Source organism: Lichenostomus cassidix, chromosome 20, assembly GCF_008360975.1.
Source record: "Lichenostomus cassidix isolate B80296 chromosome 20, HeHo_3.0, whole genome shotgun sequence".
Classification (NCBI taxonomy): domain Eukaryota; kingdom Metazoa; phylum Chordata; class Aves; order Passeriformes; family Meliphagidae; genus Lichenostomus; species Lichenostomus cassidix.
Window position 1 is genome coordinate 9,604,134 of NC_139500.1, and position 71,573 is coordinate 9,675,706.

General features: G+C 46.0%; 1 protein-coding gene across 1 annotated transcript; it reads left to right on the forward strand.

The window, feature by feature from the left end:
- Nucleotides 1–30,148: 30,148 nt before the first annotated feature.
- On the forward strand, nt 30,149–33,904 carry MAFB (MAF bZIP transcription factor B). Its single transcript, XM_085079037.1, has 2 exons — nt 30,149–31,809; nt 31,989–33,904. Exons 1-2 carry the CDS (start codon nt 30,878–30,880, stop codon nt 32,047–32,049), a joined length of 993 nt encoding a protein of 330 aa, XP_084935163.1. The 5' UTR covers nt 30,149–30,877; the 3' UTR covers nt 32,050–33,904.
- The last annotated feature ends 37,669 nt before the right edge of the window (nt 33,905–71,573 follow it).

The window sequence follows — 71,573 nt, forward strand, 5'->3', positions numbered from 1 at the left end:
CCAATCTGATGGGCAAGGAAAAATGGGAATGAATATTCTGGGTGACCTCAGTGGGGCAGAGGATTCTCCTTATGAAGAGTAAGCAAACCCCTGCCTGGCTGAGTTTGCCATGCATAAAAAAGATAGATGGGAAAAGGCAGAGAGAGAGTGATGTGGTCATGGATGAAGGGGGAGCTTGGAGAGAGCCATGATCATCTGTCTCATAAGGGAACAAAATGGTTTTTCAAAGAGACTTTGGTGTCTATGGGTTGCAAAGTGTGTCTTAACAACTGATTTTGTTTGGCTCCTTATTTATCATAATTTTGTCATTAACTGCTATGGGAAAAGCAGATATACAACAGCAAGAATGTAAACAGGAATGATTTTCAGTTCTTAGGGACAGTGCAGGTTCCTGTCTCATGTCCTAGGATTGGAATGCCAAACTGCAAACTCTCTTATCCAGTGCCTTGAGCAAGAAGAATATGGTAGAAAAGCAATAGCCTATGAAAAATTAGCTGTTTTCAAACTAACTTTCACCCCATTTTTCTAAGGAAGTGAGGCTTGTCTTGTCTGTCTGACATGCAATTTCCATAGTTTTTTCCTATTTTGGTTTTTCAATCAGCAGAAGACAGATACCAAACACAGTGCTCCTGCTGAGAGAAAGGCAATTACAGCTCAGTGCTATCTGTTTTGAGAGGCTGCAGCCAGGTCACCTGTTGGGCCACTTTGCCATCCCAAGAGCCAAAGGATGCAGGAGGAACGGCTGCAAGGCAGGTCAAGCCAAAACCTAATGTATTGCATCTCATTTTGCCACTGTTTTGCTCAAAGCAATGCCTGCACAGAGCAGGGAGATATCTCCTGGTCACTGTCACTGCAGGGACAGAGAGGTCCCCAGCCTGTGGATGTCCCTGGCAGGCACGGGGTGAGTCTTGTTCTCCAAACAAACCCATTCCCAAGCACTCCACAGGACACTCCACTGGACACTGTTGCTTCATTGCATGGTAAGTTTGACAGATATTTAATTATGTGTGATCATGTTGGCAAACATGCTTGTTTGGAAATACAAAAGAAAATAAATCTGGACAGCAGAGAAGGGAAACATGGCTGTGAGCAGCAGTGTGGACTGGTGACAATGCCCTTAATGTGGTTTTCCCCTTCCTGTATGTGAGTGTGTGTTTACTCTAAATTATTGCCCAGATGAGGTGAAGGTTCAAGTTTAAACACCCTGGCAAATCAAGAGCAAATAATTTTTGTCCTCCAGTCCTCTTGGTGAGTAAAAAATGTTAAACTGAAAAAGAAAGGAAAAGGAAGCTGTTTTAACATCGCTTTTCCAGCACTCCACATGCTGCTCCGTGATGGGTTTGATCTTTATGGCACTGTAGTGCAAACAATGACTGCATCATTTTGTTTGCTATGTTGGATGCAGGGAGGGCATCAGGATGCCATCAGCCAGAGCATTTACACCTTGTTAGGGCTGGGAACCCTGTGCCTTCACAAGCCTCATCTTATTGAACTTTGTGGATCCAAACCCACAAAATTCAGAGGTGGAATTGTAGCTTTGTTGTATTTTTATGGAATCACTTGAAAATGTTCTTTGTTTCCTGTTGTTCTGGTCAGAAAATTCCAGAACTGTCTCTCTAAATACGAATTTTTGCCAGAAGAAATTCCTATCTATAAACAACTTTATGCATCACAAGAACATCCATTTCAACAGCTATTTTCAGATTATAAACAGACCTTGGTTGAAGGCAATGGTCTCTTCACTTTGAAGGAGGATGAATATAATGTCTGGGTTGGCTATCTGTAGGACAAGAAATGGTTGGTTTAATATCCAGCAAGCAAAAATTAGATGAAACCCTAAGAGCAAGAACTGAGTGCTTCATACAGTGCACTTGGGTTCAGATCTTTGCTGGTTCTTCATGCACAAAGTACATGTGGTTCTGTTTCCTGCACTCTTGATGTCTGTCAACAAAGTGATTTTCCTGTACCATTAAGTAATCCACTTAGTCCCCAGTTATTTAACGCTGTGCAACTATCTTGTTGCTGTTTGTCCTCTTGGCAGCCCAGGCAGCAGCACTTCAGCATATCTGAGCCCTTGAGCATGTCTGTGTGGAGACTCACTCTCAAATGCCGTGAAGGTCAGGGCCTCCCAAGGTGTCAGTGACAAACAGGGGCTGTGGAGAAACCTTCTGGGGTGAGGAGAGGGATGGATGAGTCAGCTGCTCAGAGGGATGAACACATTGGCACAGAGAGCACCTCAGCTCTTGAGATTTTGCCAAAAGGGAAAGGAAGGTGGAGGGAGATGTTTCTGATAGGAGATGTCCAGCTTATCTCATTGACACTTTGCTTTGGCGTTTTTTAAAATAGCTGTTCCTCTGTCACAGGCATTTGGGGTGCACAGGAATAGCAAAATCAAGTCATGTTCAAATGCCCCAGGATCACATCAGCAATAGCTTTGGTAGCTCTGATGGCCTCAAACCCTTCTCTCATGTCATGCACTTGAGATGGGAGTGCAATGTGCTATTTGCCAAGTGTCAGCTTTCAGGAGTGTTTGGTATCAGCCTACAACTATCAGAAGGCAAATTAAAGGTGAACTAGAGCAATCTGTGCAGTGGAGAGTGTAAATGTGGGAGATAAGAGGGTTTTGATGCCAATCCAAGTTGCTTCCACTCTCTCTCCATACTCCCTGGTTTTTATGTATGTATAAAAGCTTTTCAAAAGCCATTTCTATTGCTATCTTGTAATCAGCTCTACATTTCCCCCCACTTGCCCACTGACTCTCTGGCACAATTTATTTGATTCTTTCCATAGGAGAAGTCTTTGTTTCAAAATAAATGAGTGCACTTTGCACTTCCACAGCTGGTTTTGATCCAATGATTTCCAACAGCTTCATGGAGGGGCTTTCAGCACCTTAGAGAGATGAGAAATGCACTCTTTTACAGCCCAGAGCCCAATGTCCCAGGGGAGTCATCACAACCTTCCACGCTAGGTAGGCACTAACACCTGTGAACAGAGAATTTTACTCTGGCTTTAAAGTGTTTTGCTCTCTCCTTGCAGAGCAGGGCTGGGGAGCAGGGAACCAGGTCTTCAGCAGCTCAGGGACATGAAAGGATATGCCTTGAGGTGCAGCAGCTCACAGGCAGCCTGGAGGAGTCCCCAGCTTCTCCTCCACTCTCTCTGTCTCTGTCAGGGAATCTCTCCTTTTCATTTCCCATCCATTAATGTCAGATGTAGGAAGAACAAAGCAATGCCCATGCCATCCATGCTAGGCTGGGTTTTTAAGTGTATGAAGAGGTCTGGTGACTGATTCCCATGGAAAATATGTTGCAAATGGACATTTAATGCTCCCTGGCTCTGCTGACAGCCTCATCCCTGGGTGGGTTAATGGCCTTAGATCCTTTCCCTTCTCAGACCTCATGCATTTGTTTTATAAAAGCCTCATAGCCCACCCCATGACAATCTTTCACCAGCTTTAACATCCTTTTTGGTTCAGGTCTTGCAACATTCACTAGACTTCAGTAACTTGACAGAGTGAGGATTGTTGGCCTTTGCTCGGGCAGTAGGTAAATAAAAGCCTGGCTCCCTTTTGCTGTGCTGAGAGTAAAATGATGCATTGACAGAGGGCACGATACATATTCACCTCCATTCATCCCTCCTGTTACTCATTTCCTTCCAAATGGGAAGATGCCTGCATTCATTCCCTGCTGAGGACACGACCTGTCTAGAGGTGTGCAGGGAAATGGGGTGAGGAGGGGCAGGGGGACCACGGGCCACTGGCAGCACTCACACCAGTGCTTTAGAAAGGCACACAGTGTAGAAAGGACTGGCTTTTCCCAGGCCTGCTGCTGCCCTTCAGATCACCTTGGAACAAATATGTACCTATCCCTCTTCCTCCTATTCCTATTCCTATTCCTATTCCTATTCCTATTCCTATTCCCATTCCCATTCCCATTCCCATTCCTGTTTCCCTTCCCATTCCTGTTCCCATTCCTGTTCCCATTCCCGTTCCCATTCCTGTTCCTATTTCTATTCCTATTCCTATTCTTGCTCCTATTCCCATACAAATACCTGCATGCCCTGCTTCCCTTCCCATCCCCCCATTGCATAATTGATAATTTACAGGGTGAATTTCCACAATTTAAAAAACAACCTGAAGGGACAGGCAAAGCCACAGGGTGATATTTGCAGATGGATGTAGAAAAGCCCTGCAGACTTTGTTCCCATCTGAAACCAAACACTTGCAGGCTGGATCTCGGGGGGCTCCATGTGATGGCTCTGAGTAGTCTGAGCTACCCCACACTGATCCTGGTGAACTCCTCAGCTGACACAGATAGGCTGCTTGCAAAATGGTTTATTTATTTTTGCCAGTTTCGTTTCTGATACCTCTCTGGAGGTCAACATTTGTAAGGAGCTGAAATCTCTGATGTACTTAACTCTGCAGGCAGACCACTGCTGCCTACTGACAAAGCATTTCTAGAAAAGATTAAGGTTTTGGTACTCTTTAATTAGGGAACCAGGAAGAATTAGAGGCGTGACTGCATCTAGGAGCTCCAAGAGAGCCTTCCCTTGTCTCTAATGTGAGAACAATTTCAGAGGATTTTGTCCTGAGTGTGGATTCAGAAGTTAGTCCCAAAACAACAATTATAGATCTGTTCGTGACAGCAGATAAACTGGGAGATAAAGCGATTTGTAAGAGCTGTTTTACCTGCAGTGGCACTATCCAGGGAGAAGTTTCTCTGTCCATAAACATTTATCTTGAATTCCAGACCCACCAGCCAACTCCCCAGCCAGATTTGTTGCCCTGACTCCAGCACAGCTCCTCTGGCTGCCCCCAGTGCCAGGCACAGTGAGCACAGCACACTCAGCAGCTGCTTAGTTCTCAGGTGTCCAAATGCTCTGAGCAGCTATCAAACCCTCTGGTTTATCACTGGTTTGTGACTGAATTGCAACCCCATTTTTATTCTGTTTAACGTCACTCTTGTGTCTTTTAAATGGTAAGTCACCTCTTCAAAACCCAATTCTGGCTCCATGTGAGGGGATCAAGAGAGAAGGAAGGAAGATGCTGCCACTTCAGGGGAAAAAATAATCCTAAAATAAATCCCCAACTGATCCAATTGGCTGTGGTGCAGATTCCTGCTGTCCACCTACACAGGCCTCCTGCCCTTGACGGATTGATTTTGCCTATCTACTGATTCTGTGGATGTTTTTGCAAAAAACCAAAAGGAAGCAATCTACAAAAAAGAGATGCTGTCACTGGGAAGTTAGTCATTAACAGCCAAATGGCTCCCAGACAAGACAGAGATGCTGCAACCTCTCCGAAGTTTGCATGTCATTAGAGAAGGATGTTGTGATGTGACAGACAGAGGGATTTAAGACAGATCTTTTCCTTGCCCAGGGTCCCCTGTGCTTCTGAGGTGTTTATATGGGATCACTGAGCTATATCAAGCATTCAGTATGAAATGCATGAAGTACTATCCACATGCATCACCCGTCAAGAAAGATTAACTTTTCACTGCACAGCAGCACAGCAATACTCCCAGGGCAAAGAAGGACTGCCCAGACAGAAATCTTTCTTTTTCTCCCTCATTCCTCATTAAAACTGTGGCTGGCTGATGGAAAAGGCTTACCTAGCACAGAGATGAATGGCCAAGAGCTAATTTGCTTCAGGAATCGACTCTGTTGCAGTTCTGGATGCAAACAGTGGTTTGACAGCACCTTAAAAGTGCTTAAAACACTTTGCTGAATCAAGTCTGCATCCAGAATCAGATTAAAAACATAACTGACCTGGAATTTAATGTCAATCGTTCTATACTGTAGCAGTCCCTGAATGTATAAGCAAAATATCCCATCACTTTGCCCCCCTAAATGGGTGTTAGAGCCAGTCACAGCCTCATGATTTAACCATCAAGGAGGTCAGGATTTCAGCTGCAAACAGGTTTGCCACTGAACCAGGTCCACAGCTGGCATTGGTAACTATCCTTTTGCTCACAGTGAGAGAGGTCCAGCTCCCAGCCTGGCTGTGAGTGTGAGGATGGACAGCAAACCCTGCTGTGGAGCTCCAGCTCTCCCCTGTGTCACCTCTTGATCTCACTGTATCCCACAGCATCGCTGCCACCCCCTACTGACCCACTGGGTGTGTTTAATGGGGTGGTTCAGGCAGGGTTAGCCTGAGGAAGTTCTCACATTCCTTCTCCTGGGCCGTCACCCTGAGCAAGCAGTTTTTTCCTTTTTGTGTTTGAACAGATGAGGATGGTCTGCTGAGTGTCACTGCTCTGCTCAGCACTGCACATCACCTTGTTTGAAACGAGCCAGGCAGTACCCATGAAATGAAAGTGCTTCAAACAGCCTGGGAAGGATGGGTTCACATGGCTGATTGCTGGGAGTGCTCCAGGAAAAACCTGCAGCATCCTCTATAGAAAGACAGGCAAGGCAGCAACCAACTGCTGGTTCCCACTCTGGCTGAGAACTGACCTGACTTTAGTGATTCTGGGGTGCAAAGAAGTGGCTACTGAGTCTGCACGGCTGCAGTGGACACAGACAAGGAGAAACCACTCACAGCAAAAAGTTGTTTTGCTGTCTCTGGGCCTGGAGTTCTCAGAGGAGCCCAGGAAGAGACTCAGAGATGTTTTTCTCAGTGCCAGAGCTGTGATTATGCCTCATGTGCATTGCAGCTAATCTAACCACAGCATGTTCATGAAACCAGACCTAAGAGTGTACCAAACAATCAATACCAAAATGCACCAATATTATGCACCACAGACCTCACTCTCCTATTTTATATGCTTGTTTCCATTTTGCAGTACCATTTCTTTTATACAGAACACCCAAGTGGAATGATTAACTTCACTTTAAAACTCTAGCAACACATAAAAATCCTCTTTTGGGAGATATTTTACTGATGATTTGCTGCAAGTAGCCATTAAAACAATGTAACATGTGGCATTTCAGAGCAGAGCTAAAAGACAAGAGCCCTGAGTTCAAAGACTGAGCTGGTGCTGAGCTGCTGCTCCCACAATTAATGTGCTTCTTTCCTCAAGCAATGCAGGATGGAAGCAACTTTCCAAAAAGAAGGAAAAGCACTTTGCACTGACAGCAGTTGCATAGGGAGGGGAGGAGGCAGGGGAAGTTTGCTGTTTGGTGCCATTAATCCTGTTATCTGTGGAAGCATCACAAAGTGACAGTGCAACAGCTCCTGAAACAGGCGTGGAAGAAAAGGTTGTGTTCTCCTCATGCCCTTCCTCAAAAGTTAAACCAATCTTTTTTTCTGTGTTGTTGTGCAAGACCTGCTTACTCAGAGAACACAGATTGCCTGACGTTGATGACAGGCTTAGATCCCTCACTCACTGCAATAGAAATGGACACACAAAACTTTGCTCCCAGGCTCAGGAGAGAGCAGTGATCCTCAGAAACCAGGACAGCTATGCAGAGCAGGGGTCTAGATCGTGCTTTTATCTGAGCTTTGCATCTGGAATTTATTTATTCAGAGTAATTTTATACCCAACACGAGGTCCAGTGTTCAGCCTGAGAAACACGGGGCATCTTGGCTCTAAATATTATTCTTGTACTTTATCAGAGGGGAGGGGAGAGATCTTTTGTTCACTGTTTTGTTGTTCACCTTAAACAGAGTAAGTTCTTCAGATATTGCTGCAAATTATTTGTACAAATATAATGCTAAAAATTAAAATGCATTTGGAAGGACAGAGACAGCTTATTTTTTACACTTTTAATTTCAGCCCAACACTTCAGGTCAATCCTCCAGTATGAGGGCTCAGTGTAAGACACCAACCACCAATATCAGTGTACTTAGCTTAATCAGCCTGGTTCTGGATGCAAACACAGAAATAATGCAATAAACTTCTTTGCTTCAGCCACATAAAAACATCCCCCACCAAAAAAAAAAGAAAAAAAAAGAAAAAAAAGAAAAAAAAGGCTACCACCAAACTTGACTATTTTTTTTAAAGAAAAAGGCAATTTTTCACATTTTAATAGCTTTCATTCCATGTCTTAATAAATGCATGTTTGTTGATTTGTGTAAGCATGATGTAGGATTCTGCAAATGAATGTAATCTGCAACAAGGGGATAGCTAACCACTAGCTAACACTTTTGAATAATGAATCCCTACTGTATCAGATGGACGCTATTCATAATAATTCCTTGCTTTTCTCATTTTGTCGTGTACAGTAGCGATTAATCAATTTGCAGTGTTATGTCACCCGCAACAAATTGCTAGCACCAAGACAAATTTATTGCTTTATGATAAAAGAACTTGTTTAGGTAGAAATAAATTAAATTTGGGGGTTGTTATTTGAGTTTGATGTTTACATATATGACCCATGCTGCACAGGCCAGCAGAGGTAAGGGTATCCAATTATAACAGTGTTGTTTTGAGGATAGTTCAAAGAGATGCAAAAGCAAGTGGTGTGTTTGTACAGCCAACTGGTCCTTGAAGAGAGAGAGTCCTCCTGGGAACTGTGTGCTGTGACTGAGGCTCTCCAGAAGGATTTGGGAGGATTATCAGGGAGCAGAGTTGGGCACTCAGTGTTCCTTCCATGTGAAGATGGTTTGATGCACTTTGGGGGTTTGGAGGAGAAGCATCTCCCAGGGTCCCAACCAGAAACATCTTCACAGCTCTTCTTCTGGAGATGGTGTGGCTTTGAGGAAAGGGCCAGAGCAGGAATGGCTTTGCTGGGGAGAGCCAGGGAGCTCTGGTTACCTTTCTCTGCAGCCCAGAACTGCCCAGCCATGAGGAGTAGAGAAAGGTTTGGTGCAGGAAGCCAAGTGCTCCTTGTCTGCTTGCACTCCTGCAGCTCAGTGCATCCTTGAGACTCCTTCCTGAGGCCCTGGGAGGACATGGACAGCCTTGAGGCTGCAAAGGCTGATTAACTTCTAGCACTCAAAATGCTCAATTTGCTGCCTTTATTTCTTATTTTTTATTTCTTTTTGTTTCCTTCAGCCTGGTACAGGCTCCAATCTTATATTAGCTGCTCCTCTGTAAATCTTTTGCTCTTACTTTCTCCTTCCCACTGCTGCAGAAATCACTTTGACTCTTTCTGCCTGCGTTAAGTGCTGCTGTGACTTCTCTTTCTTTGCTTATTTCTTCCACTCTTCACTTTTTCTCATTTCTTGTATTCCTGACCAGGCATTTTCTGTAGCTCTGGATAATACCTCTCCCTTCCCTGCTACTCCCTACTAATGTCCTTGTCAGGCTTCTCCTGAATCATTGCTGCACCATCCCAAAAGGTGTTTAACTGACATTACTCCTGGCTGGAGCTGCAGGAGAAAAACCCAATGTGTGAAATGGTTCCTCCAGCCTGAAAAAAACCCATACAATCCTAAAATTCAGGCCAAATCCAAGTTTCACCAGTCTCAGAGAACCCTCTCGATTTTTGCCAGCGTAACTGGTCTCAGAGGGTTCTAATGTTAGTCAACAACAGCACAGTAATGATCTATTAATTAGCCAGTTTCTATCAACACCCACAGTGCAGTTTTATTACCCATGACAGCAGCCAGCAATCTGCCCCCAGAATCAGGTGAGGGAGTGTTTCTGCTTGCTGAATAGTCTTTATCTCTGACAGTCAAACCTATTCCATAAAGCTTCCTCACAACCAAATATTCCTGAATCAGGGATTAAAAAAAAAACCAACCAACCAACCAACCAACCAAACAAAAAAAAAATCAAAAAAGAAACATCCCAAATAATTTTTTTTAATACATGATCTCCAGGTGGTTCAAAACCTACCACAGCCATGTAAGAAAACCTACAGCAAGAGGGAGCTGAGGGGTTTTCTAAATTAGTAAAATTTTTGGTGTAAAAGAAGCTTCAAGCATTACTATTAGTTTTTTTAATTGCATTATGGCAGTTTTGCTGTCACAACCCAACCACAGCATCATCACCCCAGTTACTGTGTGATGCATGTAGTACACATAGGAAATAAATAGGAATTTATGTTCCAGTGAAAGGTGTAACTGGGGCAGGCAGACAGCCATACCCAAACTGATTTTAAATATCCAGCAGTTCAGCACAGTGCTATAAACAACTCATTGCTCCTCTCAGTTGCCCCATCTCAGAGCTGCCCACCTTCAAGGGTTGAGCTGGACCTGCCACAGTGTGAGATGAGAGCTCCACACATCTCCCTCCGACCTATAGCACCTTTTCTGCTGCCTGATATTCCTCTTACCAATGCAAAGTGAAACATAAGGCTCTGGATCTCTCTCTCCATTTAAAAAGTTACATATTTCAAGTATTAACACCTACATATTGAATGGCTTTTTTGTTTTTAAAGAAGAGGATAACAATCATTTTTAGATTGAAAAAGCAGGGAAAAAACAGTGAAGTAAAAAGTTAGAAAATCTCATTCAGTCAGTTAATTGACAATATTAAGTCCTATAAAATAAACAAAAAATATGTAAAGCAGGTTTATCCTTATGAACATAAGTGCTGTTTTATTCTTCAAGTGAATTAATATTTTGACAAAGCTGATATTTACACTCACACATTTCAAACCCTTTGATGCCCATGTGGGACTTGGCCTCACAAACATGGGTTGCTAAATGCATATTCATTAACCTCACAATTGGCTAATCCAATAAAAGAGAGGAAGAGAAAGGAAGAGGAAGGAAGGAAGGAAGGAAGGAAGGAAGGAAGGAAGGAAGGAAGGAAGGAAGGAAGGAAGGAAGGAAGGAAGGAAGGAAGGAAGGAAGGAAGGAAGGAAGGAAGGAAGGAAGGAAGGAAGGAAGGAAGGAAGGAAGGAAGGAAGGAAGGAAGGAAGGAAGGAAGGGAAAGGAAGGGAAAGGAAGAAAAAGAAAGAAAGAAAGAAAGAAAGAAAGAAAGAAAGAAAGAAAGAAAGAAAGAAAGAAAGAAAGAAAGAAAGAAAGAAAGAAAGAAAGAGAGAAAGAAAGAAAGAGAGAAAGAAAGAAAGAAAGAAAGAAAGAAAGAGAGAGAGAAAAAAGAGAGAGAGAGAGAGAGAGAGAGAGAGAGAGAAAGAAAGAAAGAAAGAAAGAAAGAAAGAAAGAAAGAAAGAAAGAAAGAAAGAAAGAAAGAAAGAAAGAAAAGCAATGCCCTGGTAGCATGTTTGTGGAGTCATTTATTGTAAACATGATCCAAGTGGCTCATTCCAAACATGCTACTAAAAGCTTAAAAACCACTGGCATTGCTTACCCCCAAGTCAAATCCTGCACAAAGAAAAGGCCTTCAGGCCAAGCCAAATGGAAAAAGGGAATTAGAAGGATGTTACTCATTCATTACTGCCACTTTAATCACTTAGAGGTCCAATTAAGTATAAATCATTAGTATTAAGTTACTTTATCCAGGACTCTTTATAACACGCATGACTGGATTTGGAGGGCTCTCGGTGGCTAGATGGAGCGTGAGCTGAAAAAGGCAGTCAGATGTTGGGTTCCCCCCTCCCTTTCCCTTTCCCCCTTGCTATGAAATTGATAAATGAAGGCTGCATTCTAGGTGCAGCAGTAATTTCTGTAGTGCAGTCAAGTGCTAGGTCCCTTGTCTCCTCCGAGCAATGAGGCCACCGTCCCCTTTAATGCCTCAGCCTTCCCCTGGGCTGCCCAAGGGCCGGACCAGAACCAGGCACGGTTTCATTTCCATGCACAAATCCCCAGGGTGGGACCCCTTTATTCATTAACACATCCGTCCTTTCCTCAGCAAGGAGGCTGAGGGGATGGAAAAGTCAGGAGAGAAAGTGGCTTTCATCCCTTTCCTGCTCTCTGCCTGCTGTTACTGCCTGAATCTCTCCTGAGCAGCAAAGTGACTTTGGGGCATGTTAAAAAATGATGCAATAGCATCTTCTAAGGTCCTTTCCTCTTCTCTTACTTTTTCCCCCCATCTTCCCTGGGATAAAATTTCCCCAGCGGCCCGGATTGCTGTCTGGGAAGCATATTTCCTTCTAATCGGTTTTACAGCTCTTTTAAAGTAATATGTCAGATCATTTTCTCCATATACATAGTTAATGAAAGTAACCCTACAAATTCATTTTAAATAGATGGAAGTTGTTATAACCCTGATCTGGAATTTATTACATTCATTACAATCTTGCTGAAGTAGGTAATGTAATGGACTATTACTTTTATTATCTTTTTAATCCCTCAAAATTATTAGGAACTGACTAATATTTGGCATCACCCTGTTAATGTTTAAACAGAAATTGATATCTTCATTCATCTAATAAATGATGGGATCTTTTTTCTGCAGAAGAACTAAAGCTGGTGACTCTTTTTTAAACTGAATTAGGCCAAAAGATTTCTAAGTAAAATCATAAACTGACAATATGGTTATTTTATTAAATGAGCTCTTTTATCAGGTTATGAGAACATTTTCTAGAACATTTTCATGGCTTCTGGCTGCCCAGAGAGCAATCAGGGCCCCATCAGTTTCTGCAAGGGATGGATTCAGATTTTATTTCAGCAGTCAGCCCTTTAATCCAGCTTTTTGCCTGCTGACCAACAGAAGCAAAGTACCTCACAACCTCCCTCCCACTCAAGATAAACTTTCTTACACTCAAGAGCAATGTTTTTCAAGGTTACCTGCTTTACACCGGCCTCCCCAATCCATCACATCTTGTACATGTTCTTTAACCCAGTGTTCAGTCACACCTCCCTGATATCCAACAGGATGCAATGTGCAATTCACAACAGACGCTGCAAAAATCCATGTGCTTCCTCCTCCTCTGCCTCACTCCCTGCTAGCAATGCTTGCAAGTTCACTGAGTGCATTTCCTTTGGCACTGCAGTGAGAGGCTGTGCATTGCATCATCATCCCTGGTTAAGGAGCTCTGGGGGTTGTTTCAGAGGGACAGATGTGAGCACAAACACGTGGGAGGAACTGTCCAGTGTCCACGTGTGCTCACATGTGTGCAATGCCACCTTAGGGCACCACAGCCAGGTGGCACAGCTCTGTGTGGAAGGACTGAGGTGGTGCCTGGTGCCACGAGGTTCCTTGGGGACCTGAACTTTCCACCAGGAGTGGTAGGGACTGCATGAAAGCCCTCATCTGCCAGAGCAGCTGATATCTTGTCAGACCTGTGTACACACTGATCTCCTGGGAGAAGCTTCCTGCGCTCAGGGTGGTTCTTGGTGCTCAGCTGCAGATGCAAAGATAAAGGACAAGAGCAAGGGTTTGCCATTTTTCATGCAGACTGGGACCAGTGTCACTGATCACCAGTGGCAGTTGTGCTGCTGACTGCCAGGAGTGGAGTTCAGCTCTGTTTGAACAGGCTTCAAAATCTATCAGCTGGACTTCACCTCTGGCTAAAGCCCTGTGGTGTCTCAGTGGGCACGTTGGACACACTTCCCAAAGACATTCAGATGACAAAGTCCCATTTTTGGGAATTGTTTAGCTAGAGACAGGAACAGGGCAAACAAGTTTCTGATGGGATTAGCAAAAGCACCTCAATTTTATTTTACACTGATGACGATGAGGATGCTTTTGAACCTCACATAAAACACCTGTTTGTACTTTTGGAAAGCTTCAGACACCTTGAAAATAAGGAGTCAAAGTCACTTCTAACATTGCAGTAACAAATCTGACCCTGTGGCTCTGCCAGAAATGCTACCCAGCATGCAACTTTTCAAAACATCCAAGTTATATTTTAATACTTTTAATCTGTATCTCACCTTACAAGTGCTATTAATATTCAATGTAGATTAGGGCCAAAATGAAAATAACAAAGAGTTCTTTACAGTTTCTTTGGAGTAAAACCTGTGTGTTGCAGCACAGTGCAAATGAAAGAGAAGAAAACTGTCTTTGGACAGTAGCCCTAAAAACCAGTTACTGAGATATATGTGTTCATATACATTAGAAAGACCTTTTTATTAGTGTATAGGTGACAAAATGTACAGAGTTGGTGGCATGATAAAAGAACTAAAATGGGAACTCACAGCATGGTTTATTTTTAATAGAGATGAAAAATAAAAAAATATAAAAATTTAGAGGTAACCCTGAAAGAGAAATATTTCCTGCAAAGTGGACCAGGTGAAATGAATATTAGATAATAGATAGATTCACAGAAGTAAAGATCCCTGAGACAAAACACTAAAGGCAAGTAGACAAGTGCCAGCTTTCAGTGCAAATGATGAAAATGTTAGCAAGAAAATCCTGCTTGGACTGTGATTATGGGAGCTTTGGGGATCATGTAAGAACAACCAACCTGCAAACTTTTACCTGAAAATATTCCTGTATTCAAATACCACTGGGTGCCCAGTACTGGAGAGTACAGGGGGTTACAGATGCAGCTGGACTCTCTCTGCTGGTTATGATGGCTCTATGCCAGTTTGTACCAGCTAAGGATCTGTCACCAGCATCATCATCTTATGTCCCCAAATGTCCTCTCCAAGTTCAATCACCATTTTTGTCTTGTAGAACTGAACCTGCTGTAGGTACTGACCAGAAAAATTTCTGAACCATATTGGTGGCCTTAGCTCATAGACCTGACAGCCACAAAAATATGTGGCAGAAAGATGCTATTTACTGGGACTTCTCTGCTCCTAACTACAATTTTAAAATATGTTCCCTTTATGTTCCCCTACCAATCACAAAAAAATAAAGAAATTACTAGATTTTGGTGGCTGTCAGCTCGCAGAAAATGAAGTCTTCTAGACGCACATTAGAACCAATATTTTTTAATCTCACATTAATACTGTCCCTGCTTTATGATCTGCTGCTGAAAGGGAGTAAAAGGAGCAGAGGAAAAGGGAAAAGAATCCTTTTATTTTGTATTCCAAATACTGCTTTAATAAGACTGAAAGTCTCTCTTTTTCTCTCCTTATAGCCCTACAGCAAATAAATGGAGGTGTCAGCCCAACACCCTTGTAGGTTTAAACTGAATGGAAGTGTCCTTTTGAAAAGCTTGTTCTGTCTGACAGTCCTGAATGTGCTCCTATTGCAGTTCCTTTGAACACCCATCTTTTCTGTGTTGGTGCTCTGCTGACATGGCTTTTCGTTGAGTTAAAGATTAACAGAGTGCTGCAGAATGACAGGACTTTGTGATAACTTAATTGCATGAAACATAGTTGTTCCTATGCAAATCAGAGTGTAACTGGTCACTAAGATATTTCTCTTCCTATATAAAGATGACAAAATGGATTTTGGACACACGTGGGGAATAATCTGTTATCTTTTGTCATACTTGAAAAAAATAGTTAATAGTTTTTATGAGTGTTAGACATACATTTAATGCCATGAAAGTATTTGATTATGTACATTAAATATCAAGTCTGAGAGCTGTAAAGTCTCCTAGTTTTAAGTGTATTTTAACTGCTGACATTGGAATTAACATAACAATGTGGGAGCTCTGCAGTAGATTCATAAATAGTGAATCCTAATCGGCATACCTTGCAAAGGTCCCAGGGTATTTATCAGCCAGAGAGAACATGGCAGGAACTCTTTTAAATGAAAAAACACTGAAGAAGCTCCCTGAAGTTGTTAGTTGTTTCTTTATTACAATTAGGTTTGGGTAAGGGTAAGTGTGGAATTATAGCATCATCTAAAAGAATATCATAAACCAGGCAGGAAAATGATATTGCAATCACAGAAAGAGAACCACTCCAGGGCAATTGCTGCAGCTCTGCCTGAAGGTCTGTGCTAAAGAGCAAATGAAAAAACAAGGTTAAGAACTAAAGAGATGTGTGAGGACCACCAAATCTTTACCAAACTATTTAGCACTTTACCTTAAACAACAGCAGGGTATCACAAACCGAATTATGTGAGCTAAGCCCTGTCTGGTGTGAAAAGAGTGCAATTACAGCACATCCCATCCTTCTCCCTGGTGCTTCGCTGCAGAGGTTCAACACTTTAGGAATGCTAAAGCACAACGGAATGGAAATGGTATTGGAACAGAAAGAGCCTCCCGAAATGAACTGTACGCAGCCCGTTGTGTTGGCATGATTGATACTGGAGCATGTAGGTGTAATGAAACTGATGCTGTCTCTTCTGCACCTGTGATTTATTGAGTACAAATTTAAGATGAGAAAAGGCCCCATACCAGGAGCTGCATCTTCCCCCTCAAAGAGGGTATGGTCATCCATCACCAGCCATTGCAAAAGGCCCAATAGTGAGCGGCTCATCAGATGAGCCAATAGTCTCTTTGTTGGGATTCCTAACAAGTGTTGGATCAGCAAAAGTCTATTTAGGCTGGTGGACCTTTCAGGACCAATTTGTAGTGGGTCACTGATTCTGCTAGTGTATTATCTTCTTTACTACTAGTACCAGTTGGGCAAGCAGCAAAGATTAATGATTTTAGCTGCCGACTGTTTGTGGCAATCTACTGCTTCTGGAGCAAAGATTAAGATTTTTTTGTGCTTTACTAGAAAGGACACACCTTTTATCTGGGACCCATTTTTATTTGCTGAGTTGTGTACAAATACTAAAAGAAAAATAAAATAATGGGCACCTCAGTTGCCTTTTTAATGGCAATAAAAAGGATTTTTGCTGGTGCATAGCACAACAGAAGAGGGTTTTGAAAAGGAATGATAGAACTCAAAGCAGAAAATAAGTTTTGTTCTCATTGGGATGCCGAATATGGCAGAGCACAACCCTCTGCCTCATCCCTCAATACACAGTGCTGGAGAAACTCCAAGATCTCCCTACTTCTTAAAAGAAGGGGAATGAGGGAAATGAGATTCTGTACAGCAAGAGCTCATTTTCCAGGTTCATATTTCATTATTTTTTACGGCAGAAATTCCCATTGTAATGGACTTAGCCATGATGCAAAATAACTCAAATCCATCCCAGGATCCCTTGGCTTCTGGGGAGCTCCTGGGATGCTGAGTGTCTTTGGCCACTTTTGGAGCCATTTCCTCTGTAAGAGAACTCAGAAACAAGGATGTTGTGACTGTATCATCGTGGCAGAGCTACATGAGACACTGATTGACGAATTCCAAGAAAGCAAACAAGGTGTGGCAGAGACTTTGATTAAACATGGCTTTTCAGATACGTTATCTAACGATATGTTATCTCACAAGCCCAGTAGTAAACTCGTGTTCTGTGCCCAAGAGGTTGGACAGCAGGACACTGGGTAATTTAGAGAAATACCACTGGCTGCTTAGAAAAAGATGAGATCTGGTACTGTTCAGCTCCCTGGGCAAACCACTGCTGAAGAAATTAGAAGTGGAAATATAATGACAATAACTCTGAAAGAAAGGATAAGGGTAAAAGAACTCTATAAAGGGTAAAAGAACTCTATAAAGGGTAAAAGAAGTCCAAACTGCAGCACTTCTAAAAATTCTGGTCTAAGTTTCCTTTATCAGTATTAGTTGCCTGTTCCAGTGTGCAGTGCCAGAAGCTTCTCACCAGCTGTAGAGGAGACAAAGGACAGGTCAGCAGAAGGATGTGAGCAACCAGGAATGAGAGAATAGTACAGAAACCAGTGCAATTCCTGCAGGAATTAATTCACAGAGGACTTTGGCTGCAGACGGACCAGGACTTGTGGATGAGCTCAGGGAAGTCCTGTGCACCCCTGGGAAGTTAAAGAGAAGGCACAGGAGTGTTTCCAAAGGAAAGCCTGGGATTTTCCCTCAACTGAAAAACAGGACAAAGCAGCCGAGTGCGTGAAAAATGCACTCATCAAGGATCTAATTTTTAAAAGGAAGAGCTGTATAAATGACCTAATAAAAAAGTGATCTAATTGTTTCCACAACTGCTTCTGAAATCGCCAGGGCCTTTTCTCCTTGCTTGTCATTGTTCATGCCGTCATAAATCACAAGCCGGGAGATCACTCAGCTCCTGACAATTTGCAGCCATACTACCAGGTCTTGTGTTTGGCCAGGCCATGAGCACTGACAAGCTGTTGCTTAAGCAGTTGACAGGTTCAAAACAGCACAAACTACAAGGAGTTTGCAAAGAGATTTTAATTTATTTTTTACATGCTTATCTTCTGCCCCTGTCGTAAGCACTGTCAGAAATCATGGTACTACCCTGTAGGTGCTGCAAATCCCATTATGACATCTAACATGAATATGAATTTGCCTCTGTGCTATTTCTTGAACTATTGATGCAATTTCATAAGGTAGGTAAAGTTATCTGTTTCTGAAGGGTGTTTATTAAAAAAAAATATTCCATGTTTTAGATGGAGAATGTTTTCCTACTTCAACTGCTGAAATAGGCTTTCATCAAAACCGAAAACCACAGGAAGCTGAAATTTGCATCTCCCACCTTTAGATTTTTTGGTGGCTGTCCTTCTGGATTTGTCCTTGGTGGCACTGGGATGCTGGCAGCCTGCATGGCTCCCTGGGAGCGAGGTGCTGGAGCCAGGTTGGGATCAGCAGGGAAAGCTGCCCATCTCGTTCCACTGCCGGGGCAAAGCAAACAGCATTACTGGCAACAAAACCAGGGTGATGACAGACATGGTTTAAATCCCAGCTACCCAAACAACAGTAGGTGTTTCACAAATGGGATCCTCTGGCTGACAAACGCCCTTCTCTCTTTTGTTCCTCCAACAAAATTGAGCTTGCCCGTTTTGCAGCTGTATCCCATTCCCTGGTCAGCCTTGCAAACGTGTTTTGACATTGCTCAGTGAACCTGGGCCATATTTTAAACACACAGTTATGGAAACTGGAGTGCATCTGGCGCTGCAAAACACCACACTGGAATTTCTGCTCTTGCATCAACAACAGAACATGCCCTTCCTAAACCACTTCACATATAATCACACAATTCATAAAGTTCAAACTCATTCCTATAGGAACTCTCTCAGATTTAATGCCATTAAACAACAAATTTGATAGTCGATACTAAGTTGAGCTCCTAACCAAATCCCCTTGGCAGTCATTCTTTTAGGGATGGTCATCCCATAAGCTTCAACTTCTTTCTTTGAAGAAACTCTCCCATGCCCAGGGAAAGTAATAAAACCAGTTTTTTCAATGAATCATCAGAAGATGACCTAACCTTTGCTCAGAAGGAACAAGCACCTGACAGAAAGCTGGGGCCAAGGAATCAACATTCCTGACCCATGCAAGTGATACCAAGAATTGAATTAATAACTGAGCATTGGCAAGGGGAGAGTCAGTGTTGTGGTGAACTTCTAACTCAGCTGATTTGGAAATTAAATGGGGACCTACCTGTGGGGGAGTAAAAGTTGGACAAATTTTCTCATAGTGAGAAAAGGGAAGAAAAAGAAAAGGAAAAAGAGCTTGTAGTAGTAGTAATATAGGGCAATGTTTTGGGGGTCCTTTGGGTTTTTTTTCCTCCAAGCACAATTTTGGCCTGTTTTCATGGAGCCTTGGTGCACAGGCAGAGGGCACTGGTGGGCAGTGTGCTAGGTAAGGGCCAAGCACTGAGATTAGATTTTTCCGAAACCTTGGTTGGAGAGCAAAGCTGAGCAACTCCTCCTGGCCAGGAATGGGGAAGATGTACTTATGGGAGAGCTACATGTTGCAGGACCCTTTTCTGTGCCCTCTCAACTGAGGTACAGAAGAGACAAATGTTGCTTGCAGAGAAATCCATTGAAAGTCAAGTCCTCCTGCTTAGGGTAAGTTTTGCAAAACAAACAAGCGACAACTTCGAGGATTTTTTGCAAACACTGCAAAATAGTAAAAACTGGAGTCTTTGCTTCCTTTCCACTTCAAGCACAGCATTTTTGCATCCAGGTTCAGACTTGGACATAGCTTTTTCCCCCACAGAATTCAAAGGCGAAGTGCACAGCTGGCCTAGACTCCAATCTGTTCTATACAGAATCGACCTGCCTTGGAGGAAAACAGATCTCTGCTCCTGATGCTCAGTAGCCAGAGGAAAACACCAGGGCACCTGGTCAGGAGCTGCTCTGTGAGACCATGAGGCACTGAGCAGAGCTGGGCAGCAGCACTGTGCCCTGGGCTCTGTGTGAGGCAATTTGGGGAGCACTATGGGCAGCCTGACCCCCAGCAAGGTGTCATCCTCAGTCCTAAATAGACTGTGAGCTCCTGTGCAAGGAGAAAGGCTGGATGCACACAAAGCTTCAGCTCCGGAGAGCTGCTGTCAGCATCACCTTCCTGCAAAGCAGAGAAGTAATGCAGAACAAAGTAGCAGCCCTGAATATTCACCTTTATTTAGATATTTGGTGATTGAGCAGTAATATCCTAGCTCTTCCACAGGAGATTTTTAGCCATTTTCATAGGACACTTAAAGCTGGGTAAAGAGGTCAAATGACACGACCAAGGCCAGAGAGGAAATTAGTGGCAGAGCAAAAATAACCTGATTCTTCTCCCCCACATCCCCCAGTTCCATTAATTGCTCAAACTTGTGGAGAGCGGTGCTTAAAGAAACCAACAGGAGTTTCAGTGGTTTGAAGGTCAGGCCCAAGCACAGCAAAACCCTGGGGCAGAAGTGTATTTCTCCTCTCCCCTCCCTGCAGCAAGTGTGTATTCCAACACCCTCAGCAGAGGAGGTTACTCCTTCACTGGAGTCCCTTGAATAAAGAGACGCTTCTGGGAGCACACTGAGCAAATGGGTTATTTTGAAAGGACAAGTTAGCTCTATAATTTGCCTTCACAATGTGTTCTGCACTCTAATTACAAATGCAAACACAGTAATTGAGAACAGCATCATAAAACTCTTAAGGAAGCCATAAGTGATATAATACATGGACATGTTTACCATTTGGTGCAGCAGGATGCCTCTGTGATGTTTTCCCCATGTTTAAACAGGGTGGAGATTTGCTTTTCTTTCATAAACTTAATTCCATGACAGCAATTCTTCCCTCAGCCTCCCTGCTCCTGAGCCTGGCTCAATTAAAATACAGCTTTCAGAAAACATTTCTTCTTTTTTCTCATGTGAGAAAATCACTTTTTCTGTTGAAAGATATGAAATTACTAAATCAAGCTATTCCAAAGGGAAGAAAAAAGGGAAGATATTAGTGTATTCTCCGCCTATGATGTCCCACTCTTGCCTGCAACAGCAAATAATTCAGCAGGGTGAGGTGTAGAAAGAACTGGGGGGCTGTACTGCTACTTCCCCCCCTAAACTGTCCTTGGGGAGCCTTCAGCCCTTCCCGTGGTTCAGGAGTGGGGTCCCCACAGTTTTCCTTCAGTTGCTCACTGCCTGGATAGTGCAGGCAAACAGTGCCTCTTGGTGCTCTCCACCCACTGAACACCCTGTGCTGGGGCATGGAGAGGAGTTCAGAGCTCCAGTTTTTCCCAGATAAAGAAGGGTGAGTAGCTTAGGCCAGTGAATGGCAGAAGAAGTCAGGCAAGCTGGCTGGGAGCTTTCTGCATGGATTGACAGCAGCAGGGCTTACAGCATCCTGCACAAGGTGCAGTCCCACATTCCTGCCTTCACCCATCTTGCCCTTCTACCCCTCCTTTTCTGTCATCTCTTGGATCAGCCCGGGCTCCTGCTCCAAACAGGGCTCCAAATCAATGCAAACTCCATGGACCCCAAAAGCCTTCCCAGACACAGCACAGAGAACAGAAGTGGAAAACCAAACATGATATAAGCCCTGCCATCTGGAAAGCACCTTTGGGACGCTGGGTGGTGGGGAGGAGTGACCAGGAGGATGCACAGCACCTCAGGGAGTCCTGCAAGATGAGCTGTGGGACAGAGCCTTTCACAGAGGAGCTAGGCAGCAGCACTGACAAACAAACTGAGAGAGGATTAGGGCTGAGTGTGCACCGACAGGATCCTACAAGCTCACCTAAGCTTAACAGCTGCTGAATAACATGACAAATCATGTGATTCAAACCAGAACAGTTCAACCTGCCCTTCGAGATCAATGAAGACGTGTGTCCTCTCTGCAGCTCTCTGCTGCTCACACGTGCACACCCCGTCTCTTTAGATTTGCTGAAAGCTGCTATGGCCTGATTTTCAGAGGTGCTGAGTGCCTGCAACTCATCATGACAGGCTATACATCAAATCCATCACCTCTTGGGAAACTTGATTACCCTAGTGGAAACCCTCATTTCAAGCATTTAACTGGTTCCTACTGGATTCAGCCGGTCAGCTTGGTTTTGGAATGGATCACTCAGTTTGGTCTGTGCTAATCCTTCAGGAGAAATAAATCCAAATCCATTTAGACCAGTGAAGGAATCCACTAGAAAGGTATCAATTAAAAGAAAAAAAAATTCTATTTTTAAAACATTGAACCAATAAAAATAACTCACACTTGGCTGGTTAGAGCTGTTCGTCAGGTGACTTGCTGAACAGATGTCTCCAGCTGGGAATTCTTGGATGAAATTCTCCATCTTCTCCTTTTTTTTTAAGAAGTCAGTTATTAAAGAAGTACATTAGAGGCTGGAAACTTGTGTTAATTCAAGCCAGGGAAACAACACAAAACAGAAACCACACATGCATTGCCAAGAGAGAGGTTGCTGAGGTGTAATCACAGCTTTAAGGGGTGAAGCTCTTTATCTGGATGTGTGAAGGATGAAAACACACTTATTAAAGCCCCTGCAGATTCAGAGTTAATGCTGAAGATAAACAGGGCACTCACACTGAAAGCCTGGAGAATCTTAGAGATGCTGTCCAGGAGACTCTAATATTTTTTTTTCCACAATGCTCAGAAAATGTATAAAGTGGTGGTTAATTGTGTATATGGAGATTATTTCACAGAATTAGAGAACATTTTTTAGAGAATAATTTTTCCTAAATTTTCAGCCATGTTGGGTATTACTATATGTATTTTAAAAGCCTAAGGAATGCCCATGTTACTGTTCAGCAAAGAGGGATAACTGAACCTGCTGTAACATGGGCATTTACTGATTGCTGCAGGAGCTCCTTCTTTTCTACCTTACAGGGCATAGACTAGAAATATTGGTGTGGTTTTGTCTCCACTAACATACAAGGAACTGATCCTGCCACAGGAAAGCAAGTAGAAATGATCTCCCTTGGTATAGCATACCTGAAATGCCCCATAGGATTACTGATAAAAAAGACACAAAAATGAAAGAACCTTTCCTGAACAACTTCTTTCTAGCAGCAGCTTTTTCTCACTTCCCCCTCTCCTTGCTGCACTCCCCCAGCCAAGGGGACACAGCTACTATTGATGGGATCCCAGGATGATCCATGGCTAACTTGGCTGCAGAGCATCCAGCCTGGGAAGCAGTGGGTGAGAATTTGCAGCACTGCTGTGCTGTCAGCTCTCCTGCACAAACTCATTCAACCATTTCACAGAGGAGCTCTGCAAGCAAAGAAAGAGTTACAGAGCAACTGCAGCTTGTCCCAGGGGCAGCAGTCAGCTCCACCAGTCCTCCACATATCCTGGTCCAGTTGTGTCAGATCCACTCCCCTTGGACCCTCCTTAGGATCCTGGTAGTGGCCAGAGATGGGAAATATCTCCAGCTTTTCTAGAGGCTGGAGGGCTAGCAAGATTTAAGCTGGGAGGTGCTCATGACACACAGCAACCACAGACATGCATGCTAAAACACAGTTTTATTTCCTAAAGATAAAAGAACAAGTTGCACTATGAGCCAATATCTTGTCTGGGCAAACGGAGGAGAATTTACACTCTGAGTCTGATTTTAAATCATCTGGTCTGGGGCTATTCAAGGCTGTGGATCTGTTTATATGTAAAAGAAACAAAGATTGGGAGCCTTTTATTTTCTCCTGTCTGTGTAGCAGCTGAATAATTGTCCCTCAGACTAACAGGGAAAGCAAACAGAAGCATTTCCCCAGAATTGTTCGCTTTCTTTGTCTCTCTTCTTTTCCCTTCACATGTTTAGGACTTAAAAATATCTGGGGAGGAAGGTGGAGGCTTGCAGAAGCCACCTCATTTCCAGTTTGGCTCATCTTTACTTCTAAGACATACACAAAAGGACTTTAATTGAATTGCTTAACAGGCTTCTTCTAAATACTTCCCCACTTTGCTTCTGCACCTGGATCTATCTGGAGGGGCTAGTGAAGGAAGACAGCTGAATTCCTTAGGTGAATAGAGAGCTCCATTCCCAAAGGGCACAACAAACCTGATCCTTCCTCTTCTGATCAACAAGAGCACAGAAGCTGCAAGCCTGACCAGTACATCAAAAAGGAGCTTGAAAAATACTTTGAGCAAAAAATGCTAACGGTGCATCCTTCTCCTGTAACCGCACTGATATTAAATCAGGAAACAGTACGGAACAACCACAAATACATATATACAGGGGCTGTCAAAACAGAAACAAAACCAAATCCCTAATGGGCACTAAAGGTGGAAAGAGCAAAAAGAATATACAGTATAGGCTTTATGATTATATTTAAATCCTTATGCAGCAAATGCTGGAAAGGGAATTCCAAAAATTTTCACTATATAAGCAGTTTTTTTGATGCAGGACTTTGTGCAATGAAAAGGAATTACAAATCAGTCTGAATGAAAGGGTACAGGTCCCAGTGGGTGTTGGAGCATGCCTGTGGACGGTAAAGTCAGGCCCCTGATCCTGCAAGGGCCCAGGGATGCACCCAGCCCTGCCAGGAGCAGCCTTTCTGCTGCCACAGACATTCAACCTGCAGCAACACCATCTTTCTGAAAAGATTTTTCCATGATCCTGGGTTTCCTCAACACAACTGAGGCCAGACCTTCCTTCCCTCCTTCCTGGCCACTAAAGATCTGATTATGGAGAAAGTCTCCCACTGAGCTCCTTGGAAAAACAGTCAATGGACTATGGCCAGAAAGGGATGCTGACCTGTTCTGGAAGATCTCCTGGCTTCTCGTGACTTTGTGGCTTTGGGCTCCAGGACACCTTCCCTGTCTCCCTGACATCTCCCTTTTCTATCTCTCTTCCAAAGGAACTAAAAACCCTTGAAGATATCACCTTTTCCACCCAGACATCTGTGCAGTACCTCTGAAATCACAGGGGAAGCAGATAAGCAGGAGAGAATTTTTTCTTTAGTAAGATGTGGTCCAAGTTCTGAAGTTTTTGAAAAGCCTTTGAATGACACGAAATGGTATTGTAAGATACAGCTGCAGCAATTACAGTTCTTCAGCTTCTACTGGCTACTTCAGTCCCCAAAGGCAACTTCTGATCACTCAGAAAGGTTTTGGTGCTGTTTATTAGCTATAAGCTCCTAAAAGGGCTCAGATAATGAGTTCAAGATGCCATAGTTCAAGTGGGAAGCAGGACTCAGCCAAGCACACGAGGAAAGCTGATCTTAGGAAGGCTCAAACAGGGGATTTTGTGCTTCTGGATCAGGTGTATCTGCTAGAAACAATTTTTACCATGATGGCAAGGGGAATAATGACAAGAGTGTGTATTGGAGAGGGGAGCTATGATGGGACTGCAGAGTCTGGAAATGGTGAGAAAGGACAAATTCTCTTGGAAACAAGCTTGGACCGATGGATTCATGATATAATGGGGCTAAGGCTGAAAGAAATAACAAGAAACAGAATGTTTCTGCTCTCTGTTTGCCTCCCTGCCGAAGGCACCGTTATAGGAGAGGGTGAAATGAAGCCATTTAGTCTGGAAATCACCCTCTTTTCCACCCCCGTCCCAACCCCGGAGTGCAGCGAGACCCTGAACCAACTGCAGAGGGTGCCACGGAGGGCTTGCGCTCCTTTCCCTGCACAAGCAGGCAGGACTCGGGCACAGCAGCAGCAGCAGCAGCCTCCCTTCAGTCCCCGGGGCCGCGCAGCTGGCCCGGGCTAACCCCGAACAGCGGGGGCACCGAGGGGCCTTTCTCCCCTCCAAAAAAGAACATAATCCCCGCTGCCCATGTCCCGCATCCTCCAAACCTCGCCGGGACGCGGAGCCTTGCCTGAGCATCTCCCCAAAATGCTCTGGTGCCGTGCCTACAGGGATTCCCCCCATCAGAAGCCGTCGCTCCCCCTTCCCGTCCGCATCAGTCCCCCCAAGCCGCGCTGCAGCGTTCGGGGTGTCTGTGTTTTATGGCGGGGCTGGGCACCGCTAGGGAGTCCCTCCGGGCAGGGACACATCCCCGCTGCCGGCACAGCCGGGCTCCCGGGCCGCCTTAACCGTGGGGAGCTCAAATCGCCCCTAAATCCCCCTGTCCCGTACAGCAACACCCCCCGGGAGCGCTCATCACCCCGCAACAGAATGAACCCCAAAGCCGCCTCCCGCACACCCTGACCCCCTCTGCTCGGCGGGGATTTAACGCTGGACACTGCAAACACTCGGAAAAGAAAAATACCCCCCTAAAAACCTACCCGTCTGAAGTGTGGCTCCGCTCCCTTCTCCCAGATCCACCTGTGCAAACGTGTCTAGAGTTAGTACTGGGATTTGCCCCGCTCTTAACTGGTTCGGGCTAAAATCTGAAGAGGTCCCAGTTAACCCAGAAGGGTTCAATCGCTTATTTTATATTTCAAAGCTGCTCTCCGGACTTTGTCCAAATAATGTTGCCCGCTTTACTTTGACAATCCCCGCAGAAAAAGGAGAGCGAGGGGAAACAAAGCCTTATGATTACCAGTAGTAATTTAATCCTAAATTCGTGGGCCATTCCCATCAGCCCCAACAAGCAAACATCAACACTTTCCTTTCTCATGCACATGTATCTCCGATAGATGATTAACCAGGTCCCTCGCTGCTTACACAGGGGAAAAAAATCCTGACAACCAGCACCGTGCCTGCCTGCGGTTTGGGAAATTAAAAATCGAGCGAGGGGAGGTAGGAACTGGGGAAGTGATGCTCTTTTGCTCCATCAGTGCCGGCTGCCAGCTCCAGCTAATTTTGGTTTGGGTGTGTGTTTGTTAACAAAACTCCCATTTCAGTCAACATATCCCGCTGATGTTATGGGACAAAAAAATCCCAACTAATTCTGTGAGGAAAGTAGCAGTCGGTTAGCAAAACCGAGGAGCGCTTCTCAGAGAACCGAGAATGGAAACTACATAAGAATCGTCTTGATTTTCATCCGAGTGCTTATACCTGCTGTTTCTAAGAATTGGGGATTGGGGTGTCAACGTAATACAATTCCCTTTCTAAATGTCGCTTACCCGATTTAGGCAGAGCCCTACCTGAACCAACACGGGTAGGTATCTATGTGCCGCGGTTTTAAGGGAGAGATTTCAAATCGCAGTGGCTTCAGGACCCCTACTGCCCTGCCCTGGACGGACGGGCTGGCTGGAGCTGATCTGAAATGACATTATAATTTTCTCTGAACTCGTCCCGATTTTGGCCGGGAGTTTGCGGAAGGCAGGGGGAAGTGGAGGGAGAGCGGGAAGAAGTAATTTTTTCCTCGAAACGAACCTTGAGAAACCGGATCTTAAAATATAGAAAGAAAAAAAATTAAAGCAGCTCGGTTAGCGGTTTTCGGATGCGGGGAGAAGGTGGCAATTAAGCAAAAATTGCTCGGAGCGCTCGGCGGGGAGGCGAGCTCCGGCGCCGGGCAGGTGAGCGCCTCTTCTTCCACCTCCGCGGGTGCGGAGGGGACGGGGAATCCTTCCCGCAGGACGCGGCGGCCGCCGCTTTGCCCCGAGGTGGCTGTTAGGGTGCGGGGGCTGGGGTGCGCTGAGCTCCCTCCATCCCCCTGCGCGCTGCACCGCGGCCCCGCCGATGGGAAACACTTCTGAGCTGCTCGCTGGGCTGTTCAGCCCGGGAATCCTTCTCCAGCAACACTACTTCTTCCCCAATCCTTGTTAAAAAAAAAAAAGAAAAAAATATATACATATAATTTAAAATGCACAAGAAGCAACGTCCCTAACATATAAATCGCATCGAGAATAACCTTTGGTGGCTGAATTAAAAACTACAATGAACAACTGGGGATTCGGGGCACGAAGCGGTTCTGACTTTAGTGAGCCGCTTAACGCCGCAAGTTTTGTGGGATGTGTTTTTGAAAGGGGAGCGAGGAATGGAAGAACAAAGAAACGGACCCAAAAAGTGCCCCGAAATTTTATGACTGTGAGGATGGGCGCTGAAAACCCATCTGTAATTCACAGCTTAAAAGATTAAGGAAAGGGACAGTATTTGTATGGACAGGGAGATAATCAGATCAATGCTTCCCTCCGCCTTTCAGTAGCTCCACCTTGTGAATATACCTCAGTAATTATGAGAGGAAAAAGTATTATCCATCTAATGGCACATTTTGCAGGGCTGCATCCAGGCTTCCCAAGCTCTCTCCAGTGTCCCCTTTCTCTCACTGGCAACGAGAACGTTTAAAGTACAGGTAAAAATAAAGCTCTCCCCAAGCAGCTTCCAGGACCTCAGAAATAACAAGTCCAGCGGACCCGCACTGGGGACTCTCGGCAGTCCTCATCCCCCGGGCAGGCGGCAGCGGCCGGACGAGGATCGCCGAGCTCCCGGCCCGGTCCGCTCTGCCCCGCTGGCCGAGCCCCCGCCCGGCCGAACCGCTCCGTACAGGGGCACCGCGGGGCTCCCCGCCTCGCCGCGCCTCGGGGCCGCTCGTTAACAGCGAAAAGACGGCGCTTTCCCAAATGTGGGACTGATGGGAAAGCAGCAGCGCCGTGACCGTGCGGAGCCCGGGGATCCCCGCACCGCCGGGGCTGCGCTGCCCGTGGGGGATGCGGGGACAGCCCCGGGTCTGTGCGTGCGTTCCACGCGTGTCCTTCCGCACCCGCGCTCGGAGAGAGGTCTGCGTGCTCCCGGGAGCGCGGCCCCGCTCCGGCCGGGATCGGGATGCGGAGGCACGGCTCACTCCTGGCACCGCAGCGCGGGGAGTGTCGGAGCCGGCCGCTCTCGGGGACTATCGACAGAGAGTTTGTCCGCTCCACATGTCGTGGGGAAACACTCACACAAGGCACTGCCACGAGAAATTAAACCCCGGCGCGCCTGTACTGCGAAGGAGGATTTGGATAAAATCTCCCTGCCTGGTTTCCTCCTCTTCCCTCCAACCCACTGCCAGAGGGACCCCCTGGAATTTCTTTTCGGGGAAAGGGAGGACTTTGCGCGAGTTTCGCCTCCCTGGCTCCCTGCGCGGCTGCGGCCGGCTCCGCGGGGATGCGGAAGGTCGGGACGAGCGGGTCCGGCTGCGGGTATCGCCGCACGGCTGGCGGGAGGTCCCGCGGGGACAGACCCACACCGGGAGGTCTCCGCCTGGGGACTCCGCGGTGTCGTCCCGGCTCCAGAAAGGCAGTTCCCTCCTCAGAAATCTCGGCAAAGCAGACAGATTTTAAACTTTTTTTTCTTTCGGCTAAATAAATGGGGGGTGGGAGGGTGTTACGGGGGATTCGGAGGTGCAGAGGAGGAGGTGCAGCTCCGGAGCGGCGCGGCCAGGCTGGCACCGGGGCAGCTCCGCTCCCGCACCGCTCCCGCACCGCTCCGGCCCCGCACGCCCTTCCCCTTTTCCCGGGAGCTTTCTCCCGACGGAAAGGAGCTGTTATTCTGAAAATGGACACTTGGGGTCGCACTTTCTGTCTGTTTGAGCGTAAAAGCGGTGTGAAAAGAAGCCCTAATCTCCCTTAATCGTTACAAAATGTTAAAAAAAAAAAAAAATCCTGTTACAGGACCAAAAAAAAAAAAAAGAGAGAAACTAAAAAACCCTACAAGCCGAATACTCCTTTGCATGCAGTCACTCTCTCAGGGAACAGCAGAGGAAAGCAAATATGGTCCCCTCAGAAGAGAAATGTAATTATATTTTCTCCCGTCTCTCCCTACTATTTGCAATTGTCTGTGCCAATGCCTTTGCTTTACTTTAGGGAGAGATTTGCTTCCTGTAACGGGGAGGATTTCCCCGGTCGTACACGAAGCGCTGACAGCCCTGTCGAGCCGGTGCTTCCCTCGCTCCCGGCTCGCCGCGCATCCCCCTCGGCGCCTCCCGCAGCCCAGCACTCGCTCCCGGGCCGGACCCGCTGCGCGTTCGCGGCCGGTTCTCCCTCCGTACGTTCGCACCGGGGACGCTTACATAAAGTTAGGAGGGTGGATGGGTGTGCGTGGCATGGGGGGAAGCTCCCTGCCTTGAGATCCGCTACGGGACGGCAGCGGGCAAAAAGGGGCACTTTGTAATATTTAGAACAAAGGGACGGGCAGGATGTCCCCGAGTCCCCCTCCTTTGTGGGCTGCAGAGGCCGAAAAGGATGGGAGGAAGGGAGCGGGGAAATAAATAAATAAATAAACAACGAAATAAATAAATAACCAGGAAGGCGCGGACGCGGGAGGGGGAGCCGGGGAGCGCCCGGAGGTGCGGGGCTGGGAGCGGCGGGCGCTCAGCTGGCGCTGCGGAGCTGTCACGGCTCGGCCCGGCCCCGTCCCCGCCCCCGGCCCGCTCCCGCCCGGCCCCGCCGCCGCGCTGCCATTGGCGCGGCCGCCGCCGGCCCCGGCCCCCGCCGCGCTCTGGGCGCGCACGGCCGTATAAGAAGCCAAGGGGGGCTGCTCTGTGATCACAGCTGCACAACGAGCGCTGGCGGCGGCAGCTACAGCAAAGACCTGGGCTGTGCTCGTCCCCCCTCTCCTCCTTTTTTTTTTTTTTTTTTTCTCCTTCCCTCCCTCCTCCTTCCCCTCCTTCCTCCTCCTCTTCCCTCCCCTTCGCCTGCGCTGCCAGAGCCACCGAAACTCCCGTGCAGAGCCCCGCCGCCGCCGGTAGCCCGTGCGCTGCTCCGGCGCTCGCTCGGGCTGCAAAGTTGCGGCAGGCTCCGGGCTCGGCTGCCGCGGGGAGGGGGCTCCGGACTTACAAAACCCGGCCGGGGGCACGGGCTGGGCGTTTGCACCGACCTTCTTCTTCCTGCACAGACCCGAAGGCAGCATCTTTGTTTTGTTTTGCTTTTGCCCTTCCTGCTACCGCTCCTTTCTCCTTGCGACCGGGCGCCTCGGAGCCGGGAGCTGCGGCAGCCCGCGGTGCGGGGAGAGCGCTGATTCCGAGAGCCAGGAGCCAGCCAGGCGGCCCCGGGAGCCGGCTCGTCCTTGGCTTTGTTGCTCCGGACTGAAGAAGCCCCAGAAGCCGGGGGAAGGAGGCGGCGGAGGAGGGGGAGCGGAGGAAAGGAAGCGAGAGCCGAAAGCCAAAGTTGGTTTGGAATAGGGGAGCGCGGCCAGCCCTCTGCCAGACTGCGCGCTGGGGTGAAGTCTCCAGCCCCCTCCGCCGGGAGAGGTGCCCGCAAGACAGCGATGGCCGGAGAGCTCAGCATCGGAGCCGAGCTGCCCACTAGCCCGCTGGCCATGGAGTACGTGAACGACTTCGACTTGATGAAGTTCGACGTGAAGAAGGAGCCCCTGGGCAGGAACGACCGCTCGGGCAGGCACTGCACCCGCCTGCAGCCGGCCGGCTCCGTGTCCTCCACCCCCATCAGCACCCCCTGCAGCTCCGTGCCCTCCTCGCCCAGCTTCAGCCCCACCGAGCAGAAGACCCACTTGGAGGACCTGTACTGGATGGCCAACAGCTACCAGCAGATGAACCCCGAGGCGCTGAACCTCACCCCAGAGGACGCTGTCGAAGCCCTCATTGGGTCCCACCAGGTGTCCCAGCAGCTGCAAGGCTTCGAGGGCTTCCGGGCCCACCATCACCACCATCATCACCATCACCAACACCACCACCAGTACCCCGCGGTCACTCACGAAGACCTGGCCGGCAGCGGGCACCCTCACCATCACCACCACCATCACCATCAGGCCTCTCCCACTCCCTCCACCTCCTCCAGCTCCTCCCAGCAGCTCCAGAACTCGCACCAGCAGCATCCCCCCTCCAGCAGCGTGGAGGACCGGTTCTCAGATGACCAGCTGGTCTCCATGTCTGTGAGGGAGCTCAACAGGCACCTCCGAGGCTTCACCAAAGATGAGGTGATCCGCCTCAAGCAGAAGAGGAGGACCTTGAAGAACAGGGGCTATGCCCAGTCCTGCAGGTATAAACGTGTCCAGCAGAAACACCACCTGGAGAACGAAAAGACCCAGCTCATTCAGCAGGTGGAACAGCTCAAGCAAGAAGTGACCCGGCTCGCCAGAGAGAGAGACGCCTACAAGCTCAAGTGTGAGAAACTTGCCAGCAACGGCTTCAGAGAGGCCGGCTCCACCAGTGACAACCCGTCTTCCCCTGAGTTCTTCATGTGAGTGCTTAACAAAAATAATTAAAAAACAAACAAAAACCCCCCACCCCCCAAACCTGACCCCTGTCACCTTCCCCCCTGCTCCCATCCTCCTCTGACATCTCCATCCATCCGTCTGCTTGACTAGAGAGAAAGAAGGAGAGAAAAATAGAGACTTGATTTTTTTTTTTTTTTTTCAGCATCCAGTCTTCTAGAGTAGCTGTGGGAAAAGTAGGCTGGGGGTGGGGATGGGAGAGGTAAAGTGCAACTTTTTTTGACTTTCGTGTGCAAGTTAGAGAGAGAGACAGAGGCAAAGGAGAAAAGGACAAGTGAAGCGTTTTATAGATCGCTTGCTTGCAGAGCGAGATGGACTTTAAAAGAATAATAATAAAAAAGGACAATGAACAAGCCATCTATAACATACTGCCTGCTTGGAAAGAGAGAGGACATATACAGCACCATCTCATGCACAATTTACCTGCTTGGAAAAAGAGAATAAATAAAAAGGACAATATATGCAAACTCTTCATATATTGCCTGCTTTGAGAAATAAGTTACAGGACTCAGATGGGACATTCAATCTAAGAAAAGAAAGAATGAAAGAAAGAAAAAAAAACTCATCAGTTTTATTGCCTGCTTGATTATATAGAAAAATACGAAAATCTGCATTAAAAATATTAATCCTGCATGCTGGACATGTATGGTAATAATTTCTATTTTGTACCATTTTCTTGTTTAACTATAGCATGTTGATCATCGATCATAGATTTCTGTTGTTGTTTTGTTTCATCAATAAGAAAAGCATCACAAGTTATCGAACTTTTTACTGCTTGTGCAGTTTTGTTCGTTGGTTTTGCTCTTGTTTTCTTTTATGGTTGTTAGCTTGTAAATATCTGCTACTTCAAACCGTACAGGAGAAAAATACACAAAAAACAAAATAACATTTCAGCAGGCTGGTTATACGGTTTGTTTGGTGTTAAAGAGATACTTAAAGAAAAAAAGTTATGGGCATTTTGCATTAGAAAAAAACCAACTTTGTATATCTGGTGCACTTTTAAGTTGTATTTTTTTTTTTGTTAGTTTTCATTTTGGTTTTTGTTTGTTGGGGCAGAAGCAAAAACGCCTGAATGGCATTGACAAACCTAAACTTAACAGGGAAAAACCCTCATCGGTCACTAGAACCTACTCCATGCCTTAAAGTGGCAGCGAAGCTCTTCCCTTCAGGACAATTCCCAGCCTGAGTGGTTAGGCTTGGCCAGATAGTTTCCCTTCTGATTGTACACTCAGGAAGCGAAGGACGGACGAGATACCAGTCCCATTTATAAACCAACTGCCCCTAGATTTTCGGTAAATAAAGAGAAAAAACAACCCCAAACCCTCCCCGTTACGAGTCAAGTTGCGATAGCAGCGAGGGCTCCGTGTCGCCACTGAAGTTGGGTTTCTCAATGGCAGCAGCTGATGAGTGAGCTGGGAAAGCATATAAATCTAAAACTTTTTTTTTTTTTTTTAAGAAGACATACTGCAACTTTTAAGTGTATTCTTTTGCAATGATTTGTAATCTGCTTCTCTGCTTCCCCTATGCAGCGAGTGAAAGTTTTAGCCAAAATTTATTTGCAGTTGTATAGTAGTAGTAGTTTGGAGTCTTATGGGTGTTTTTATTACTTTTTTTTTTTCCTCCTGCAGGTCAGTAAAAGGATTTACGTTGCACTGACAAAAATACCAAAATGAAAACTTATTTTTTAGTTTCCTTTTAGGATAGCTGGCACTGCTGGCCGGATGCATTTTAAGTTTGTATTAGTTTATAAATTAACAGTAATAACAAGATTGTAATGAACAGCATGGTGCTTGCAGTTTTAAATATTGTGGATATTAGTCATGCATCAGAAAACGATCTTTGGTTTTTACTGATTCAACTGTGTTGAAATCAAAACATTGCAGCAGCGGAAAAAAATTGTTTTTATTTCATGTAAAGTTCTGAAGGGATCAATTTCAAATCCTGCTTATGATATGAAAAATATTAAAAAACCTGGTCTATTGTAGTTTTATTCAGACTGGTTTCTGTTTTTGGTTATTAAAATTGTTTCCTATTTTGCTTATTAAAATCATTGAAATGGCATTTCTTGGAGGGACCTGCTTCTCTGACGTCTCGTGTTGCGGAAAAAAAAAAAAAAAAGGGAAAGAAAGGAAAAGTTGTGGCTCCGTCCCTGTCCTCACCCTGCTGCCGGCGCTGGGCTTGCGGGGGGCTGCTGCCCGGGGGGGGCGCGGGGCTGCTTTGCCCCTCGGGAACTCTGCTGCTCGCAGGGTAGGATCCTCAGCCTTGCTCCCTGCTCTGCTGGGCTCCGAGCTCGCCCGTGGCCGGGGGAGCATCGCCCCGAGCCCTGCGGGGCAGCGGAGCGGCGGGGGCTCAGTGCCGGGCTGGCTGTGCCGGGGTGTCCCCGTGTTCCCCCGCGCTCCGCTGCCCCGCCGGGAGCGGCACTGTCCGGCCTCAGCCACCCCGGGCGGGGAGAGCGGGGAAGCGCTAAGGGCAGGCGCTTCTCTCTCTCTATTTTTTTTTCCTTAGAAAAGCAGAGGATTTGGACAAGTCTATCCTTTCCCCAGCTCCTGTGAGATCCGGGCTGCCCATTCACTTTCCTTCTCTCCATCTGCACACTGCATTTATTCCCTTTTGGGGTTGTTCTTATATTTTTTTCCCCTTTCCTTTTTTTTTTTTTTTTTCCCCGAGGACTCGTTAGATACATGTGGAGAAGGGGACAGATCTCTCCCCGCCACCCCCCAGTGCTCAGCACCTCGCAACCCCACCACCATCCATCAGCTGCTCTCAAGGCAGAGTAACCACACAGCTCCCGAAATTGAGGGAGGAGGAGGTTAAAAATCGCCCCCGGTCCTTGCCTGGGTGCGGGAAAGGAACTCCCCGGTCGGGTCGCAGTGTGTCTGAACGCTGCTGCTCTCAAAGTGTGAAAGCGCTGTTGAACTTTAAATGTCTCTTAAAAACAAAATCCAAGGTACCACACAACCAGAAAAAAATAGCTTCTCTCTGCCCTGCTCCTCGTCCCAGCAGCAGCGAGCTGTTCTTTGCAGGGATGGCATAAGTAGCGCGTTTGAAGAACAAACCGGTTAAGGGCAGAGTGTGGAAAAAAATAATTTAAAAGCAAACACCGCAACTTAAAACAAAACCCCCTCTTCAATCCCATCCCCATCCCTGCCTTGTCAGAGCCAGCTGAGCCAGCTACTGAGATGGGGGAGCTTGGAAGGGGCCGGGACCCGTCCCAGCCCCCCGGCTACATGAGTCAGGCCCGGAGAACAAGCTCGTACCCTGCTGCCCTGCCAAGGGGGGACAGGAGTTTGCAGAGGAAAAGGCTGGGAGAGCCTGGCGTTCCCTGTATAGCCTCCCCCCTTGCCAGTAAATGCTATGGCTGCAGAAAGCCTGAGAGGAATATTGTTTGTGGGAACTGCCACCGCATATTAATGTCCCCTCATGCATGCATTGAATAAATCACTAGGGCTAATTGAACAACAACAACAAAAAAAAAAAGTAGGAAAAACAGGCCTTAGAAAAGCCCTCCAGATTCCCACCACAGAACGGTGTCAGCGGCGGGGCAGCCCCGCGGCACGGCCCGGGCGGCCGGGGCTCTGCTGGCCCGGCACCGCTCCTGGGCTTTAATTTATTCCGTTTAAAAGAAAAGAAAAACGCAGCCTAGTCCCACCGGGCACAGCTCGAGTCGGTGGGACCGGGACCGGCCGGGCTGGGCCCGCGGGCGCTGCGAGGAGCAGGTCAGCTCCTCCCGTTCGGGGGTCGCGCCGGCTCCTCCGGCCGCACAGGCGGCTCCGAGGGGCTTGGGCAGGACGAGGGGCCAAAACCCACCCGCGCTGGTGCTCGGCCTGCGGCTGGCCAGGCTCTGTCCCGGCAGTGGCCCCGGGGCCAGGCAGCCCCGCGGGTACCGGGGCGAGCAGCTCCTGCCTCTGCCCCGCTGCCGGTAGCTCCGGGGAGCCCCAGCAGCCAGGGGGGAACTCTCCCCTCCGCTCGGCTCCTGCCATCCTCGGGCATCGGCTTTGATCTCTCGCCGCTCGTCACCGCCCGTCGAAGGGCTGATACACGACACGGGGGCACCACGGAGAGCAGCTCCTTGAAGCAAAGGAAAAACTCTTTTCCCTTTTTTTCCTCCCGGGACCGGCCTGCCCTCAGGGTGCTCCTCCGGGAGCGGGGCTGCGCGGGTCAGCTCGGGGCTCCCCGTTGTCCCGGAGAAGCTGCTGTCAGCTGCGGGGGACAGAGTGTGTCCCCGGCCCAAAGCCCCTCTTCCCCCCTGCTCCGGACCTGCTGCATCGCCACTGGGCGCCCTGCCCGTCCTTTGCGCCACTTGTCCCCCACACCCCCTGGCCGGGCCGGGGTCCAGCTCGGCGCCCGGGAGGAGCTGCAGCTCCAGCCGGCCTGGGCTTCCCTGGGCTCGGAGGAGGCCGGAGGCGGCAGCTGCTGCCCCGGCTCGGAGGGGCCGAGCGCTGACCGCCTCCCGCTCCGGGAACCGGCCAGGCCACCCGGCACTCGCCCTCGGGGCTCCCGGGAGCGAAGCTGCTGTGAATTTTCTCCCCAAAAGCAGGGTGTAGAGACCCCTCACCCCGAGTCTCGCTTAGAAACCTCGGCCAGGATGAGATGTGGGTGCCAGCGAGACAGCACTGCAGCCAGGCTGGGATGGGGACCGGGACTCGGAGCGGCCCCTGCACCGGAGCAGGGTCAGGGGCTCTGGGATGCGCTGGGAGCAGAAGAGGCGAAGCCTTTGCCGGCAATGGGAGACCCCCGAGAACAGCCCGGCGGGGCTGCCCTGCACCCCGGGGATGGATGGGGTTAGGGTGACGGGGAAGAGCCCAAGGTTTGCACAGCTGAATTTGGCTGCCGGATGACCGTTCACTACGTGTAGTGGCAGGAGGACGATTCCCCTGAGCGAAAATCATATTATTTTGTTTGATTTCGCAGTTTTGTAAGAGCTATTGCTAAGAGCCTCAGCGAGCTCCGCACTCCCCGCCGGGACAGAGGTGACGACCGGCTACGGCTGCTCCCAGAATTGAACGAGACACTCAGACAGGAAACACAATTGGCAGCAGCCCCCCCTCTCCCCCCATCTACTGACACAGAGCTTACAGACTATCGCTGCCAACTGTTTAATAGACTCCTCTCGATATTCCCTTCCCTCCTCCCCTCCAGGAGAGTGTATAAAGCTGATTGTCTTTAATTCCAAAACAGAGACATCTAAGACTAAAAAGACGTTTTGAACTAAAGATAGAAACATCACTCCAAGACTTTCCAGAGATGCTGAGCGCTGCTGCCGGTCGGCAGATGAGTTGCTCCGTATTGAGGTGGGCAGGCGAGATGTGTTATAAGGATGGGCCAGGGCTTGCGAGATAACTGTTCCCAGCTGGTTTAGGGTTTAATTTTTTTTCTTTTTTTTCTCCCCCCCGCTCCCCCTTCCCCATTCTCCCTCGGGCTGGCGCAGTGCCCGCCTGGCTCTAGCAGGCTGCTCGGGGCTGGTGATTGACAGACCAAGGTCAGGGAAGCTCTTCGGGGCTGGGGGTGTCGGGTTTCGGGGAGAGCAGATAAAACATCGCCAGCTCTGGCAGAGCTCTCTCTGGCTCCGCGGCCGCTCAGCGCCGTGCGCAGGTTCCGCGGGGTGCCTGCTGCCTTCCGCCGGCCACGGAGCTGCGAGTGCCGGGCTCTGCATCCTCCCCTGCCTCGCCTCCCGGGGTCCCTTCTCTACTTTAATTTTTTATCTTTATTTGGACGAGTTTCAATTACTTTTAAAAATTTTCTTTCTCTCTCTTTCCCGCTCTTTCTCCCTCTCTCTCTCTTTCTTGTCTGTCTTTCTCTCTCTTGTCTCTCTGTCTTTCTCTCTCTCCTTTTTTCCCCTTTTAAATCATGATGTTTCACTCCATTAGGGTTGCATCCCATCTGAAGTTATGTGGACACACATACACTGCAAATAGTTTATTGCATAATCCTGCATGGTGTGTTCTGTAATGTTGCATGCAGTGGTCTGATAGGATCCCACACTGGACTTCTGTTTCATGCAAGAAGGAGAACAAGAAGAGGGACAGTTTAAAAAAAGCTTACAAGCTCTGCCTTTCTTGATTTTTAAATGCTGGCTTTCAGTAGTAAATTCTGAATGCAGCATGAAGTGCTGCAAAACGTTTTCTTGCTAATGCATCCAGGATAGGGAAGAACCAATTTATATTCGTGAGCTGGTCCTGTGCATCACGGTGAGTGGAAGTGCTAGGAAATGGACTGTGGTATACTCGAGACCTAAGGTACTGCAAATCCTTTGCCTTAAACAGAATTGTTCCAATGGGGGCTTATTGTATTTACAGTTCTGCCACGATATGATTAGAATAAACACTGCAGGAAAGAGGGGGAAAAATTATTCCACATAGAGATATGTTTTTCTGTCCCAAGGAGCCTGCTGGTAGGTTTTAGAGATAGTTGTCCTCTGCCATTTCTTTATTTCCCCTTTTAAAGTTTCACTGTTTGTCTTAAGGCACAGATTGAAAACACTGCATTTCCACTTTATACATGTGTTCTCTTAAAAGATTTGTTTAGACAAGGAAACCAATGCTAAGTGTTCTCACTTGAAAGAAATTAAATATATAGAATGATAAGCTGCTGCTAAAATATATAAAAAACACTTAAATTAATAATAAGAACTTGTTCTGAGGCAAAATTCAATTTTGCTTCCTATTATGCAATCTTTGCATGTAAAGTTGCTTTAATGCAAAATAGCAGCTCATCAAAAATTCTGTTTTATTGGTATCAAAAATTTATGATATCCTGAGGCATGAGGGGCAGAGAGCAAGGTAGCAAAGCTGTGTCCTTTTACCAAGTTTAGTGCTTTCTTTAAAGAAACATCTCAAACTTATTTCTCATGCCTTTTCCCTCGTTGTAGGAGGCAGTGGGTGAAGGTTTATACCAGAGAAAACTCCACTGCCAATGTCATTGTGCTGCTCTAATACACCATTTTAACTGTGCCCTCTCTGCAGACTGGGTTTTACTGCAGTGCTAGGAGATACTAGGATGTGTCCACACAGCTGCAGAGATGGGATTATCTCTGCACTGTGATGTTTTCATCCAGTATTGCAATAACACCCATGTATTGCAAATACACGGCCATTGCTCCTGCAACCTCCCTCCAATAAAATGGAAATACCTGATTCTGCTTTAGCCTCGACTTCCCACTAATGAGACTTCATTTGTTTCCAGAAAGGTGCTCCTGGCTTTATAAAGGATATTAAACACACGGTGACAAGGGCACTGTGGTCAACATGTTTTTTTTTTCCTGAGCTAAGTGTGGCAAGAAATTGGTGCCAAGCACGTGAAACCCACATTAATAAAAATAAACAGTACTTACTCCTTCTCCAGTAGAAATTCAGGTAATTTATTAAAGGAAGGCACTGACCTTCCACAGGGTTGTGGCGACCTGGCCAAGGTGAGCTGCAGACTGACAGCAGGGCTCAGCCTGACAAGCTCTGGGACATGCTGCCTGTCCTCCCATCACACAGCTGGAGGCCACAGGGCAGGATCCTGGTTTTTTTACTATGGAACCGAGCTGAAACTTTCCTGCTCGTTCAGGGAGCCCATTCACAAAAGAAATTACAGAGGGCAATAAACCTGCCTCTTGCTCGTCAGTTAACTGCTTCTTCCTTGCTCCTATGCTGTGGTGCACTTATTACCTAAAGCTTCTGCAAATATGAGAAAGGGAACATATAATTATAAACAGGTCTCTGAGCTAACACAGGCCCTCACAGCTTCCAAATCTGCATTTTCCCTCTATTTAAGGCAGCCAACAATTACAGGAATAAAGGGTTTTGAGTCTGAAATCTCTGCTCATGCAATCCTGAAGGAAATCTTTTACGTTTCTCCTCAGTCTGGTCCCCATCTGGCTCACTGTCCAACGACATCCAGCTCCACATGTCGTGTTGGTGCAATTGCAGTGGAAATACCAGCTCTAGCCTGCCCAGTGGCTGAGGCTGATAAACTGAGTGCATTCAGGACATCAGAAAGAGAGGACTGCTAACCTCTTTCTGACACAGGCCATCCTTATTTTTATGTCAGCCTTGACCCCTGGATCAAGTGTTTTATTCTGGGTATTGCAGTGGCAGCACTGCACTGGTCTGTGAGAGCATGTGTGGATCTCGAGGGCTGAAGAGAACAAATTCATCAGGGCCAGCACTGGTTTTGTGCAGCCTCAGGTTAACTCACTCCACAGATGGATGAAAGGGGCAGCAAACAGAAAAAATGTTTGTTAGCAGAAAATGGTTTTGAAAGGGTATTTCCAGATCCTCACTTCTCTCAAGTCAGGCACCCGAAAGGGTATTAAGCAAATACCTATGAGCCTCTGGGGCTACGTAATACATGACTCATGCTCCAGTCAGATAGACAGACAGGAGTCATGATGATAACAATAATAATAAAGTCTCTGCCTTTCTGATTTGTAGTATTACCAGAACTCTCTTATGGAGTGATTTCTGTCCTGCTGCATGGAGACTGAAACCATGAGGTGACACAGAAGAAAAAGAATCCTTAAATAGCAGAGAAGTTTAAATTTGAAATAAACAGACCTTATAGTCATGTTACTCAGCTCAATAATTAATGAAATTGCTTGGGCAAAATTTAAAACAAAGCAGAGGCATCAGCTGATGTCTGATTCAGAATCTAAACCCAATGTTCCAACTAAAAAGTCAAGTATCTTTTAAAAGAAACCCTTCCCCATAATCTGTTTTCAATCGAAGTCTACAGTAAATATATCAAGATTACTGAATCACATTGTTTACAGATGAAACAGTTTAAAGGTGAAGTTATTTTTGGTTTAAATCTTCTGTGTTTTAAAATGAAAGGCATTTTTGGAGTAGCTGCTGAAAAACAAAAATACCGGGAAAAAAAGAAAAAAGGAAGAAGATGAAACGTGGCACTGTGAGGGTTAAGCAAGGTCCTAGGATCCAAGTAAATATTTATATGAGTGCTCAAAGAGGGGGGAAAAATCTCAATATAACCAAAATATAAATCATGGTGCTTTATGTTAGCTGTCAAATTATTCTAGCCCCTGCATTCCAGTACTTGCTCTACTGGTAATGTCACATACAATATGTGGGCTTATGCCCTGGTGCAGGTTTGGCAGGTAATTAAAGTCTGTTGCATGGAGGTTTACACAGACTCCCTCCTATCCACTGAAAGACAAACAACCTGTTAACTGGGAGAGCTGCAAGTGTGCAGAGCTGGATGGCAACAGGGATTCTCACAAGCAGGGGGGAAAAGCCTGGCTCTAGGGTGCTGTTTTGCTTCACTCTGAATTAACTCTTTGGGGCCTACGTAACTCCTTGCTCTTTGCAGAGGCAGTGAAAGCAGGGTAGCAGTGGAATCAGCAGCCAGGCGTTTGTCAAGGGGGAAAAAAATAATAAAAGCAAGCCCTGAGGGCAGCTAGCCCTCGGGTCAGGTTTGCCTGCATTCCTGACCTGGGGGAGACTATTCTTGCTAGAAGTCGTCTGGGTGATTTAGTCTTTCTGCTTTGTCCGGTCTCTCTAAATTGGAGACTCCAAAAACAACAGAGAATGATTCCCAGCAGTTCCATGGTGCAGCCTGTTCCCCAGCCTGACATGGTCCCGAGGGACAGGCTGCAAATGATGCTCAGAGGGAGCATCTCACGGCCTTTGATGAAACTCCTTCACAGAAGACAGCCAGAATCAAACTCTGGGGCTCTGGCCCCTGTCCACTCTCATCTTCTCATTTGACTCCCTCTTGTGAACAGGGGAGAGGGAGGCTTTCAAACCGTCACACCCTTCATTTCGCTCTTCCTGCCAGAGTTGTCCCTGTCCCCTTGGGGTGGATCTTTGCCCTGGGAGGCACCAGCACGTCTCCTGCTCCGTGCAGGAATAGGGCACAGGGCTGCAGGCTCTGCTGGGAACTGCAGTGCCGTGAAGCCACACCTGTGTGGGTGCAACCCCGGTGTCAGGGAGCCGTGCCAGCCGTGCCACCAGCGCCGTGCGACACCCTGATTGCACCGCGGCATTAGCATGGCACCGAGATGCCGGGTTCCTGCCCTCGGGCTGCCTCCCCACGCCTGTGTCATCCCCACCTCCGACCTGCGGAGACAGGAGCTGGGGGCAAAGAGTAAATCCTGCCCCGGATGGGTTGTGTTTCACTGCCTCTCCACGGAGGCTTGAGGAAGAGAAGCCAGGCTGTCCCGGGGACACCCATCTGCAAGGATAACCCCAACACCATTTCACAGGGCCAGGGAACAACCACCATCTGTTTAGCTGCCAGAGCACCCATTCATATTCATTTAACAAGTCTCTTATGCTAATCTCTGTCTACATCCTTTCTTATCTTCTAGTCATATACAAAATCAGAGAGCAAGGCCCTTCCTGAATTAGCCCAGATTCCTGTTACTGAGCTTGGGAAATGCTGGGTTGAATCCTGACAGTAAGGGGAAAAAACCCTCCAAAACCCCAAAGCAAGAAGAGATCAGCTTTTGGAATTGCTTAGGACCATTCATCTGCCTTAATCAAATGGTGATTTGTCTGTCTGATAGGAGTTTAGATAAAGTTTTCAGCAATTTGCAGTAATTAAATGTGAAAGGGGAAGAAGCAGAGGGTTTCCAGGCAACATGCTGCAGAAGGGGAGTTTTGGAGGAAGGCAGAGAACCCCTTGTTAAACATCTGTCAGTTTGCATGGAAGGTAGGGGTGATTTCCCTGCTCTTATGGAGTTCCCCACCTCCTCTTCACTCCCTGCAAAAATGTTCTGCTCCTGCTCTTAAATTCAATCAGAGGAAAAAGAGAATCCCTGGAGAGAAGGAAAATATTTTCCAAACCAAGATACTGCCTTGATTACAACAAGTGACAGATATAAAAAGAAAAAAAAGTCCCAGGGAATGACACTGTCACCTCCTCCACAAGGACTTTGTTCCCGTGTCAGAATTATCCAAGGTACAGTGCAATGCTCGCTATATTCAAGACAGTTGTCAAGAGCAAAGTATAAACATTTCCAGCAAATGCACTTAATAGAAGTTTGTTTGCCAAGCACTGCAGCCTCCTTTCTTGGTTATGGCAAGGAAAAGACCTTTTTCATTAAGTGGGAGGAAAGAAATCCTCCCACAGTTAAAGCCAAAACAAAACAACTTTAAACGTAAAGCTTTTTCTGGTGTTTTGCTTTGTTACCCATCAGCTCCAGCAGCAGTGGACCCAAAATCTGCTCAAGTCCTCCTGTCATGTATTCCCTTTCACAAACGTTGTCTGTGGGAGAGCAGCCCCTCTCAGAGATGGCTCAGAGGTGACCAGCCAATGGATGTGGTGAGTGAAACTGCTGCTGTGATCCAAAGGGGATGCAGAAGAAATGCAGCAAAGGGCCTGTCGTGCATAAAACACAACCACATTCCTGGGAGAGCAGAGTCTGTGGGAATTTAGACTTTTCTGGGGCTAGAGGCTGACCCCAGCCTCCACAGGGGGTTAGGTGGCTCTGCCAGAAGATAGCTGAACGCAGGGAAGAGATACACTGCGGCAGCAATTAAGCTGTAACCAGTATCTGCCTTTGCTTGAATCACTTTGCTCCACCCTGAACACGAAGTACAGCAGGGCTGGAATCTCCTCCAGCCAAGAACTTGGGACTCCAGGGAAGGGGTGTGTTCCTCCTCTGAACTAACAACTTCATTCCAAAAGCAACCACAGTTGTCTTGAGCTACTGTCGCCAGTTCAATATGCCTTTAGCAAGAAACAGAAGCTTTCTGTGAATGAAAGAAGCCTGGAGATGATGCTTCTGTTTTAATTAACTATTATACCCTATAGATTCATGCTTTTTCCTTGAAATCTCACTTGGCTTCTTTAATTGCTGCTCTCAGTGACACAGTTTAATTCCCCCTTCCTGGCCTGCACTTGCCTTTTCCCAGGGCACTCTCACTGAGAACACCCACCAGAGTCCTCTCTCATAGCCAGGCTGCATGAGGAGCTGCTTTTCATTAGAGAACCTACTGATAACTCCAAGATGACTTTGGAAAACCCTTCCTGAGTGTGTCCCTCCATGCTCCCACATGGCAGGAGTGCTGGTGGGAGGTCTCTCACCCAGCCTTCCACTCCAAGCAGGACTGTTGCCAACACCAGATTGGGTCAGCCGTGGCTTTCCTTCAGTAAAACCTGAAAACCTCCAGGAGCAGAGATCCTGCCACCTCTCTAGGTGTTGTTGACCCACATTCTCCTAATTCTATTTCTAGGAACTTACCTGTCTACAAAGGAGCTCTATTCTACCAGCAGGACCATAACTCCAAGACATTTTGCAATACTCCCCATCCCCTGTCCTTCAAAGGTCTGATGACCCAGAAACACTCAAGAAATTGAACACGTATTATGGAAAGTAGGAAAATTAAGCCTTCTGTTTAGATTGATGAAATGCCCAGCAGGCTGCCCCTCCAGCTCACAGGCTGGAGACACCAGCAGCACTAGCACGAAAAGCTCTGCAGGCCCCTGGAGTTCTGCCCCTGGGTTGGCCAGGAGCAGGTTGCTGCCTCTCTCAGGCTCATGTCTACTTCACATACATGAAAATCAGGTATTATTCTGCCTCTCCTGGCTTAAGGCTCAGTTTGCTAAGGTGTTCTCAGAGCATTCCCATCAGATATACCCAGTGTGGCAGCAGGATTTATGTACTGAGTGCACAGGTAACGTCCTACCCATTCACCTATAGATGCATGTTTGCAGCCTCTTTCCTTCCCTCTGGCTCAGCTTCCTCTGTGCAAAGCAGAACAGCCTTGCAGAGCACAGCAGGGAAATAACGGTGCCAGGCACCTCTGGGAATGGCTGATGGCACCTCTGGGATGGCTGATGGCACCTCTGGGATGGCTGTTTGCTCCTCTGGCAGCCAAAGCTGGGGCCTCTGATTGAAAGGAGAGCCCTGGGAGAAAGTTCTGTGTGTGGCAAGGAGGCAGATGCCAGTATAGGACTGAATGGGGTGGATAATCCCCAGGAGGGCATGATTTAAATCATTGCTTTATCTCCTACTGGCTAGCATGGGTGGCATGGTTGTTTAGCTGGCAATAGGGCTGTGAGAAAACGCATGAGGATTACAGGGAAAATGTCAGTGTCCTGATATTTTCACCACCAATTAGAAGCTTTAGTGGTGATTTGATTGTCATCCTGTCCACATGGAAAAAAAATATCATGGAGGAATGACCCATGATATATAAATATCTATACATTAGATGTATACATGCTTCAAAACAGTGAACTTTTTGCCATGATAAAGCTAAAATAATGGGTGATTTGAACAACTCATGAAGAGTTACAGAGGTCTAATCCTTTACTTGGAAACTGAAGGGAAAGGATTGGATATTTTTCTGAAAGTTGTTTTAATCAAATTAGGAATTAATCCTGACATGTCCTAGGGTCTGTTATACATGTGAAATCAGATTAAATGGTCACAGTGGCTTCTTCTGCTCTTACAATCAATGAAAAAAAAATGTAATTGTGGTGCTAGTGAAACAGTGAAGGAATATACTTCTGAACTAGAGGGAAGGCTAAAGGACAGATGAAAATATTATGAATTCTAGAACTTATATAATAGATTGCATTCACTTCAGCAAGAATTCCACCATTGTTATTTTTTTCCACATTTAATTTAAAGAGGCAATATCCTTTTAAGCTTTCATTCTGCAGCAGGGTAGATTAAATTTAAAATAGAAAAGTGCTGCAGAATAGATCTGGGGATGTTCAGGGCTGGAGGACAACTTAATGAAGCAGAAACTGAAATACCATACGTCTCCAATAGCTTTAATTTATACAAATATTATCTTTGTGTCTTTCATAACATGATGCAGAGGAGCTCAGAGTACAGTGTAACTCCTTTGCTTTTCAAGATAATTTTATCCATTTTAGTACCTGGGTTTGAAACCGGCCCAATTCAAACCAAAAGAGCTATAAAGGTTTTTTGCTTTAATTGCTGAAACAGGCTTGCACATATAAAATCAATTTAGCGGCTGGAAAAGGCTGAATGGTGTATAAATAGGGAAAAGTGCCAGACTGCCTAGAGTCCAGTCCTGCCACAGGAATTGTGAGTGGTCAGTGCTGCTGGCTGGGGGGTGGTCAGGGGCAGAGCTGTCCTTCAGGGAGCTGGGCGCTCTGCAGATCCAGCACATCCTGCTTCAGGCAGCTGGGCTTTGTAGGACCATAGAAGGTGCACCTTTGCAAGGTTTGGGCCTTTTTTCACCCTAAACTCAGAAGCAGGTAAACGGGGCTGTGGCCCCAAAACTCTTGATGCAATAAAGCCAAGAGCAGCAGCAGCTGCAGCAGGAGGGAGCTGGGGTTGGACATGGATTTGAGACAGGATTTATTGCCTGTTGGTGAAGGATTCTGTGCTGGCACAGGCTCACAGAAGGGTCTGGGTGCAGAGACACCAATAATCCCAGCTCAGGGACAGTCCCAGATAGTCCCTCTGGGGTGGCTCTCCTTGGCCAGGGATGGAGAAGAGTGTCACCAAAGCAGGGACTTGTTTGTGCTGTGGTCCCTGGAGCTTTCCTTGACCTGCCCAGCCCTTCTGGCTGTCTGCAAAAGTGGACAACACTTTCAGGTCTGAGGCAGTATCTTTTGGTCTACTTGGCCTTCCAGATATTTTGGGACATTTTTATACAAATTCATATACTCCGCTTCTAATTTATTGTGTGCTTTTGGTTAAAGCAGCTTCATATGACTTAATTTTCATTTCTGTGGGATGAAATAATATCTTTTGCTAATCTCTGAAAAGGACTTTGAAACTTAAAGGGCAGGTATCTAATGTCTAGCACCTTATTTATTCACAGATGTTTGAATCTGCTCAAGACATGTAAAACTGGGCTTTTTTTTCACTCAATGTGTTACAAGTGGGGAGAAAGAGCGAGAAACTAAAAACATGTTGCTGGAAGACATCTTCCTTCTGAATAAAAGTAGAGTTCATTAATGAAGAAAGTTCATCTTTTCTTTATTCTTCATAACATGCATTTTCATGGTTGGTTACAAGTCTGGCATTGCTTCTTCCTTCATATGCTGCCAACAGTTTTCTATGATCTTAATTTTCCCCCCTCTATGTAAACCTCAGGAAAAAAATTCCATATATTAGCCTGCAAGCATTTGATTGACACACAGATTAATGTTACACAATTAAGGAGCGTTATCACGTAAGTGCTTCAAAAATCACAATATTTCACAGGCAGGCAGGCTTCCTGACACCACTGTAAGTAGAAATACTTTATAAAAATTATTTAGAATCACCATCCATCATCATAAGAAACCTTGTGTTGCGCTAAAATAATTGACAGCTTGATAGCTGCAAAATGTTCCCAATCCAATAAAATACATAGCATTTCCAATAACAACACTGATGCACGTGGATTTACAGTAGTTGCCAATTTATTATGAAAAATGATGGAGTTCTAATTTGTGAGCAACTTGAGAGTATTTCAACTCCATGTTCAGTGTCCTTCAAACCATCTCTAATCCAGTCATTTCTTTGGTGAATAAACAAGCCATGAATATGCATATGGGATGTAGCACAGCGTGGGCTGCTCTGCCACCTTGCAGCCAGAAGGTCACCAGCATAAATCTCCTTGGATGCTGAATATCTCCTCCACCTCAGGTGGGTATCCAGCAGCTCCTCACTTCCCTACACCACTAAAGAGAGGAGTAATTGGGTAGAAACCCCCATGTGCTCGCTGCCCTGTGGCTCACATGGATGAAAGAGAAGCTGGAATGAAAAGGATGGAGCTGGAAATGAACCTGCCAGGTGCTGACAGGCAGTTCATCAGTTACTTAATGTGCACCCAGTGGCTCTGCCTCTTCCAGGAGCACGGTGCCAGGGCCACTTCAGCTGCCCTTGCCCCCCTGATCCCTTTCAGTTGGGCTTGAAATGGATCATCCACTCCACAGCCCATGCAGGAAACACTTTTGGGAATCATCATGTAAAAGCCCAGTCTGCTGCATGATTCCCTTGGTGCTGGACAGGCAGCCAGGCCATGGGCTGGTGGTCAGGGTCAGCCCATACTCCAGCCAGCCTCTGCCCTCTGCTCTCTCTTCTTCCCTCTCCTGTGTTCCCTGCTCCTCCCTTCCATCCCAAGAAGTTTGCAGGTAGAATGAGCAGTATGGGCTTCTCCTTTACTCAGGAGAATCAAAAAAATTGGAAGGTGCTTCTTTTGCCCATGTGCCTCCCTGGCATCCTTGGAGGTATTTGTACTGATTCTGAGCTTGTTAAAAAGGGGTTTAAGCTACAGAGAATTTCTGACATTAATGGGAGCAAAGAAATGAAGCTTCTGATAACACTAAAAAAGCCCCAACAAAAAAATGTAATAGATGTTCCTGATTTGGACCTGTTCTCTCAGCTAGAAGCACACCAAAAGCACCAGGTAAAGATTTTGGCTTTTTAATGTAATATTTTATAAAAGACAAGTACCTTAGGACTGGTTTTTTTTTGTCTATTTGTTTGTTTGTGGTTTTGTTTACTAGTTTTGTATTTTTTGTGTTTGATTTTCTGTTTATTTTTCTTTGTTGTTTGTTTTATTTTCTTTCTCTTTTGTGTTTTATTTCAAGACAAACATTTGTTTTAAGCAGCCATCAAGACATTTGCAGCAAGGTTCAAGTATGAGGGATTTTCTTTCCCCACCTTGTCCCCAGCATTAACAAGAGAGAGAAGGAACATAATATCCTAGAGTAACAATTAACCTTCAGCCACTTTCCTGTCACACAGCATATGCAGATGCAGATGCAGGAGGAAGAAAAGTCAGTCCAGTGCACACTGAAGCACTGTCCTTTCCAACTCTCACCAGAGGACACAAGTTTATAAAAGAGCCCATGGAAAATCTGGACTAAATTCTGCAGGAGGCTCCTGAGACGCAGAGGTAAATGTGGTCATCCTTCTTCAAGGTCTCACTGCAATATGAGAAATTTCAGCAGGAATTTTCCTAACACCTGGGTGATTGAAAAAAACAGATGTAATTATATATATAACTCCCTATGTAATTATGTATTTTACTATATATGTATATAGCTATATATATAGTTATGCATATAATAGTGATGAACATCATTATCATTCACTTTGCAGCTACCTGACTTTTTCTTTAGATAAGCTCAGCAAACTTCAAGAACTTCTACTTGGACCCAGAAAACATCATTCAAGTTTTATAACAGCAACCTAGGAAGGGCTTTGGATAGCTGTTTGACATTAAATTTCTGCACAGTTCAGCAGAGAGTTCAGGATCTGAAACCCAGGGAGCAGTGTGGATTCCCTGTCTCCTGCTCCATGTGGTATTGCTCTGTTCTCCAGCAGTGGAAAAACTCCCACTGTCCAAATTGTAGCAATTCTTGTCAGAAGGACATTTTTGTTTTCAGAGACATGCTTTATTTTTCCCAGTGTTATACACAATAGTTCCAAGAAAAGAGATATTATAGTAGGTTGTTGCATTATTTAGATGGAATGCAGGAGTGTATTATAATTTCTGGGGGGAACAAGTCCAACACCCATCAGGAGTTATTCAAGAAGATTAAATATATCCACTGGTCTTAAATCCAGGGACTAGGCTTGTTTCGCCACTGCATGAAATAAATCTGGGCAAGTCAGGTTGGCTTTTTAAACCCCTTTTTCTGTACCCAACCTGGCTTAGACAACTTCACTCAAATATTTTCTTTCACACGTTGCTGGCAAAAGCATCAAAACCCTCCCTGGGTTTATATTACTGCTGACAAATCACAGTAATTCATGATCAGAGCTACTGTAGTTGTTCAGAGCAACTAGTGCAGCCACGGGGGCTGAGAGTGACTGACAGCACTGCAGAAATTACCTGCTAGAATTTCTTAGAGCTGCCAAGTAATTTGGGTTAACAGCTCTTTCCCTTGAAGAAGAACCTTGTGAGGAGGGTTGGCCTCACGGTAACTCAGCTCTAGATCAACCCCAGCAATCAGAGGAGCAGGATGAGCAGGATTAAACTGGCCACAGAGGCCTGTGATGCTGAAAAAGTTATTGTCAATGGGAAAACAAAGCAACCAAAGAGAATTTAACAGCTCTCCAAGCACCCCTGGTTAATGGAGGAGTTTATTGCTGGCAGGGATGACATACAGGACAATATCCCCACCTTTCCTCCAGAGCCACCTGCAATACTCCAGGGATGGGATGAACCATGGCAGCTCCCTGTGTGGGGAGAGCCCTTGCAGACTTTGCTGCTGCAGTCAATTCACAGCTTACTAAATGACACTTTTTTTTCAATACTTGTTTAAATTCAATGACACACCAGTGCTGAGGAAACATGAATAATCCACTTGTAATGAAAAGTCAAACATCCAGCATCACCATTTCGAGTTATAAACACCAGTTCTGTCTGGGAGAAGTTTCAGGGCCTCTTTTTCTATGTTTAGCCAGGTTTCAGAATTACTGGAGGACAACCACTAGCAGCCTGGATTCTTTGTTCAATTTTACCCTCCTTTTTTAAAGGTTTAATGTTGCTGTATTTTGATCCTTCACATTTTAAACCCTCGATTTTCAACTGGCAGCTTCTGGCTTTTCCAACAAGTGTTTCCAGTGCCTTTACAAACTGGTGTATTGTCTGATAGACTGTACCTTCAGAGCCTTCCTCTTTTTAGGGGAACAGAGCCGAGACTTTTATTCCAGGTTTTGCTTCATGACACAAGGATCTTTTGTGGGCACTTCGCTCTTTTTCTTTCTAGGATTCCTTACACTAAAATAGAAGTAACTTTAGAGAGAAAAAAAGGTACAAGACTGTTCTTTGTGTATTCAGCTTGCTAACTGTCATGATTTTATGAGGAGTCTCATGACACCTGGCATTTTTCTTAAAACCCTAGACCTTGGAGTTATATGGATATACCAGAGTTCCAGCATTAATTAAGAGAAGGTTTCCAGTCAGCATGGATGTGGCAAAAACCTGAAAATGGTCAACCCTGAGAGTAGAAGAGAAGAGCCCTAAAACTGCTTGTTAAAAAGCTCATGTTTTAGGAGGTAAAATCCTAATTTCTGGAGGGAAGGGAGGCAGGGAAGATAGAAAAGCCTTGCTCAACATTGAGTTATGATATCCCTGCCCCTGCAAGACACCTTCTGAAACTCAGCCCTCTGTTTTTATTGTGTTAGGCTAATTGGAGTTAGAAGCCATCCAAACCTACAATAGGAAATGAGATTTGGGGAAAACCCACACCCAGCAGACAGGATTAAAAGCAGTTTCCTCGAATCCCAGCCCATCTCTTACAGACAGATTGTCAAAGTTTCAGGTGTGCTGCTTCTATTCTAAAATTTCAAATTATAAAGTGAAAAGAAGCAGAAACACAATACTGTCCCTTACTCAACTGACAAGTTAAGAAAGGAATTAGAGAGATGCTAACTGCCTGTAGGCTGGCATTCAGGCTTTTCCTATCTGAGACTTTCCAGCTGAAGGACAAAAACATCTTTTACACTGCTCCAGGTGACTGAGAAACTCTTTAAAGACAATTGCTGCCAGTCTCTTCTCCCACAGATAGGCTTTTCAGGATGAGGATTTTTTTGATTAGTACAGAAAACTGTGTCCATAAAGCTCCTGTGGGGAAGCAGAGAGTGGATAATCCAGATCACAGGACAGGCCTGGCTCAGCTCAGTATTTTTTCCCGTGTCGTAACAAACATTTGATAACAGTGCAAACCTGCATAAGCAAGTCAGCCCATGGCAAAAAGTGCAATCCACTGCAGCTGGGTGGTTTCTGTGGTGCAATCCCATGTAACCCTGCTTCCCCTCTGGCAGTCCTTGCTCCAATCTAAGACACCTTATGGGTAAAACAAGTTTGTGAGGCTCAGACAAGAGACCACTTTGTAAAGCAACTTGTGTGTGCATGACTTGAAAGAGCAAGAAAGTGCTCCTAGGACACGTTATTACAGGAGCTGGCAGCTGGTAAGGCTCCCTTCCTGTTTTAGCTGGTCTATTAGCAATGGGATTGCAGCACCTTGGATGTCAGCTGTGAATTAGGACTCCCCTAGATCTGAAGATGTTCCTGATCCTAAAAAGCCCATGTGTGTGTGGGGGGTCTTCTGGGCCATGCAGATAAATCAGCTTGGCTCTCAAAACTGCTGGCACCCAGTCAGAGCTCACTGGGGAGCCCAGAGTCTGCTCCTGTGGAGTCAGGGAGGTACATGTGTGAGCAGCCACTCTGTCAAACAGGGCTGGGAGGCACCTGCATGTGGCTGCAGCTGAACACAGCTGGAGCACAGCCTCTAAAACCTTGCAAGGTCCAAGTTATGCACCAATCCTAGAAGAAAAATCTTTTTTGTTTTTTCTTTTTCTGCTGGTAGTTTAGCATTTTGCAATTGAGTCCAGGATAAGTTTGCAGCAGACACGAGGCATCTGCTGTAGCAACTCCTCAGTGCTCTGCAGCTCTCAGCCTGGGCTGCCAGAGCTCTCACTGCCGAGCTGTGACCATCAGCTGAGCCATATGGAGCCTCTGAGCTTCCTCACACCTCACCTGCCCTCAGCAGCTCTGCAGCTCCTCACCCTGCACGGGTGTCTGCCACCACAGAGGGATGACGTGGTGCTGCTGCCTTCGGAGGAGCCTGACCTACTTTGGAGCAGGGATGTGGAGTTTGCATTCTTCCTCCCCACTTTTACCAGCGTGGTTTTTGCAGGGCCTCCAACACCACTCATTAGAGGGGTGGCAGCAGCTCGGCTGGAATATGCTTCCCTGAGATCAAAGCACCATGCAAAAATCCCATATTCAGTGTATTTATTAGAGATCAAATAACATCTATAAAGCACATGATTTTTTTTAACTCTGCTGCTCCTTCATTGAGCAGCTGGTTATCTCATGTATTACGAAGACCTGCCTTGCAAGTACAGGGAACTGGGGAAAAAAGAATTTTTTTCACATTTCACAGTTTTCCCTTTTCCTGCCTTTCTCTGCCATCTCTCTCCCATCCTTCTCTTAGCCCCAGCAAGCAGGAAATTTAGTTTCCTAAACTGAATTTCAGTTTCCTTAACTAAATTTTGGTTTAGGGAGAAGTTTTTACTTTAGCCTGAAGACTCTCTGCATATGCTGCTGCTTCTATCACCTCATAGCAAGCAGCCAACTTGTGCTTATGGAACACCCTCACATGAAATATAATAATCACCTGCCCAGCAAAAAACCCCAAACTTCAGCACTATCTCTTCAAAATAAGAGTTTTCTGGCCAGAAGATCTTTGCTCAAGAAACCCACCCAAATTTCCCAAGCATCCCCCTGTGAGAAGACACTCATGGGCTGTTTATATCTTTATAGTGACCACAATTTCTTGCCCTTTACTTCAGCTTGGCTTCGTGGACATCAGCTGTCTTCCCCCACCAGCTCCTCAGACTGATTAAGATAAGAGACTTTATTTCCTTCCACTTTCCTGGAATGTTTGCTGTAGTGTCTGCAGGCAGTAATTTGGGGTCCAGACAGTCTGGGAGGGCTCTCTGAAAGGCTTTGGTCCCTGCAAGGCTGTGCTCAGCATATTAAACAGTCACTGGTGGAGGTTTATGGCAGGATTTTCCAGGTAGGAAAGGATAATATCATATGCTATGGGAAATTTAGGAAGGGGAAGGATAATTTGGTAAATATTTTATTCAGGCACCCACTGGGGAGAAAGAATAGTTATACAGTTAAAATACTGGCTTTGTACACAGCTCTTGGCCTTTGGCTTTTCCAGAGGCTTCCTCTATAAGCTCTGACAAAAATCACTCAGAGAAAATTGTTTTTGAAGCTCTTTAGGCAAGACAAAATAATGAAGAAATTGCTTTGGAGACCTGTCTTGCATTCATACCTAGTTTCCCATATGTAAAAATGAAAGCAATAATGTTCCTTTTCCTCCATCCTTGCTGGTGTCTCCCAGACTGCAGGTGCAGGGTGGGAAGTGCTGCTGAGGACAAACAACACTCTGCAGGGAGATGTTCTTGTCTGGAGGGGCTGTGCCAGCCTTGGAAGGCTCCAGCCAGAGGATATCTGGCAAAGGACCAGCCTGGTGGCATTTGACCTCTGCCAGGCACAGGTCTGAAGTGGGGAGAGCACAGCCAGCAGCTCCACTAGGGCTCCACATTTCCCAGGTCCCTGCAGGTCCTTCTGCAGGGAAAGGAGCAACTCAACAGGTTTGGGAGGAGTTTGTGCATTTGTTTTTTCTTGATTCCACCCGGTCTGAAATCACTCAACAGTATTCTTTGATGGCTGGGAGGGGGCAGGTGAAGCCTTGTGAAAAATCTTTACTAAAATACTCCAGGTTGCTCATTTTAGCATATCAATTAATTGAGACATTTGGCATAAATTCTGTAGCAATTCTCCCCAAAGACTTCAGCAATTCGATCTCTTTTTTTTTCTTAAGCGCTGTATACTTTAATTAATAGTTTCTATATTTTAGAATAGCCAAAGGCAAGCTTCTTTAACCAGAAAAATGTATATATTGACACACCTTTGAGGCAGTAAACTTTTCTGCATATTAATATTGAAAAGAAACTCATTAATTAGGCAGTCTCACACACACACACAAATCTTCTGATAGAATAAGTGCATTGAAAGTTTTAGATCACTTGGGACAAGTTCTGCCTGGAGCAAAGCTGCAAAGTTAATGCTCTGTATTAACTGCAGCAATCAACCCCCAAAATGGCTGCATCCCTCAAGGCCAGTCATTCCATTTGATCAGGTTGCAAAGCAAATTAGCATTCTCTTTGCCCTGGCTATGAGGTTTCCTATTCTTTTCATGAATGATTTATGGGTGCCCCCTGCCCAGGATATGCTTGTTTTATCATCCACCTTTCCAGGGATGTTTGCCCCAGCAAAAGGTGTCCCCTGGGGTTTTGGTGCTGCCTGGAACCTGCACTGGATGCTGCTCCCTGTCTTGGACTGAAAAGCAGCATTTGCTGTGTGGTGACAGGATTTTGCCTCCTGACTTCTTTCCCATTCATCTTCCTTCAAATTCTGGCTTCTTTATGTGGGTAAAACCCCCTTTTGCAGGAATGCTCACAGAATTCTGGGAACACTGTGCCTTTGCAAGGAGGTGACAGCCAAGTCTGCAGAGGTGATTCAGTAGCTGGTCATGGTCTGGGATGGTGTCTTGAAAAAACCTTGGCAGTGAAACATAAAGTCCCACCTGGGGTGTTTTTCACACCCTCTGAGCTGTCACATGGAAACTGAAGGGCAGAGATGCTTCCAGGAATGCTCTGTGATGATAACCCCCATCTCCCTCAGTGGCAGAGCTGGCTGGGATGCAGCAGGGCTCCCTCATCCCTCTGGGCTGTGGAAACTGTGGCCAGGGGTGCTTGTGGTGGAAAGTGTCCTGTCCTGGAGTCACTGGAAGTTGTCCTCCATTCTGCACTTTAGGGAGAGCCAAACAGCATCTGTTGGAACAATCTTTGTCTAATGAGTTCTTCAGCAACTTCCATCTTTTTAATCTGTTTTGAAGATAGGTGTAAAAAACCAGTGTTGGGATGATGCTTTCATCCTCTTCCCTCCCATACCTCTGCACTGGCTTGAAAATGTTCTAGAAAGACAAACTCCCCACTTCTCTTTTCTCATTTCCTACTTCAATAAACCCTGTTAACAGTAAAACACAGCCTGATTTCCAGGAAAACTCTCCTACAAGGTATGGAGGAGACAGTCACTTTGGCTAAAATCTGAGTCATCTTTCCCACACATTCCTGAGCTGAATCACTCTGTTAATCTCAGTGAAGATTTTTTTTATTATTATTATTTTTTTCCCCTGGAATTATTGACAAATTCATGGAGAATCAATTTTAATGAGATCTACTAACCTACTGTACAGACTAGATACATCATGTGTACATCAGCAGAGAACTGAACTTCAGGCAGGTTGTCAACACAAACATGAACTTCATCAGCTATATTTTGACTGCCATGTGCACCTACACAGATTTTCATTAGTTACTGCTCATTTTCATCAGTGCAATCAAGCCTAAAATCAAATCTGTGATTTCTGATGTCCAGAGAGCAGTGACAGGAGAGCTGGTCTCATTAGCACTCATGGGAGATGCTGCTACAGCCTGGGAAGAGAACGTGCAGCTTCTGACTCCTTAAAATTTAATGACACAGTTTATAGGGCTTTGATCCTCTAAGTTATCTTTACTTACAAGCAGACTCATGAAAGTCAATGGGACCTATTTAGAATATAGAAAGTTAAACAGAGGAGTCAGCCTGTGCAAGATCTATAGCAGCCAAACCAATATTGCCTTGTACAAATGCCATAACATTTTCTAAAAGTTAATAAATGAACAGATTGTTTCCTTATCAACAAATATTGAAGGCAATTGGATTCTCTGTGGCCATTGCAAGGGTCCTTCATGGGCAGAGGGAGCTTTCAGCAATGGAGTTGAATGCATTTATTCTGTACTTCGAGCTGGTGGCTTAGTTTCTCTTTAAGATTCTTGAGGATGGGTCAATAATGCTATAGAATTACTACAGCAGTCAATGAAGTGCCTCTGGCCATTTTCATAGGATTTAGGCATAGCTTAACAGCAATTTATTCGAGTGAAAATGATGCAGGAATGGAAGAAATATTCCTTGCCAGCTGGAGTTATGCCATGGGCAGCTTTTTGTGTCTGAATGTCCAGTATGTGATGTAACCTCTTGGTCCCACAACAGCTAGCAAGTTCCTCTGTCCTGCAAGCCTGTAGACCTAGGACTAGCTTTCCACAGCTCCTCTCCTCTCCTCTCCTCTCCTCTCCTCTCCTCTCCTCTCCTCTCCTCTCCTCTCCTCTCCTCTCCTCTCCTCTCCTCTCTTCCTATGCTCATCACCAAAGTATATGAGAGTCTTTGCACAGACAAACAGTTAATTCATTGACTTTTCTGTCCTGGGGATAAACCCTGGAAACACATCCTCTGAAACCAAGGGATGGTGTAGCTCCTCTGTCCCAAAGCCCAGTGATTTCACTCCTTCTGTTTAAGACCAAGCCCTGAGTCTTTCCACAAGCAACACACCAAATGCACCATTCAAAAAGAGCTGGAACAGGTAAGACTACAGTGGTTCTCCTGGCAGTTTTATTTTGTTCATTACTGAAGAGAAACACTTTCCTGGTGTCTGACAAGATAAAAAAAATGAATAATTGCCTGACAGCTGGGTGGTTCTTCAGATTTTGTACTCAGCTACTACAAACCCCAAGTTAATGATAAATACATCAGCTCTGCTCTTTTTGGGTGTCTACTTGTCTGTGCCCCTGCATGTTACAAGCCTGTCCTTGCTTGCCCTGGTGTCTGCTGAACAGACACAGAGCTCAGCAGAGGTACAGGGCCAGCCCTTCCACACATGCAAGGGTGCAAAGGCACATGGCCTTTCCCCCGTGCACCTGCAGGAATAAAGGGGCTTTTCTTGATCTAGGCAAGGCAGGTGGCTGACCACAGTCAGATTAAAAAAAAAAATTAAAATGATTCTATTCCTTTGCTCAAAACTTGGCATGGAATTGCAAAGTTAGTTTTAAGCACAGGACATTGCACTGAGTTGGTCTGGAGTTTCCAGAGCTGCTAATGAAGAGTGGAGACCTGAATACAGCCAGAAAAGACCTGCCAAGGCAACAGAAAGCTGAAAATCGTTTTTTTGGGAGCAGGTATCATGATCAGCACCCACACCCTGCTCCCAGGAGCTCTTTTAGTTGTGTCCTGCTGCTGGAAGGTTTCTTTGCAGCTATCCTCCAGAGGATGAGTCCCCAGGAGTGCAGAGCAGCTGCTGCATCCCGCGGTGATAAACACAGGATTTGAAATGCTGAGCACCAGCTAAGCAAGCTGCCTTCCTCTGGGGGCTGTGTTTGCAGCTGCTGAGGTCATTGCACAGGGATATCTCCATGGAAAAGTCAGAGTGCTGTGAGAAATCCACCTTCCACTCTCCACATGAGTCACGAGTGGTTCACCTTCCCAAGTCCCGAGCGTCACATCTCACTACCCCTGCAAAATGATGCAGAGCTGTGACATCTGAGTCATGGCACTCACACAGCTTGGAGCTCCCAGGCTCTGCCAATTCACTTCCAAAGTATGGTGAGCAGTAAATCACAAGTATTTACCCACAAAACATTTTGCAAACAAAAAAACAACCAACCAAATAAAAAAGGTAATTTTTACTTTTTCTCTTCTTTTGGAAGGAACGTTCCAGTTACTTAAAAACAAAGAAACCCAAAGCAGAAAACATCCAGCTTCTGGCTATTTCCAGTGTTTTCAAATTTTTCTTTCAGTTTAGGGATTAATTTTTGATGTTGCTGAAAACCAAACTGTTTAGTTATTTGCTTTCTCTTAATAGTTGCAACAAAACACATTGAAAAGATTTGGCTTCCTCTGCAGGCAGGTTGGGAACACTTTAAAATTCTCAAGTATTTTGCAGGAAGAAAAATCCCCTTCTACCCAGCATGGCCATCTGCCTGCTATAGTAATGTTCATTTTCTTGCTTATTTTACCCCTGTCTTCCATCTAATATTTGCACTGATTCTAAGTATCTCTGGACAGGGACTTTGCTGTCCTTTACAATCGTTCAGCACTCTCTATTTAGGGTATTACTTTCATGTAGATGAGAAGTAATTATAATGGATCTGAAAATGTATATTTAAGTCTAACGGCTATTTAAGATTCCCCATTCAATTTCATAGAATAATTAGCAAATCTATAGAGAGCTCTAATTTGCAGTCTTTTCTGAGGTTAATTTCTTCAGGGTTCAATCACAGTGCTAAGTGTATTTTCCAGAAGCTTCTAGAAACATTTTTCTTGGTCATCCCTCAGGACATAAGATTTTGCTGGCCTTGATTCTTTGGCTTGTTGATGCTGAATGTAAAAGCCCTTGGAAAAACTTGGCTTAAAATGTTCAGCAATTCTTTTAGACATACAGATTTTGCTCAGAGTACTCAAGCCTAGAAATATGAGTTTTTTTCCCAAAGGAAAATGGAATTTTTTAGCAGGACTTCCTGGCTGCTGCTGGTGATGTTACAGGGAAAGTCATCACTGTGGCAGCTCTTTAATGCCTCTCTTGGCCTTTGCTGAAAAGAAGGAAGTAGTAAAATGCCTGAAAACATAATATTAGTAAAATTTTGATCAGTGCTTTAACACTTTTGCAATTTTTCAACTATTCCAGGTAATAAAGTCTTCCAGAGTCTTTTAATTGCCTTTGCCATGTAGATGGAGCTAGTTGTACCATCCCCAATTACAGCAGGCTGAATATTCACATGGCATGTGGTGAGGATAACCCAACTCTCCAAGACCGTGAGGCACTGAGCTGTGGAACTGGTTGCAAGCTCCATCAGCTACAGCTTGGTCATAGTAATTTACTTGATAAATGCAATTTAAAAAATCTGTGGTTTAAAAAAAATAAAATAATAGAATGTTATCTATTTCTCCCTAATATCCCTTGGAGTTGTTACCCAATTTCAACCCATTTGTCAGTGCATTGAAAGATATTAAGTGCTTATAAGTCTTAGGAGAAGAGGTGCCTGGGTTCAGGAAAATGATTAAGGAAAATGATTTTGTCAGTGCTCCCACTGAACCTGCTGTATGAGCTCATCCCCTGTGAGACATCAATAAATCGAGTCAGTCAGTCCTGAGCTTTATGTCCAAGGGCTACGTTGGTTCTGCTGCTCACGGGACTCCACTTCTGTGCATGATTCATCTCATTCATGCACTCCTACACACACAGGCACTTTCCCTGCTCTCACCACAAACACTGCTCTGCAGGATGATTTTCTGCAGCTGCCTAGATACCCCCATGATCTCTTCTTTTTCTGTGTCCCCTTTATCTCTGGGTAACAGGCATCACCTCTTCATTCCATCCTCCCCTGCTCTGATTTTATGCCATCCAGCTCTTCCTAATTCCCAATCCCCTTCATTAAGTAGTGGTATTAAGGTGATTGACTGTGCATATGCTTCATTTTTTTTGTGGTCATATTTAAGTTTTGTCAACAAATGTCCCAAAAATACTGTCACTGTTGCTTAAATGTTTTTTCAACATGATATGATATTGCTTGATCCATTTTTAATTCCACTTAGGGCCCAGTTCTGCAATTTTGCCTCTGTACATGTAAAATTTTTCTGAAGGCCTTTGGACTATCTCTCTTTAGGGTCTATTGATTTGGAAATAGCCTTCTTACCAACAGCAAGATACAAGTGAAAAATTATGTCAGACCTCTACTTCTGCTTGGATGATTTATAGGACATTCCTCCTACCAGTTCATTTTTTTTTTTCACGCTTTTTATCCTTCAGGAGAAATGGGGCAGAGGGCAAAGGTGCAAGCTGGTTCATGGTTGAACCTCCCCAAAGTGCAGAGGTGTGAGTAAGTCTGCTAAAGACACAGGGGTTAAATCTGTTATAGGGATCTCTGGTTTATTTTCCCCTAGAGCTTGTGTAATGTTTCCTCTTATATTCCCTCTATGTTTTCATCCTGCAGTTTGAGGTAAAATCATCCTGAAGTCTCCCATGCCCTACTTGTCATCTTTGCTCGCTGTCATCTGAGCTCTTCTGAACCTTTCACTTCTTGGAAACCCACTTCCACCTTCTTCAGTGTCTCTCACCTCTTTTGCACAAGCCTGTGACCTTCTGCCCCTCTGGCTTCCATTACTCACCAGGCTTTGGCTATGTCTGATGTTGAAATCTCCTCTGTGTGCAGATGCTTTGTGTTCCCTTTTCCAGGTTGTCATGGTTCTTGTAACAAAACTACTGATCCTGTTCGTACCACAAATTGCTGTGGGATCATTTGGGGCAACACAGCCTCCTTATCTGAGATCAGATTAAGGCTCAAACTGAAAAAACTGGGCCTCAGACTCTGGGGACCCTGAATCCAAATTTTGGTGTTATGGCAAGATGAGAAAGCATCAGGCAGATGCATATTTTTATTCCACCACTATCTCTAGTTCATGCAGCCTTAGTCATCCTCAGCAACTCCTCAATACCCTGTACTGAGAGCTTCAGTGAGAGCCATCAATATGCCACAGGAAGAGACCAGGAAAAACTGAGAGTTCTCAGTGATATCTCATGAACAGACAACACTCAGTGATATCTCATGAACAGACAACAATTTTTAGGTTAAATTACTAAAAGAGGCTTTCCTAGGAAGGTGGCAGCTGCCCGTGCAGTAGAAGAAGGCAAAGGACTACATATGGCACTTTCTTGGAGCTCAAAGATAAACCTCATCTCAACTCCAAAAAAGGGAAACAGATTAACCTTGCAAATAAAAAAGTTTGTGTGCCTGAAGTAAGACACACAAGTAAAGGGAAACTGGCTTTATTTTTTTTTAATATTCTTTATTGGATAAGAAGTTCCCTTTAGGATTTTCAGAAAGGGAATCTCAAGAGGAGCTGGGGTTGTAACATCCCGAGCAACTGAGTGCAAATTCATGTTTCTCCTTGTAGCCCTCTCCAAGGACAGCCTGTTTGCTTTTTCACAAAGCTGACTTTTTTTCTGCTCCCTCTGCTCTGGGATCTTCAGGGCTGCCCCTCTTCCCATCAGTTCTTCTGCCCACATTCCCAGGAGCTCCCAGCACAGAGCTCCTCATGATCTCCTGCCCAACCAGTGACTTAACTTGCAGCGGTGTTCCCATTGCAACACCACATTGCAATCCCCCGTAGAAGTGTCTCCAAAGCGCCATACAATTTTAATACAAATGTTTTCAGGGTGGCTGTGCATCTGAAGGAGCAGTGCTGGACTGGGTTTGGCAGATTTGCAGGTAGCAAGCTTGGGTGGGTGCGGATTTCTGCCTGAATAATTAATCCATCCCTAGAAGCGCTATTTGAGGCTTGGGTGTCAGAGCAGATTTTGTTGAATTTTAATATTTCCTGTAACTTACACATCTCATTCTTGCCCAGTTACGGTTTCCTCCACTCTCTGGAACGATAGCACCTTCCTCTCACTGGCAAGTCGTGGCTCTGTGAACATGTTAAAGCTCTCATCCCATTCCAGAGTATTTTCAGCCCTCCAGCAAAGTGTTTGTAATCTTATCACCCCACGTGGTTTGATCTTCCAACACCCGGCAAGGGTGAATAAACTTGCCTTGTAACAGCTCCTCATTAAGGGAAAATGACAGATGACACACCCAGTGAAACAAAGCAATGAGCAACAGACACATTATAGGCACATTTAAAGTGTAGGTCTCCAACTCCAGTGATTGTGGGTTCTGCAAAACCATTTCCATCCCAACCACCCATCCCATATCTACCAGCCATTAAAACAAGGTGGGAATCCTGGGGAAGGGGAGACATCCTGGATAAACCAGGCAGCCCCAGAGGCTGCCCTGCACTTGCAACATGGTGTGATGAGCTAAGAAAGAAAGAAAATAAAGCAAGCAAAGTGGGTGGGAAGCACATTTCTTGTGGCAGTGAAGTGACATGGTGGTGTTCAGGGAAAGCTCATGCACGTGTGGCTTCATGTGCAATTATGAGGGATGTGGTCGTTTACGGCAACTGTGAATGCAGTCGCAATTAGTGGGGTGAAAGTGTGGGCCTGAAGTTTCCAAGTACAAAAATGCCATTTATACTTTCTGTTTAGCAAAAGTAAAAAAGGACATTAAACTGCAGTGGTTCCCGTTTCTTGGCAGGAATGGTAGAATTTTGTCACAGCACAAATTTGTGAATCCCCTGAAGGCGTTATTGCTCATGCACCAGCAGCCGTGAGGTGATTCCAGCTTCTTTGGCAAAGTGACCACTTTCTGTAGACTCTGCTCTGTAAAAATAAACTGAATGGAGTAGTTCTTTCCCTTCAGATTTTTCTCACTCAGGAAACACCTATGCCCAAATCCTCAGCTGGTGTAAATCTGCAAAGCTCCTCCGATTTCAGTAACGCAATGCCAAGTTCCTCCATCAGAGAATGTGACCCGTTATTTTGGCTGAGCCTGTAAATCACCAATTCTGTGTTTTTGGACCAATTGTTAGGTAGCTAATCCTCCAATTTGCACATGTGGACAGTCTGAACGCTCCCATGTGAGTTTTTGCCTGAGCAAAACTGTAGCCAACACAAAGCCAGTGGGCAAGACCTAGGTGTGCAATCCAAAGCATGCAAACGTGGAGGCTGAGTTTAGCTTTTCCCCAAATGCAGCCCTTCAAATCCCTGCAAGCTCCTCGCACACAAAACCCACACACAGAGTCCCTCAAAACCCACACTCACAAAAACAGCTGGAAGAGGAGAAAAGACAATGAGCTGCATTGTGGAGGCACAGTCAGTCACATCTCCCCCTCCTCTCCCCACCCTGAGCTGGCACATGCTGGGAGTCAGTCAGCTCTAAGGGGAGCACAGGGAAAACATACACCCACAGGAACGACTCACATAATCCCACTCCCTGAAATCCTACAGGATTTCGGTGGTTTCAGTGTGGGACTTCCTTTCCACTGGTTTCTCCATTCCAAAACAATATTTCAAACTGAAGTTTTAAGGGGAAAAAGGAAATTTATTTTTTCTGGGTATTTTTTGCAACCTCGTCGCGTTCTCCCAGAGAGAGAAAAGTCATTTTTACAGCAAGAGACACATATTAAGCCTAAGAGCTGTCAAAAGTGGAGCCTAAATTGAAGATGATGTCCAGACACCTTCTGCTGAGGTCAGTGGAGGCTCTGCTGTACCAAGCCCTGAAGAGGAAAAAAGAAGATTCCTAGCCAGGGGCTTAAAACCCTAAACCACTAAGTTTTTCATTAGGGAAACACAGTGCAGGGTTTTTATTTTAATTATTTGACTCATTCCTGAGAATAACTGTCCAAACTACTCAGAATAATCAGAATTCTCAGCTGGCTTGCTAAGCACATTGTGTCCAGCAAAGCCATCCCTGGCTGATTCCACCTGCAAGTGCATCCCCTGGCTGGTGTGGAGAGGCTCACCTGAGTATCTGGGTATAGCATTTATCTAAAGATGCAATGATGTAAAGGATCAGGAGCCATGGAATAAATACCTGTGAGATCAGGTGTGCCCTCTGAGCACTCCTCAACCACTCATTGGAGCAGAGCTCCTCACTGACTGATGCTGATTCCTGGTATCAATGACCATGTGAGGAGTCAAGAGCAGCTCTTCTGTTATTTCCATTTTTCTTCTTCCAAGCAGCCTGGGGCCATGATGTGTCCCATCAGTGGAGCACTTGTGGATGGGCAGAGGATTTGCTGAGACCAGCAAGGAGCGTGGGGTGTGACAGCCCTGGCATGCTGCTGATCCAGCAAACACAGCTGCTCTGAGAAGGAAGCAAGGTGATGGCATCATGGCATGGTGCCTCCTCAAGCTTCCTGTGCCAGGCTCCCCAGAGCCCTACATGTGGCAGGACCTGGGAAAGCAAGAGCCATTCCTTGGCCCCTGCAGCAAGCACAGCTCATCTGGGGTATCTGGAAAACACAGACCTGCAAACAATTGCTCTGCACACAAGTACATTGCACAGGCATTTAATTAGTTTTGTAGTTCCTCAGGATTTATGGGCTTCCATCTTCACTAATTTGCCTCAATGCAACATCAGACGGTGTTTGAGCATGTCCAGGAGGTACTAACATGGGGGCAAGTGCTTCTAAAAATACAGTGCCTGTCAGAGAGGGTTGAATTTAAAGTAAAATCACTTTTGATATTTTTTCTTTGGTTTATTTTGTTTATTATTTTGTTTTTGCCAGAAGCAGTACCCTTGAAGAGTGCAGTAACCTGTCTGTGTCTTCAGAAAATTACAGGTGTTTAAGTGAACTGTGCTAAAGGCAGACTGGAAGATAATGGGCATTTTCTACCCCTCCAGGTTCTTCTGCTGCTGCTGGGACTCCTCCTTGCCCCATCCTTGGGGTCTGCAGGACAGGGTCCTCCCCAGCCTGTCAGGCAGATCCAGGTGCTCAGCCAGGGCTGGTGATGACATGGTGAGATGGTTTGTTGGGGCTGCCTGTGCAGCTGAGCTCAGAACCCATCCTGTCCATGCACTCATTACCACCACAAACCCCATTCTGACCTGTCCTGAAGTGCAGCGGGCTCTTATCTCCCTTGCCTTGGTGGCTTCTGATTTACTGTGATTTATCTCCCAGCTACTCTGCTGCTTCTGGGCAAACCCACTGCAAATGCAATCAATGAAACAGAAATGCTCCTTGCCATTTGTAGCCTAGTCTGACAAAATAAAAAAGGGTGAAAAGATCATGCCTTTCTTAGACAGGTTACCCTCAAGTCTTCTACTCTCCTTTCTGTCTGCAAGCCAGAAAATATCTTTGCCAGTGTTGTCGCTCCCTTTTAAAAGATCTAGAAGCACAATACATTGCTTAGACAGAATGATCTGATATAATCTTCCTCCCCATTTTCTCCCCTCCTACCTTTTTTCAATGCACCCTTAAATATTGAATTCCATTTTTAAAATGGTGTCCTAATGTCAATGATGTCAATCAGAGCCTGTCAGGTCAGCAAAGGTTCAGCAAGGCCTCCTTGTCCTGCACTGCTGCAGTGAGGATTGAGTGGAGGGAACACTGGGGAAGGTTACAGGGAAAGAAAAATACTGTAGGTAGTCTCGAGGGAAGGGAAGTTCCCTTCTGGGACAGCTCAAACAGCTGCTTACCAGAAGTATTAATAACCTGCAAAAAGAATAAAACGGCTGGGCAAAGCAAAACAAGAGGACCTGCCTGAATTCCCAGTCGGGTTTTGCACACACGAGTGATGATGATGATTCACTGTCTGGTTTTCACTTTGTTCCTTTCCTTCAGCACTCGGCAGTTTCCTAACTCTGGTAAAAGTCTGCCTGTCCTCTCACTTTATGTGAACTTTAAGGTTTTTTAATCTGGCTACATTATTAGCAATGACCCAAACTCCAGAGAACTTGCCCCACACTTTCTCTCTGTATATTTAATTTAATTTCATTGACTTATGATAGAAATCATTTGAGTGCTTTCAGAGAATAAATGAGAAAAGTATTATTACACTTTTGTCAGATCTCGCCTCACCACTAATAGGGCATTAACATTGGAAAGCTGATTAAAAGTATCCTCTTGGAAAGAGATATGGAGCAAAATTAAACCAACCTCCTTTATTCCTTTCCTGTTTTTGCAGATATCTTCCCAAATTAAACCTGTCACCAAATATATCTATTAAACCATGGCAGGTCTTACAGGGATGCTGCTTCCTGAGCAAACTAGTTCTGCTGCAGCCCTGTGATCCCTCAGTCTCCTGCAGGAGTGTGGCACCAGTGTGACATGGGGCTCCCCACAGCTGCCCTGGCACTGGCATCGGGGTCAGGATCTGCTCCTTTCACTGCTGATGACAAAAGCGTGGCTCTGATAACCCTGACAGGGCAAGGAAGAGGCAGGACAAGACCTGCACGCATTTCTTAGGCTATTTTTTACCCGTTGTGACTCTAAACCGAGCCGCAAGGCAGACAGGGGAGAGGGCAGGGCTGCCTCCATCTGCTGTGCCGCCAGCGAAGGAGAGGGAGCAGGTTATCCCTGCAGAAATCACTTCTGCCCTGTCAAAGACCTGCAGCAAACTTCCTGATAAGCGACATTTTTCCTGTAATGGTTTAGTTTTAGTCAGAAACTAAACATTACCTTGTGTTTGGCTACAAAGCAGGAGGGGTTGTTTTTCAGCCTGCATGTGCTTGTCTCACCTCGCTGGGGATTTTTTTTTTTTAAATTCAGAACAGTGGCATCTTCTTTAAAAAAATTTGCATACTTTTGACAGGAGATCACTAATTTGATCCCAAATTTTTCAAGCTGAATATTTTTAACCATATCTGGGTGTTCTGACCCGCAGCAGGAGGCTTCTCATGCACATCTCAGCATTTTCCACCATGGTAAACAGCCCACAGCAGGTCCTGTGAGCCCCTTTTGCTCTGTTCAGGTCCAGGTGATCTCCTTGGACTGTTCCTCCTGCACATTCCTGAGCTGATACTGTCGCCTCAGGAGGGCACCCACTGTGAGGTGTTTGCTGTCCTCTCCCCTCAACACCCAGAAAACAGCCCTGACTCACAGAGAGCAATGCTCAGCCTCAAAGGGATGGTTTTAATAAGACTTTCAGTTTAAAGGAGGAATAAAATTTCATTTTCTCCTCATCTCGGCCTCTGTTTCCTTCAGCTCTCAGCAGGCAATGGCTTGGGATACTTATTGCTCTCGGTAATTTCTTTCAGGACCCCCTTATATTTATTTTATGCATGGCCTAATGCAAGTGTCTCCTAGCTCCAAAGGAGGAAAATTAATTTGTTTCCTCTCAACAGCAAGGTGACATCAAATTGAGCTCTAGATAGCACACACCTGGGCAGTGGTCTGGGCCTGCAGTCCTGCAGGGCTTCTTTGGGAATAGGCCTTGGTGAATAATTTATTTTTCAGTTTGGCTGCTGGGAGTCAAGGGGAAATTCAGTTTAATTCAAACCCCATCTCTCTCCTCCCCTGCACACATGTATATGTTTTTGCTGTGCTTAACCAGGCTGCACAATGGGTAGTTTTGCTGCTCTGAGCCATATTGCATGTAATTTTCCTTGCAAGTTTTTATATTTCTGTCCTCAGTGCTGAGCTTTAAGACATCAGCGACTCAAAAGCCACTCTCTGCATCCTGCCAAGATGCCACATAAATGTAAGATCCTTGGGATTACAAAAATTTGCTTGGGTTGCTATTCCTTCTCTGCTTGCTGCCAGACCTGAGGCCATGGGGACAGTGGCCAGGAGGTGGATGGTCACTTGGTGGCAGAGGGAGGTGCCCTGTGAAGGGGACAGCAAAGTCCTTTGAGTTCTGTGCAAAGAGGAATCAGGAGTCCCAGAGCCACCAGGGCCTTTCACTTCCTCTGAAATGGGAACTGGGAGGCATTTACTGGCAGTGACCTTCAGTCACTGGGGACTAAACTTGGTGTTTGACCCTGTTTTGGAAGGTGAGGAGGGATCTGCTCAGCTCTGTGCACGTTCTTCTGCTCAGTGCTGGAGCTCTAGAGTTCACTGAGCAAATCTATTGCAAAAGGAAGTTTCTTGCCATTGCTAATGTGGCCCAATGAGGCTCCTGGAGTGCTCCACAGGCACCCACTTGCTGCTGTTCTTTAAGGAGACACTGCTGAAATTTTTAGCCCAAAATCCTCCATGAGCACTTTATTCTTCTGCATTGCTGTGCAGTGGTTATTTTTCAGCTTTCATGTGCCACACTGTCCCAGTAATGGATTTTTGTGCCTCCTAGCAGCCTGAATTTTGCTGGACAAGACAGGCACCAAGCCCTCCAGGTCTGTCCATGGGGAGGAGGCTCCCAGATACTCCCAGGCTCTGTGCTGTGCCTCTCCTCGTGGCAAAAACCCAGGCTGTGCTGCAGCATCTCACCCATTCCCTGTACAATGCATTCATCCTTCCTCAGCAACAGGCAGTGGCTCAGGACTGATATTTTGGAGGGATAGTTATTACTTGCTGATAACAGGAGTTCCTGATAGAGGAAGTGCTCCTTCCACCCCAGGTCATGTCACTCTTCACTGGGCCACGTCTCAGAGTGACCCAAGGTAGGAGGATGGAAAATCATGTGCATCTTGTTTCATATTTCAGCAGAGCCTGGGAAAGTTCAGCACCCTCTTGTCCTCCAGTGCAGCAGAAACTTTCCAGGGCTCTGCCCAGTTCAGTTTCTCCAGAAGGAACAGGATTTTACCAGGGGAAGAAATGCAGGTTTAGTCATGTACTTTGGAGGTAAAAGATACTCAAAATGAGGTATTCAGTTTTCTCTTAACAAAGTTAAACTGAACTAAAGCTTCCCCAGCTGGGCTGGCCGAGCACTGAACTTCTCTCTGGTGAAACACAGCTACATGTGTCACTGAACCAGCAGGATGCTATTTTGAAATGCAACCTACCAGAGCAGGCTTTGGAAGAATTTTTCAAAACAGAGGGCCTGATTTCTTGTTCCCTTGTGAAGTTATTTACAGCTAAAGTGCCTGCTCTGGGTTACCCAGGGTCACTGAGTGTCTGAATACCAGACAGGTGAGATACACATGTATTATCTCCAATTTTTTTTACCATGCCTCCGGTATAAGGAATATTTTCTATATAACCTCTCCTTGCATCACACTGGGGGAATTCAGCATTCTGTGAGTCAAAGCCCAGGTGAGCACCAAAGGAGATCACCCAGGCAGGGTGTGGATTTGTATCCCCAGATGGTTTTGACAACAGGTTAGACAAAAAAGGATCCCCATAAGCACTGATTCTGTCTTTGGGAACTGAGGTGAACTACACGCCCCTCCAAGTCCCTTCCAGACCATTTTCCACAGCTCCAAGCCTGGAATTACAGCAGGGAGGAGAATTTGGCTCTCTGAGTGTTTAGTTACTCTGTGAATTCTGAATATAACACATCATGTATGCAGGAAAGCACTTGAGCACTGAGGATGGTGCCATGAAGGAGGCTTTTCCCTGGAATAAAGAAGTGCCAGTGTGCATCTCCAGTGAAATTCTCCTTCTGAGGACACAGCAGCATCACCAAAGCTCAGAAGCAGCCCAGAAAGGGGTTGGGCAACACCCACACCAGCTACCAACAGCCTGGAGGGGTCTTGCTGTATCTATGGGGTTACAGTCCCAGAAATAAGCTTTTCCTTTTTTTCCCCCCAACACAGATTTGTTCCCCGCTGTTAGCACTGAAACGTGGCTATCAGGCACAGCCTCAGGCTAGCATTAAGCTCATTGACTCATCGGGAGAGATCAGGAGGGACTGTTGCTCACCTTGCCTGCCCCCTTGGGAGCCTGGAGAGCCTCACCCAGGCACGTCTGCATTGTCATTGACTCCTGCTCCATCAAGGGCAAAGCCTCACCTGCCCTGGAGGAGAGGTGAGAGCAGCACCAAGGGCATGGCTTGTCCCACGCTGTGTGGCCAGGGGTGTCCAGGCTGCACAAGGTGTCCCAAGGGCACTCACACACCATTTCTGTCCCCAGTGAATTGGATCTGACTGCCCCATAACTCCTAGAGTAAACCTGCCCTGACTCCAGTAGCCAAAGACCTTTTTTGTACTCTCACATCTGCTTTGTAGTTTTACTTTTTCCAGTTTTAGCCAAAAAACTATTTGAGCAGAAAGCTGCCTTCATTTTTATCCTCAGTAATACTGCTTAGCTTTTATCCAATACTTTTTATTGTTAGAGTTGAAAGTGATTTACCAAGAGGGTCAGTATTTCCTCCCTGCACCCCCCCCCGGGAAAAGTGGGACACAAAATAATTTGGCATAAGTTGTATTATTATGGGTTCATATTTCTAAAAGTTAAAGGACCACAAAAGTGCTTTTCTCTTGATTGCACAAGCCATGGCAATGATGGCATATGCAAAGTTGTCTTCCTGAAAAAATAATGATTTCTTGTCATCAATAACACTGTAAAAGTGACTCTGGAAGATAATGCTCCATAAATCTGAACCATTCACTCCTGCATCTGCATTTTCTTTTCCTTTGGAAAGTTTTGTGGAGGTGGAGAAATAAAGCCTACAAACTCAAATCAAAGTGGTCTCCAGCTAGCCCTCAATAAATGTGGCTAAATCAATAGGAAACCTACGATCAAAAAGCAGAAAGAAGTAATGAAACACCACACCAGAGGCATGAAAGAGGCAAGTGCAGACCCTCTGGAGCTGTTGAGCTGGGTGGTGGATTAGTCAGAAGGAGGCAGAAACTGCTAAACAGAGCAGCCCCCACTTCCCTTCAGTGTACTAATTAATCAGGCATAAAAAGCTCATCAAGGAGCAGTCCAGCAATGAGAACCAGCCTGAAACAAGGTTATCCTGAAGGTTAAAGACTCAGGATCTTCTTTAATTCCTTAAGAAAACAAAAAAAATCCCTCTTGCCATCCATTCCTGACGCACCACTTAAGCCAAGCCCCTCTTGCAGGGGAGGTGAGATTGACAGCTGTCACTTAAATCTTCTCAGGAGGGGAAAGTGAACCACAAGTGCTAATAGTGAGGATGGCTCATCAGCCTGACTTTTCATTTCCCTACCCTTTGTTTTTCAGCCTGGAGCTGTTCTTGCATTTACAACAGTGGCCCTTGGTGTTTCCCTGGCTGTTGCCTTTTCATTTACTTTGCAAAAGCTCAGACCTGCAGGCAGACTCCAGAATGAGTCCTTGCACCCAGGAGAGCTCATCATTGTGTGAGCAAGGTGGGAACATTCAATTGCAGAGGTTTTATCTGCTCTGGTGATTGCTGATGTACACCCAACAGCTCAGTCATCACCTGAGGTGCTCAACACTGGACAACAGGGTCTTACCTTTAGTTTTGGGAAATGTTGAGGTCTGTGTGGAACAAACAATTGTATACAATGGCAGAGTGGTTTCAGGGCTCCTGGAGGATGACTGTGCTTGATCTTGTGCCTTGATTGATCCTTTTCCTTGGGAAATGGCCACTGTCAATCAGGACCACCTTGGTTCTGTGACACTGGGGGTGATGTGCACTGCTGCCATCTCCTGCCATGGTCATCCAGGATGAGTCCTGGGCCATGCCTTGGAGTCATACCTGAGCCTGTAGCTCCAATGGGATCTGTCCTTGGATCAGGGCTCTCAGTGGAGGGTTCTTGCAACTCAGGTGAAGCTCCCAGTGGCCACAGCAGGGAAGCAGCCATGAGATGTCAGCTAACAAGATACAACAGCTTCTGGAAAACAATCTTAATGATCCCAAACCAGTCATTCAAATCCATTCAACTTCATGCTGACTGGCATGTAGGCTCAGCGCAAAAGTTGTAAGTTAGCAAAAAATTGGTCAGCTAATGCTGGTAATCTGCTGTGCATGGAATTTATTGAGGTGTTGCTGTTATATTTTGCTATTAATAATAGCACTGACAGATAATATATTTTGCTATCATAATCTCTGATCTTCAAAGATTAAAGTTGTTTTTCTTTTAAAGGTGTTAAATATTATCTTGGTTTAAAGACATCACAGGTCACTGGCTTTTCTGACTCTTCTGATACTC

Bases quoted from the DNA above. Each gene is read 5' to 3' on its own strand.
- MAFB (XM_085079037.1), top strand. From the start codon at position 30,878: ATGGCCGGAGAGCTCAGCATCGGAGCCGAGCTGCCCACTAGCCCGCTG. The intron at 31,810-31,988 runs GTGAGTGCTTAA...TTTTTTTTTCAG, and splicing joins TCTTCCCCTGAGTTCTTCAT to CATCCAGTCTTCTAGAGTAG.